The sequence below is a fragment of the Chiloscyllium plagiosum genome, unplaced genomic scaffold (genome assembly GCF_037043375.1).
Source record: "Chiloscyllium plagiosum isolate Xiang-an unplaced genomic scaffold, Cpla_swu_hap1 HiC_scaffold_13, whole genome shotgun sequence".
Classification (NCBI taxonomy): domain Eukaryota; kingdom Metazoa; phylum Chordata; class Chondrichthyes; order Orectolobiformes; family Hemiscylliidae; genus Chiloscyllium; species Chiloscyllium plagiosum.
In genome coordinates this window covers 24279293-24351381 of record NW_028270151.1, presented here as the reverse complement: position 1 = coordinate 24351381, position 72089 = coordinate 24279293, and the positions used below count along the sequence as shown (strand labels likewise).

Below are 72089 nucleotides of genomic sequence, written 5' to 3'. Positions count from 1 at the left end.
AACTCGCCCTCATACACACTGGACCCCATCCAACTCCCCACCCTCTCACACACACTGTACCCCATCCAACCCAACTCGCCCTCATACACACTGGACCCCATCCAACTCCCCACTCTCACACACACTGTACCCCATCCAACTCCCCTCCCTCACACACACACTGGACCCCATCCAACTCCCCACTCTCACACACACTGTACCCCATCCAACTCCCCACCCTCACACACACTGTACCCCATCCAACCCAACTCGCCCTCATGCACACTGGACCCCATCCAACTCCCCACTCTCACACACACCGTACCCCATCCAACTCCCCTCCCTCACACACACTGTACCCCATCCAACTCCCCACTCTCACACACACTGTACACCATCCAACTCCCCACCCTCACACACACTGTACCCCATCCAACCCAACTCGCCCTCATACACACTGGACCCCATCCAACTCCCCACTCTCACACACACTGTACCCCATCCAACCCAACTCGCCCTCATACACACTGGACCCCATCCAACTCCCCACTCTCACACACACTGTACCCCATCCAACCCAACTCGCCCTCATACACACTGGACCCCATCCAACTCCCCACTCTCACACACACTGTACCCCATCCAACCCAACTCGCCCTCATACACACTGGACCCCATCCAACCCAACTCGCCCTCATACACACTGGACCCCATCCAACTCCCCACTCTCACACACACTGTACCCCATCCAACTCCCCACCCTCACACACACACTGTACACCATCCAACCCACCCCACCCTCGCACACACACTGTACACCATCCAACTCCCCACCCTCACACACACACTGTACACCATCCAACTCCTCACCCGCACACACGCTGCTCCCCACTCAACTCCCTGTATTGGTGGTTTTATTCAAAAAGGTATTCAAAAAGAGTGGGTACCCAATGAACACAGTCTGCCAATTTCTCATCAATTAACCCAAACAACGAGACAAAACACATCCAGAAACCCTAGCCACTCTCCCCTACATCAAAGACATCTCAGAAATGACTGCCAGACTACCCAGACCCCTTGGCAACATGGCAGCCCACAAACCCACCAACATACTAAAACAGCAGCTAATGAACTTGAAAGACCCTATACAGCCAACAAGCAAAATTAATGTCATTTACAAAATGCCATGCAAGGACTATAACAAACACTACATTGGACAAGCAGGCAGAAAACTAGCCAACAGGATACATGAACATCAACTAGCTACAAAATGTCATGACCCTCTCTCATTAGTATCCTCACATATGGATAAGTGAAGGACACCACTTCAACTGGGACAACACATCCATCTGAGGACAAGCCAAACACAGACACACATGAGAATTCCTCGAAGAAGGCATTTCAACCAAAACGCTATCAACAAACACATTGACTTGAACCCGATTTGCCACCCCCGAGAAAAAGAACAAGAAATGACATCACCATAGGAAATGACATCACCAACCCAAAGAAACCCCAACATATAAATAGAAAGCAGGAATCATCAACAGTGCTTCGTCCAGAGGCCCACTGAAGATGTTACCTAGTATGCTGATGAAACATCTGAAAATGAACCTTACAGCTCAGTGAGCAAACCTACATCCAGAGCCTCAACCTGAGCTAAAAATCTTCTCAAAACCCGCTAACAGAGATCCATTCCCTCCACTACTGACTCTCAGTAGTTGCAATGTGTACCACCAAGGAAGTACTGCAGAAATTCACCAGCTCTCCACATGCAACACCTTTCAAACCCATGACCCACTAACATCCAGATGGACGAGAGCAACATTTACAAGGGAACACTACCGAATACTAATGCCCTTCTCATTCTGACTTGGAACTATATCACTGCTCCTTCAATGTCATTGAGTCAAAATCCCAGAATTCCTTCCCTAATAGCATTGTGGGTACAACTGCACTGAATGGTTTGCAGCTGTCTAAGAAGACACTTTAGCCTCACCCTCTCAAGGGCAACTAGGGACGAGCTGTAAATGGTGATCCAGCTAGTGACACCACACACCTGAAAGAATTTTTAAAAGTATTCATTCCTGCTCCTGCTTCTTTAGATTTCTTTCTTTTGTCAATTATTTGCCAACTTAACTTTGAAATCCAAAATCCTTTTCCTTTCCTGTCTCCATAACTCGAATCCAAAGTCATGGGTTCCAGTGACCAACTTTCTGGCCTGTGCCAACGGACATAACTCCCACCATCATGTCCCACGCTGTGAAGTTTGCTCTCCTGCAGAGGGATTTGCCAGCGTGAAATAAGGAAGTTACCAGAGGAATTTTCAGGTCATCAGGCTGGTCTCTGTTCTCTTTGGTGTTGAAAAAACGAGGATCCTGTTGAAACAGATATGATTCTGAAGAAGTTTGACAGAAGTTTGTGGACGGTGGCACAGTGGTTAGCACTGCTGCCTCATAGCGCCAGAGACCCGGGTTCAATTCCCGCCTCAGGCGACTGACTGTGTGAAGTTTGCACGTTCTCCCCGTGTCTGCGTGAGTTTCCTCCGGGTGCTCCGGTTTCCTCCCACAGTCCAAAGATGTGCAGGGTCAGGTGAATTGGCCATAATAAATTGCCCGTAGTGTTAGGTAAGGGGTAAATGTAGGGGTATGGGTGGGTTTCGCTTCGGCGGGTCGGTGTGGACTTGTTGGGCCGAAGGGCCTGTTTCCACACTGTAATGTAATCTAATCTAATGGATACTGAAAGGTTGCTTTCGCCCCTTCAGTTGTGGAACCTGGAACATTAGGACACAACCTCAGAATAAGGCATTAATTATTTCGGACTGAGACAGTCTATGGGTTTTTAGATTTCTCTACCTCAGACAGTTGTGGATGCTTCAGTGTTGAACATATTTAAGGTTGAGATAGACTTTTGGTTTCTCAGGGAATTGACGGTCGTGGAAGCTTTTGGGAAAGTGACGTTGGAGCCAATGATGAGCCACAATTGTCTGAATGTTTAAGGGGGAATGTAGCCCACTTCTGTGCCTGCGTCTTTCGTTTTTATGAGTCTTGGCTGTTGTGAGATAAGAGTCAAAAACCCAGAGTGAGTTCAAAACAAATGAGAAACATCTCCAAACAGTTGAAAATGTTTGATGTTGTTTTAATTATTTGTTTTTGAAAGCTCCACTATAATAATGGCTCCAATTGAGTAATGCTGTACTGCATTGCCCTTGACTAAAAGTGAATGGATCTTTGAATTGATAAATCGTTTAGTTTAACATCAGGTTTAATTAAAGCTCAATGAATAATGCCACTATTAAACACTGCCATAAAATTTTGACTCTGTTGATCACCTCTGAATTAAAAACTTGTGGGTTCAAACTCATTTTGCTGTTTGAGGACATTATCAAGGACACACCATGCACAGAATCATAAAATCATAGAACGCTATATCACAATGAAAGGCCATTCTGCCCATTCATTTCATGCTGGTTCTTTCAAACAGTAATCCCACTCTCCTGTCTCCTCTGCTTGTTTTACCAACCACCTTACACTAGTTATAACTCAGAGAAAGTGAGGACTGCAGATGCTGGAGATCAGAGCTGAAAAATGTGTGGCTGGAAAAGCGCAGCAGGTCAGGTAGCATCCAAGGAGCAGGAGAATCGGCGTTTCGGGCATAAGCCCTCCTTCTTCGATGCTGCCTGACCTGCTGCGCTTTTCCAGCAACACATTTTTCAGCACTAGTTATAACTCTCCAACCATGAGAACATTTCTCCTTATTTATTCGATCTAAACCCTTCTTTCGCTTTAAACAACATGAGGAAATTACCTCATGCCATCGCTGCTCCATGGACAATGATCTTGGAACTCTAATCTTTTACCATTACTTCCAGCGGGTTATCATGACATTAAAATGCGATCAGGGAGTTAGCACTATACTTCGAATTCCTCAGCTGCTGTGTTTGATATCTGTTTAATTCTTTCATTAGTTGCATGTGCTACTGGCAAGTGCTGTGTTTATTGCTCAACCCTAATTGCCCTTGAACTGAGTGGTTTACTCAGTCGTTTCAGAGGGCAGTTAAGAGTCAACCACACTGGGGAGTCACATGTAGATCTGATAAAGTAAAGACAATATTCCCTTCCCTTTCAGGTAGAAGTGAAACAGATGGGCTTTTAATGTCAATCAACATTTGTTGCATGATCTTCATTAATGATACTAGCTTTCGATCCCAGATGTTATTAATTGAATTCAAATTCTTCTGCTTTAGTCTGGGCTTCTAGATTTCTTGTCCACTGACATTACCACGACACCATCATTTCTCTAAGGCATTCCCCATTGTTGTTTCCAAGCATTCATGACCAAATTAGTCAGTCATCTCACTCAGTTGGCAGTGATAGAAGCTTGCTATGCAGAAATCGCTTCTGGGTTTCTCCATAAACAAGAGCACAGGCAGACCTCACATTGTGAACAGGTTCCATTCTGGAGTACGTTCGCAAGTCGGTATTGCAGTAATTATAATGAGGTAAGCCAGGTGGACCTCATAGAATATGAGTTCCCTGATTGGGGCTGTTAACCTAGTCCAATCAGGGAGCCCTGGCTGTCAGATAATAACAGGAGTGTCCTCACTTTTTAATTTTCTTAAAAACCATCTCCTCTGTTTTTGGCTGCACTTCAGTCCCATGCTCCTGATCTTTGGGCAGCCAGTGCAGAGGGAGGAGGGTAAGGTCAGAGGACCTCCTCATGAGTCTGCTCCTGGACCTGGCCAAACTGACCATAAACAGTTTGACCCATGGCCAGGCAGTGGGCCATGGAGGGGGTCATTAGGGCCAATTGCCTGCCCCTCTTCCGCAGTTACGTTAGAGCCCAGTTGTCTCTGGAGAAGGAGCACGTGGTGTCCACCAACACCCTTGAGTTGTTCAGGGAAAGGTGGGCACCGCAGGGAGTGGAGTGTATTATTTCCCCCTCCAATTCTATTTTGATTTAATTCCTGCTCTCCCCTTCACTGTTTGATCACACAGCATTGCCCTTTGATGTGAAGGGCACTGTTTGTCACTGGTCACTCGGGTGAAATTCTTCCTGGTGGTGGAAATTTGAATAAAGATTCGTGCACCTTGTGTCTTTCACTGTGTCGCACACCTGCACACACACAACATGGGTGCTGGGGAAAACATAAGCACTACCGCAGTTAGGCAGTAGTGTGGGGGTAAACAAAAAAAGGAAAAAAAAATTAAAATTAAAAGAAAAATAGACAGGAGTGTCAGATGTATTGTCCACTCTGAGAGCTGGCTCTGAGGGAGCTAGATCAGTGTCAAGGATTCTCCATGTGTAAATAAAGGGTAGCTTGGTGATGGGATACTGACCTCTGTGGAGAGAAAAAAAATAAGAGGTGTGTCCTCTCTTTTTAATTTTCTCCAAAACCATCTCCTCTGTTTTTGGCTGCACTGCAGTCCCCCACTCCTGATCTTTGGGCACCCGGTGTGGAGGGGGGAGGGTAAGGTCAGAGGATCTCCTCATGGGTCTGCTCCTGGGCCTGGCCATACTGGCCATAAACAGGTCCAGGCAGCAGGCCGTGGAGGGGGTCATTCGGGCCAATTGTCTGCTCCTCTTATGCGGCTACGTCCGAGCCCGGGCATCCCCAGGTATGCGGTGTTGACCAACTCCCTCGAGGTTTTTAGGGAGAGGTGGACACCACAGGGAGAGGATGCTTTATTTCACCCTCCAACTCTATTTTGATTTAATCCCCGGCCCTCCCCTCCACCTTTTGGATCACACAGCATTGCCCTTTGTGTAGGGCACTGCTTGTCACTGGCCACTCGGGTGTTTCCTTTCTTCCCGGTGGTGGAATATAAATATAGATTTACACACTTGCTGTTCTTCACTGTGTCCTACACCTGCACACACACAACATGGGTGTGGGGAGAATAAGCACTACCACAGTTAGGCGGCAGTGTGGGAGAAAATACAGAAAAAAAAATAAACAGGAGATTTAGAAGCTCCTCAGTTTAGGGGACTGATTCCGTAAAAAAAGAAAAACTAAAAAAAAAGGAATGTCAGAGGTTCTGCTCACTCTGACAGCTGGCTCTAAGGGAACTGGATTATTATTATGAAAGGACTCTCCACATTTAAATAAAGGATGACTTGGAGACAGAATACTTGTCTTTCTGGAGTTACTTCAGTGACAAATGAGGGAAATGTCTTCTCCTGAAGAACTTCACTCGCAACAGTTGTCTTTGAGTTGGAGTAAACATTTTTGGCATTAGTGAGTTTTGTGATTTGTAGCTCAGGTTGCAGTTCTGGATATAGGTTTGCTCGCTGAGCTTGATGGTTCATTTCCAGACATTTCGTCACCCTACTAGGTAACATCTTCAGTGGGCCTCAGGTGAAGCACTGCTGATGATTCCCACTTTCTATTTTTATGTTCAGGTTTCTTTGGGTTGGTGATGTAATTTCCTGTGGTGATGTCATTTCCTGAATCATGCTGTTACTTGAGAAACTTGACTTATTCGATCCTGTCATTAAAGACTGGGCCAATATGTGGAAAGAGTGCGTTATTTTGTCTGGGCAAATGACATTGGGGCAGATGAAAAGCAGCAAGTAATTCTCCAGACAGCTTGTGGACCCATACCTTTATCGGTTATGAGGACCCTAACTTTCTCTGAAGCACCAGAAACTAAAACCTTCCAAGGTTTCATAGACTTAGTAAAGGAATATTATGAGCCCAAGCCTCCCCTAATTCTGAGGAATTGTCGGTTTTCCTTGACATCTCAAGAACCAGGGAATCCGTGTTGGGATTTTTGATTTGGTTAAGATGAATGGCAGAGGCATGTGACTTTGGTTTCACCCTTCGTGAGATGCTGAGAGACATGGCACATGGGATTAATGATGTAACCATGCAAAAACACCTACCAGCTGAAACCCAACTGGACTTCAAACAGACAGTACAACTGGCTTCATCATTGGAAAATGCAGCAAGTGGTGCATCTAAGTTGCAGGGTACTCTGAAAGAACTGGGTGCTCTTGCTGATCCAGCTGAGCTTGGGGAAGACTCGTGAGTGAAGGCAATTGCATAGCCTCGCTCAGGACATATCCTGAGCAGAGTGACTCTAGGTCTGCCCACAGCAAAACCCTGAAACAAAGCCAAGCCTTAGTCAAACAGTTAACATTTTCTTCATTTTCCAGGCTGGCGAGCCATTGTAGTTGCCTCCAGTATGTGGACTCGAGACAACAAAAGAATCCCGTTAGACCCAAAATGAATAAGAAAATTCAGAGGCTGTGAATCCAGGAGACTGTGCACCCTGGAAAGCCGGCCTACGTCTAGTTTAGAACAGTTAAATTGCTTTGCAGTATCCAAATCAGGAACAATCAAAATAAATGTCTGTCTAAATGGTCACTAAACATAGAATATTAAAGCGCAGTACAGGCCCTTCAGCCCTGAATGTTGCACTGGCCTGTGGAACCAATCTGAAGTCCATCTAACCTACAATATTCCATTCTTGTCCATATGCCTATCCAATGACAATTTAAATGCCCTTAAATTTGGTAAGTCTACAACTGTTGCAGGCAGTGTGTTCCACGCCCCTTACTACACTCTGTGTAAAGAAACTACCTCTGATATCTGTCCTATATCTATCACCCCTCAATTTAAAGATATGTCCCTTGTGCTAGCAAATCTTCAGAAATCCTCATCCTTGGAAAAAGGCTCTCACTTTCCACCCTATCTAACCCTCTGATTATCTTATACGTCTCAGTTAGAGTCATAGAGTCATAGAGATGTACAGCGTAGAAATAAACCCTTCAGTCCAACCCAACCATGCCGACCAGATATCCCAACCCAATCTAGTCCCACCTGCCAGCACCCGGCCCATACCCATCCAAATGCCTCTTAAATGTTGCAATTGTACCAGCCTCCACCACTTCCTCTGGCAGCTCATTCCACACGTATCACTCTCTGCGTGAAAAAGTTGCCCCTTAGGTCTCTTTTATATCTTTCCCCTCTCACCCTAAACCTATGCCCTCTAGTTCGGGACTCCCCCACCCCAACGAAAAGACTTTGCCTTTTTACCCTATCCATGCCCCTCATAATTTTGTAAACCTCGATAAGGTTTATAGAGCCTCAGCCTCTGATGCTCCAGGGAAAACAGCCCCAGCCTGTTCAGCCTCTCCCTGTAGCTCAAATCCTCCAACCCTGGCAACATCCTTGTAAATCTTTTCTGAACCCTTTCAAGTTTCACAACATCTTTCTGATAGGAAGGAGACCAGAATCGCACGCAATATTCCAACAGTGGCCTAACCAATGTCCTGTACAGTTGCAACATGACCTCCCAACTCCTGTACTCAATACTCTGACCAATAAAGGAAAGCATACCAAATGCATTCTTCACTATCCTATCTACCTGCCACTCTGCTTTCAAGGAGCTGTGAATCTGCACTCCATGGTCTCTTTATTCAGCAACACTCCATAGGACCTTACCATTAAGTGTATAAGTCCTGCTAAGATTTGCTTTCCTAAAATGCAGCGCCTCACATTTATCTGAATTAAACTCCCTCTGCCACTTCTCAGCCCATTGGCCCATCTGGTCCAGATCCTGTTGTAATCTCAGGTAACCCTCTTCGCTGTCCACTACACCTCCAATTTTGGTGTAATCTGCAAACTTACTAACTGTGCCTCTTATGCTCACATCCAAATCATTTATGTAAATGACAAAAAGTAGAGGGCCCAGCACCGATCCTTGTGGCACTGAAAAAACAACCCTCCACCACCACCCTCTGTCTTCTACCTTTGAGCCAGTTCTGTATCCAAATGGCTAGTTCTCCCTGTATTCCATGAGCTCTAACCTTGCTAATCAGTCTCCCATGGGGAACCTTGTCGAACGCCTTTCTGAAGTCCATATAGATCACATCTACTGCTCTGCCCTCATCAATCTTCTTTTTAACTTCTTCAAAAAACTCAATCAAGTTTGTGAGACATGATTTCCCATGCACAAAGCCATGTTGACTATCCCGAATCAGTCCTTGCCTTTCCAAATACGTGTACATCCTGTCCCTCAGGATTCCCTCCAACAACTTGCCCACCACTGAGGTCAGGCTCACCGGTCTATAGTTCCCTGACTTTTCTTTATCGCCCTTCTTAAACAGTGGCACCATGTTTGCCAACCTCCAGTCTTCCGGCACCTCACCTGTGACTATCGTTGATTCAAATATCTCAGCCAGAGACCCAGCAATCACTTCTCTAGCTTCCCACAGAGTTCTCGGGTACACCTCAATAGGTCCTGGGGATTTATCCACTTTTAACCGTTTCAAGACATCCAGCACTTCCTCCTCTGTAATCTGGACATTTTGCAAGATGTCACCATCTATTTCCCTACAGTCTATATCTTCCATATCCTTTTCCACAGTATATACTGATACAAAATATTCATTTAGTATCTCCCCCATTTTCTGTGGCTCCACACGAAGGCTGCCTTGCTAATCTTTGAGGGGCCCTATTCTCTCCCTAGTTACCCTTTTGTCCTTAATATATTTGTAAAAACCCTTGGGATTCTCCTTAATTCTATTTGCCAAAGCTATCTCATGTCCCCTTTTTGCCCTCCTGATTTCCCTCCTAACTATACTCCTACTTTCTTTATAATCTCCGAAGGATTCACTCGATCTATCCTGTCTATACCTGACATATGCTTCCTTCTTTTTCTTAACCAAACCCTCAATTTCTTTAGTCATCCAGCATTCCCTATACCTACCAGCCTTCCCTTTCACCTTGACAGGAATATACTTTCTCTGGATTCTTGTTATCTCATTTCTGAAGGCTTCCCATTTTCCAGCCGTCCCTTTACCTGCGAAAATTTGCCTCCAATCAGCTTTCAAAAGTTCTTGCCGAATACCATCAAAATTGGCCTTTCTCCAATTTAGAACTTCAACTTTTAGATCTAGGCTATCCTTTTCCATCATTATTTTAAAATGAATAGAATTATAGTCACTGGCCCCAAACTGCTCGCCAACTGACACCTCAGTCACCTGTCCTGCCTTATTTCCCAAAAGTAGGTCTAGTTTTGCAACTTCTCTGGTAGGTACATCCACATACTGAATCAGAAAATTGTCTTGTACGCACTTAAGAAATTCCTCTCCATCTAAGCCTTTAACACTATGGCAGTCCCAGTCTATGTTTGGAAAGTTAAAATCCCCTACCATAACTACCCTATTGTTCTTACAGATAGCTGAGATCTCCTTGTAAGTTTGTTTCTCAATTTCCCTCTGACTATTAGGGGGTCTATAATACAATCCCAATAAGGTGATCATCCCTTTCTTATTTCTCAGTTCCACCCAAATAACTTCCCTGGATGTATTTCTGGGAATATCTTCCCTCAGCACAACTGTAATGCTATCCCTTATCAAAAAATGCCACTCCTCCTCCTCTCTTACCTCCCTTTCTATCCTTCCTGTAGCACTTGTATCCTGGAACATTAAGCTGCCAGTCCTGCCCATCCCTGAGCCATGTTTCCGTAATTGCTATGATATCCCAGTCCCATGTTCCTAACCATGCCCTGAGTTCATCTGCCTTCCCTGTTTGGCCCCTTGCATTGAAATAAATGCAGTTTAATTTATTAGTCCTACCTTGTCCCTGCCTGCCCCGACTGTTTGACTTCTGTTCTCAGCTATACCCATCTCAGATCAATCTCTTTCCTCACTAACTCCCTGGGTCCCACCCCAATACCTTACTAGTTTAAATCCTCCCGAGCAGTTCTAGCAAATTTCCCTGCCAGTATATTAGTCCCCTTCCAATTTAGGTGCAATCCGTCCTTCTTGTACAGGTCACTTCTATCCCAAAAGAGATTCCAATGATCCAAAAATGTGAATCCTTCTCCCATTCACCAGCTCCTCAGCCATGCATTCATCTGCTCTATCCTCCTATCCCTGCCCTTACTAGCTCGTAGCACCAGGAGTAATCCAGATATTACTACCCTTGAGGACCTCCTTTTTAGATTTCTGCCTGACTCTCTGTAATCTCCCTTCAGAATCTCAACCTTTTCCCTTCCTATATCGTTGGTTCCAATGTGGGCGATGACCTCCTGCTGGCCCCTCTCCCCCATGAGAACATTCTGCACCCTCTCCGAGACATCCTTGATCCTGGCACCAGGGAAGCAACACACCATTCTGCTTTTTCTCCGCTGGCCACAGAAACGTCTGTCTGTACCTCAGACTATAGAATCCCCTAACACAATTGATCTCTTGGAAGCTGACATACCCTCGTTGCATTAGAGCCAGTCTCAATACCAGAAACTTGGCTGTTCATGCTACGTTCCCCTGAGAATCTATCACCCTCTACATTTTCCAAAACAGCATACCTGTTTGAAATGGGTATATCCACAAAAGACTCCTGCCCTAGGTGCCAACCTCTCTCACCCTTCCTGGTGTTAACCCATCTATGTGACTGTATCTGAGACTTCCCCCCCTTCCTATAACTGCCATCCATCACGTACTGTTGCTGTTGCAAATTCCTCATCTCCTTTACCTGTCTCTCCAACCGATCCACTCGATCTGATAAGATTCGCATCCAACAGCATTAATGGCAGATATAATCCGCAGTAACCCTTAAACTCTCTTTCGACTCCCACATCTGACAAGAAGTACATATCACAGCAAAGGCCATTTTTGCTCCTTCACAATCTACAGACCCAGAAAATAACGCCATCTTATTCCTCTACAAACACTGCCCCAGGTTAAATTAATAGCTATGGCTTATATTTTATGCTTAATCAAGAGACTTATCTCCAAAAACATATAATCAAGAAAGAATCCACTATACTCACTATTGCAGCCTTCCTCTTGGACAGACTTAAAACAACAATTAACTTATCTGATTCTGTGCTGTGAACTTTGCCCAACAGGTTCCTCCAAGATGAGTTGTGAATTTCACTGTTTGTTAATTTTCCCAGACGCACTCCGATGTCCCAGCGATACACGAATTCAAACAGCAAAGGCGGTAACTATGCAGGTTCTCGCTCTCTCTCTCTCTCTCCTGCACTGTCCTCACCATGTGCTTCCTTTGTCTGCTCTTCTCCCTTTTAAACTGCTGTTGTTTTGACATTTTTTTTTCCAAAGTTCCAAAACAATGCAACAGCATATAAAACAGTAATTGCTGCTCCTGGAATTCGAGGAAATCACCTCCAACACCTAAAATACCTCAAAAAAAGGAGCAGCTCTTACAGCCAGAAATTTTTCCCGTCCTCCATCTTGGATTACACAATTAAGTCACGCCTCAATCTTCTTCTCTTTAACGAAAACAGCCTCAAGTCCCTCAGCCTTTCCTCAGAAGACCTTCCCTCCATACCAGGCAACATCCTAAAAAATCTCCTCTGAACACTTTCCAAAGCTTCCACATCTTTTCTACAATGCGGTGACCAGAACTGTACGCAATACTCCAAATGTGACTGCGCCAGAGTTTTGTAGCTGCAGCATGATCTCATGGTTCCGAAACTCAATCCCTCTACCAATAAAAGCTAACACACAGTGTGCCTTCTTATCAATCTGGGTGGCAACTTTCAAGGATCTATGTACCTGGACACCAAGATCTCTCTGCTCATCTACACTACCAAGAATCGTACCATTAGCCCAGTACTCTGCATTCCTGTTGCTCCTTCCAAAGTGAATCACCTCGCACTTTTCTACATTCAACTCCATTTGTCACCTCTCAGCCCAGCTCTGCAGCTTATCTGTCTCTCTGTAACCTACAACATCCTTCGTCACTATCCACAACTCTACCAACTTCAATGTCATCTGCAAATTTACTAACCTATCCCTCTATACCCTCATCCAGGTCATTTATAAAAATGACAAACAACAGTGGACCCAAAACAGATCCTTATGGTACCCCACTAGCAACTGAACTCCAGGGTGAATATTTCCCATCAACCACCACCCTCTGTTTTCTTTCAGCTAGCCAATTTCTAATCCAAACCATTGAACAAAGAGACCATGGAGTGCAGGTTCATAGCTCTATGAAAGTGGAGTCGCAGGTAGATAGGATAGTGAAGAAGGCGTTTGGTATGCTTTCCTTTATTGGTCAGAGTATTGTGTACAGGAGTTGGGAGGTCATGTTGCGGCTGTACAGGACATTGGTTAGGCCACTGTTGGAATATTGCGTGCAATTCTGGTCTCCTTCCTATCAGAAAGATGTTGTGAAATTTGAAAGGGTTCAGAAAAGATTTACACGGATGTTGCCAGGGTTGGAGGATTTGAGCTATAGGGAGAGGCTGAACAGGCTAAGGCTGTTTTCCCTGGAGCATCAGAGGTTGAGGGGTGACCTTATAGAGGTTTACAAAATAATGAGGGGAATGGATAGGGTAAATAGATAAAGTCTTTTCCCTGGAGTTGGGGAGTCCAGAACTGGAGGGCATAAGTTTAGATGAGAGGGGAAAGATATAAAATAGACCTAAGGGGCTACTTTTTCACACAGATGGTGGTACGTGTATGGAATGAGCTGCCAGAGGAAGTGGTGGAGTCTGGTACAATTGCAACATTTAAGAGGCATTTGGATGGGTATATGAATAGGAAGGGTTTGGAGGGATATGGGCCGGGTGCTGGCAGGTGGGACTAGATTGGGTTGGGATATCTGGTCAGCATGGACGGGTTGGACTGAAGGGTCTGTTTCCTTGCTGTACATCTCTATGACTCTATGACTCGAAATCACCCTCAATCCCATGCCTCCGTATTTTGTGTATTAGCCTACCATAGGGAACCTTATCATACGCCTTTCTGAAATCCATATGCACCGTATCAACTGCTTTACCCTCAGACATCTGTTTGGTCACCTTTCTCAAAGAACTCAATAAGGTTTGTGAGGCATGATCTACCCTTCGCAAAACCGTGTTGACTATCCCAAATCCTATCTCTTATAACCCTTTCCAACGCTTTACCCACAACTGAAGTAAGGCTCACAGGTCTATAATTTCCAGGGTTGCCTCTACACCCCTTCTTGAACAAGGGAACAACATTTGCTATCCTCCAGTCTTCTGGCACTATTCCTGTAGACAATGACGACATAAAGATCAAAGTGGAAGGATTGGCAATCTCCTCTCTGGCTTCTCAGAGAATCCTAGGATAAATCCCTTTGGCCCTGGGAATTTATCTATTTTCACTCTTTTCAGAATTGCTAACACCGCCTCCTTATGCACCTCAAACCCGTCGAGTCTCATAGCTTGTATCTCAGTATTCTCCTGGACCACATTGTCTTTTTCGAGTGTGAATACTGACAAAAAGTATTCATTTTGCACTTGCCCTGTCTCCTTGGACTCCATGCACAACTTTCCACTACAATGCTTGATTGGCCCTAACCTTACTCCAGTCATTCTTTTATTCCTGTTATACCTATAGAAAGCCTTAGGATTTTCTTGATCCTATCCGCCAAAGGCTTCTTATGTCCCCTCCTGACTCTTCTTAGCTCTCTCTTTAGGACTTTCCTGGCTAGCTTGTCACCTGGTTCTAATGGTGGTTGATACCAATGCAGCTGTATGAGTGATCGCAAAACCAATCTTTAACAAAATTCGCTCTAGATTCCAAACCTTATATTTGTGCAAGGCGGAGAATCTAAACTCGGGAACCTTTACAGATTAAGGATGCAACTTCAATTGCAGTTTCTTATGGGAAGTAGCCAGTTCAGTACCACTTGATTGTAGTAAAAAGCTGAGTCGCAAATCAGATGGTGCGAAATTGGTTGAGAAAGATTCAACTAGATGGGGCCAACATTTTTTGATTAGAAAATGGCTGCTTGAATGAAGGCCCAATTAAATACCCAGATGTTTTTCAGGAAGTGCTGGGGGCTATCGAAAAGATTGAGGGCTATCATCATTCCTGATGAAGGGCTTTTGCCCAAAACGTCGATTTTCCTGCTTCTTGGATGCTGCCTGACCTGCTGTGCTTTTCCAGCACCACTCGAATCTGGGCTACCAAAGGAGCCAAAACCACCTTACATTTGGAAGCAATCCCATGATTCTGCAAGGCCTGCCCAGTGCCAGTTGCCCTGTGGGCAAAAGTGATGGCAGAAATCAGAAAGCTGGAATCATCAAACCAGTCCAGTTTGTGGAGTGGGTGGCACTGGTCATACTGGTTGTAAAGCCCAATGGGTCGTTTTGCCTTTGCGGTGATTTTAAACAGACAGTAAACCACTTTTCAATGCTGGATAAATGGTCAGTCCTTCGCATTGAGGATTTAAACACAAAGCTGGCTGGGGGTGCTGTCCTTCACAAAGTTGGACATGAGCAATTGCAATTGTGGTTAGATGAGGATTCCAGAAATATGCTACAATTAATACCATAAGGGTTTGTACCAACGTGGGAGACTGTCCTCTGGGGTATCGTCAGCCTGTCCAATCTTTCAGTGGATGATGGAGAACATTTTACAAAGTCTACTCCAGGTGGTCATTGTTCTAGATGACATACTAATAACAGGGCAGACGCCCCAATAAGGAGCATTGAGACAACTTGGATGTGATCCATAGATGAGCTGAAAATGTGTTGCTGGAAAAGCCCTTCTTCAGGAATCATGCCCGAAACGTCGATTCTCCTGCTCCTTGGATGCTGCCTGACCTGCTGCGCTTTTCCAGCAACACATTTTCAGCTCTGATCTCCAGCATCTGCAGTCCTCACTTTCTCCTATGATCCATAGACCTCTCTCCCAGGTGGGCATAAGGTTTAGAAGGGAAAGATGTGTGTTCCAGTCAGCCAAAGTGACTCACTCAGCCAATGCAATTGACGAGACCCAGTTACACTCTTTGGAAGATAAAGTGAGAGTGATCATAGGTGACCTGGCTCCCATGTCTGCCCCAGAACTCAGGTACTTTCCTTGGGCTGTTAAATTATTCTGTAAATTCAGACATAACCTGGCCTCTGCCTTGGCATCTTTGCATTAACTCTGAAGAAAGAGTCAGCCTTAGAATTGGTTGCGTTGCGAAGCCATATCTTTCAGGGAAGTGAAGAAACAGCTATCATCCACAATGATCCCAAATGAGATCGATATTGACATGCAATGCATCCCCATATGGCATCAGGTTGGTATTAGCTCATAGGTGGCACGATAAAGAAAAATGCCCAATAGTGTATGCATCCAAGACTTTGGCTAATGCTGAATGTAAATACGCTCAGATAGAGAAGGAAGGGTTGGCACTCATATTTGGAGTCAGAAAGTTCTACCAATACCTTTACAGGTGTAAATTTCTAATAATAATGGACCACAAACCCCTGCTAGGTGTACTTAAAGAGGACAAAGCAGTGTCGTCCATAGCTTCAGGCTGAATTCAGCACTAATACTAGGTGCTTTTTGGGACACCATCTGAGGGGTCAAGTAACAAATTTGGGTGCATTGAGCCACCTCCCAATTGGCAGACACACCACTGGTGACACTACTACTGGAAGAGTCCATAATGGAGTTAAATTTTCTGGATACACTTCCAGTCACAGCTGACAATATCAAACTTTGGATGCAGAAAGATCCGGTCCTGGCAAAACTGAAACAGCTGGTGGTGATGGGGGAAACTAAAGCGCCATCACAACAAGAATTGAAACATTTTTGGACTCGGAGAGACCAGATCACAGCAGAAGACAGCTTATTATTCTGGGGAGCAGGACTGATTGTCCTGAGCAAAGGTCGCCACCAGATACTGGCTGAACTCCACCAGAGTTATCCAGGGGTTTCCAAAATGAAGATGTTGGTGAGAGGCTATGTCTGGTGGCCACGATTGGATGTAGATATAGCCTCATTGGTGGAGCAGTGCCCACAATGCCAGTAAGGATGGAAACTTACACCAGCAGTAGTACCCCAGCACATTCATGTGAATGGCTAGGGAAACCCTGGACTCAGTGACATGTCAGCTATGCAGGTTTCGTGGGCTCAATGTTCTTGGTCATTGTGGACACCTACTCAAAATGGCTAGATGTATATGTTCGTACGTCAAATGCGAGGACGATGGTAGAAAAATTGTGTGCACCTTTTGCAATACACGAATTCCCCGAACTATTGCTCATAGATAGCGGACCATTATTTACCAGTAGGGGATTTGAGTATTTCCTGAAGTCGAATGGTATTCAACAATTAAGGACAGCTTCAAGCCATCCATCATCCAATGGTCTGGCGTAAAGAAACAGCCTACAGCTTCACTCAATACCAAACTGTCCTAGTTCTTGTTTGATATGGGAGCACCCCTCCTGCAGTGACATGGATAGCTCCAGCAGTGTTCCTCATGGGGAGAAGACTCTGCATCAGGTTGAAGCTGGTCTCCCCACACCTGGACGGGGGAGGGTGAAACAGTATCTGGAACGCCAATGCCAGGTGTAAGTCTCCTCCAAGTGCAAGAGACAATTTACTTCAGGGACAGAGTTTGTAGGAACTATGGGAGTGGCCCTACATGGGTATGAGGCAGGGTCAATGCAAGATCAGGTGTATTGGTTTATAAAGTTTGGGTAGGAACGACAGTCCTGAACAAGCACGTATACCCTATGAAACCTGCCAACTTGCGAACAGTGCAGAAGCAAAACGTGCCCACCCCTCCTTGCCAGCCTTTCCGACTGTTCCAGAACCTTCCATCAAGCACTGAAGATACTTCAGAATCTGAAATGGACACAGCGGATGTCACTGCCTCAACGCCTTTATCTCTTGAAGAAGAGAATGAATTTCTTCCAAGGCCCTCTGGGTGCAAGAGGTGGGCTACAGTCGGTACACGCTGCTTATACCTGAGGCTGTGTTGGAGGAACCTGACCCAGTGCTAAAACAGCACTGAAGGAGCTACAAAAACATAGAACTGGCCTATATCTTCAGACTCAGAGGGGGAGGGATGTAGTGATTGTAACAAGAATGGCCAGGTGGACCTCATATAATATGAATTCCCTGATTGGGGCTGTTAATCTGGTTCAATCTGGGAGCCCTGGCTGACAGATATAAACAGGAGTATCAGAGGCTCTGTTCACTCTGAGAGCTGGTTCTGAGGGAGCTGGATCAATGCCAAGGATCCTCCATGGGTAAATAAAGGGTGACTTGGTGACAGGATACCAGTCTCTGTGGAGTTATTTCAGATATGTGCACAAGACTAAACACAATGCGGGACAACTGCTCATAAGTATGGGAAATGTTTGTTTATCGGGTCTTTCACATTATAACTATGTATGGGTCACATTCATAAGCATGAGTATTCATTAGTTGGAGGTTTGTAAATAGGGGATCCTCGGTACCTATACTTTGCAAGTAATGTTTTGGCCATGAACTTTCTGGGGAGGCGATGACATGGTAACTTAATGAGACTTTTTCTTCTTGAATCTAGCTGGAAATGTTTTAACTTTCTGATGCTGTTCTTTAATTGATTGTCAATTCCCAAACTGCAGTGTTTCAAGGTGCGTATAATTGTACAATTTTACAACATGGAAGGGAAACAGCCAGTCCGTGTTGCCAGTGCCAACTCTTTGAAAGAGCTAACCAGTTAACCCTACTCCTCTGCTCCATCCCCAAGTACAGAAAATTACTTCAATGGCAATGAAGGACTTTGGAGGAGGTGGTTGTATAATGGATAACGTCAGTGAGCCCAGCAAGCCAGGTTAATATCCTACAACAAGATGGTGGAGATGGGAGCTTAGGTAGTCTTCGGGCTCCTGGCCCATCCACTTCCTTTCAGCTGACCTGCCACATCCTTCTCTTTTTTATGATTTCTTTAATTCACCCTTTTATATCATATTCATCATTTCTTCTTTCTGTAGCTGACAGATTCATTGAGGCAGCCCTGGCTCTCGACAGTTTTGAGAGGGCTCTGGTCTTCGACAGTTTCAAGAGGCCAGGAGAAAGTGAGGACTGCAGATGCTGGAGATCAGAGCTTAAAAATGCGTTGCTGGAAAAGCGCAGCAGGTCAGGCAACATCAAAGGAACAGGAGAATCGACGTTTCGGGCATAAGCCCTTCATTCTCTTCTTCAAGAGAAGAAGGGCTTATGCCCGAAACATCGATTCTCCTGTTCCTTTGGTGCTGCCTGACCTACTGCGCTTTTCCAGCAACACATTTTTAAGCTCTAAGTTTCAAGAGGCCCCCTGTTCTTGGTAGCTTTGAGAGTTCCCTGGTCCTTAGTTGCTGGACAGGCCTCTGGTCTTCAGCAATGGCCACTTGGTGAAACCAAGAGGATGTAGAATGAACAAAAAATGATATTTGCCTTAACTTTGTCTGTTTTAACAGTTTTTAATATCTAATTTATGTAAATAAATGGCACTGGCGACTTATACACATTTTACTGTATTTTCACAACTTTTCAGTGACAATAAATATTTAATAAATTTTTATCTATCTAATATATTGCATCCCACTATGTCAGATAGTGAAATTTGAATTCAATAAAAATCTGGAATTAATGGCAATCACTATAAATTGTCTTAAAAACCCACCCGTTTCATCAATGTCCTGAGAGGAAGGAAATCTGCCATCTTTACCTGGCCTGGCTGACATGTGACTCCAGACCCACAGCAACATGGCTGACTCTTAACTGCCCTCTATGTCATCAGGGATGGACAACAAATGCTGACCCAGCCAGTGGCACTCACATCTTGCAGGAATAAGCAAGAAAGGAGATCATGAAAGTGTTATTATCAGTGCAAGAATTTATTTCCTTCCATAATTTTGAGGACCTCAATCAACTTCCTATCGGAAAGATGTTGTGAAACTTGAAAAGGTTCAGAAAAGACTTACAAGGATGTTGGAGGATTTGAGCTATAGGGAGAGGCTGAACAGGCTGGAGCTGTTTTCCCTGGAGCATCAGAGGCTGAGAGGTGACCTTATAGAGGTTTACAAAATCATGAGGGGCATGGATAGGATAAATAGACAAAGTCTTTTACCTGGGGTGGGGGACTCCAGAACTAGAGGGCATAAGCTTAGGGAGAGAGGGGAAAGATGTAAAAGAGACCTAAGGGGCAACTTTTTCACACAGAGGGTGATACGTGTATGGAATGAGCTGCCAGAGGAAGTGGTGGAGGCTGGTACAATTGCAACATTAAAAGGAACCTGGATGGGTATATGAATAGGAAGAGTTTGGAGGGATATGGGCTGAGTGCTGGCAGGTGGGACTAGATTGGGTTGGGATATCTGGTCGGCATGGATGGGTTGGACCGAAGGGTCTGTTTCCATGGTGTACATCTCTATGACTATGACTCTAAATCTCACAATATCCTGTGCCACAGATAAACAATCCCTGTTTCTCCATGTCTGTCATAAAAGACGTTTTCATGCATTGGACTCAGCTGCAAGTACCTGCTTCAAAGAAATCCTCTTCAGTTATTGAGAATAATAAGTATTTCATATAATTTATTGTTATAACCACTTTGGTTTTCTTAACAACAATGCCAACATTCCATCAAAAGCATTGGACGTTTTACTCTGCAATTGTTCAGAAGGCGTTTTTTGTGCAATTTCTGTCCATCTAAATAATTTTCCTCTCCCACAGTTCCAAACTCATCGCTGTTTAGGAAATTGACCACATCTCTGTGAGGATATATTGATTTTTGAGGAAGTGTATCACAGCTGGATTAGAACAATAGCCAGGGTTCCAAGGATTACAATGTGAGGAGAGAATGCATCAATTCAGAAGCTTAGATGGGGGTCGGGTAGTGGGAAAGGGATTTAAATTAAGTGCTTAGTACTTTAAAAAGAATGAATGGAGTACTATTTCATTGGAGTGTGAGCAAGTCCGCGAGAAAGGAACATAATCTTAAAATCAGACCAACTAGGCTGTTCAGCAGGATATATTAAAGCACATTTCTTCACCAAAAGGATTTGATATCTGAGATGGATGGAATTTTCCGAGCCAAGAGAGAGATCTGGAGTCAAGGCGGGTGGGTGGAGTCAGGATTTGGATCAGCCATGATCTCATTGAATGTTGGAACAGAGTTGAGGGGCTGAATGGCCTCTATCTCATCTTTTATTTTCTTAGTCTGCTTAGTTGAAGCATGGCACCAGTATTGTTAGACTGCTGCCCCACTTAAACACATATATTCCCCAACTTACATTTTGCTTTTCACAATGTCACAAAGATGCAGTTATGTTGCACAAGAGCAGTGGGGCATTGTCAATGTCACTCTGCACCTGCACAGCCTCTTTGCAACTTAGTCAGATATTCCTGGGGACGGCTGTCCCTTAGCTTAAAGTTGTCAATCCTCCAGGATTGCACGGGAATCTCCCAGGGTTAAACAAAAGGAAATGACCTCTCCTGATCAGAATGCGTCTTATGCACCTTAATATCGAATTCAAGCTCAGATTTCGTTTAGATTAGTTTCAATTCCCTACAGTGTGGAAACAGGCCCTTTGGCCCAACAAGTCCACACTAACCCTCTGAAGAGTAACCCACCCAGACCCATTCCCCTTCCCTATATTTACCCCTGACTATTGCACCTAACACTATGGGCAATTTAGCATGGCCAATTCACTTGACCTGCACATCTTTGGATTGTGGGAGGAAACCAGAGCACCGAGAGGAAACCTGTCAGTCTTCACCAAGAAATGCAAGCTGTGTCTCTCCTATCAGGTACTCTCTAGTGCAACAATCTCTGTTGACATGCACCACACTAATTCTAGTTTTCCTTGCAATGGCTTTGCATCTCCATCTTACTTTGTACTTTACTTTCCTCAGTTTAGATACCATTAGTCCTGTCCAATTCATCTGTTAAGGAAATTATTCATACATATCAAAGTGACATCTTTACTTTTAAAGTGCTTGTGCACTGAACATAAGTGACATCCCATGGTCCGGCAAAGTCTCTTGTTGGGACTATGGGGGGGAGTGTGCCTGGGGGTGTGGGGTAAGTATGGGTTGAAGTATGGATCGAAGTGAGGGTGGGTGTAAGGGGACGGAATGAAGACGGTGTGGCAGAGAGTGAGAAGGGGGTTTGGAGGGGAGTGAATGGGGAGTGAGGTGGGGAATGGGGTGAGTGTGGGGAAGAATGTAGGGGTAGTGTGGGGGTAGTGTGTGGGTTGTGAGGGGGAAGTAAGAGAGGGAGTGAGGGGAGAGTGAGTGGAGCGTGTGGGAAGGAGTGTGTGGGTAGTGAGGGGGAGTGAAGGCAGAGTGAGGGGAAGTGATGGGAAAGTAAGGAGAGAGTTTTAACAGTGAAGGGGGAGTGAGGGGAGAGTGTGAGGGGGAGTGAGGGGGTAGTGAGAGGGGAGTGAGGGAGAGAGTGTGGGGACAGTGAGGAGGAGTGATGAGGAAGTAAGGAGGGAGTTTGGACAGTGAAGGGGGAGTGAGGGGAGAGTGTGAGGAGGAGTGAGAGAGGAGTGACAGTGGAGTGTGGAGGGAAGTGTGGGAGTCATGAAGGGAATGATAGAGAAGTAAGGAGAGAGGTTAAATAGTGAAGGGGACTGAGGGAAGAGTGTGAGGAGAATTGAGGCAGTAGCGAGGAGGGAGTGAGAGGGGAGTGTAGGGGAAGTGAGGGGGAGTGAGGGGGAGTGAGAGGGGAGTGGGGGAGTGAGAAGGAAGTGTGGGGAAGTGATGGGGAAGTAAGGAGGGAGTTTGGAGAGCGAAGGGGAAGTGTAGATGGGGAGTTTGGAGGGAGTGTTGAGGGGGTGTTAGGCAGGTGTAAAGGGTGGGAGTGGAAACCTTCTTCTGCAGTGAGAAAGAGTCATATGAAACTCGAAATGTTAACTCTGTTCCTCTTTCCAGAGAAGCTGTAAGACCGACTGAGTTTCTGCAAAGTTCTTTATGTTTGCTTACCATCCAGGGTATTGAAACAACCGTAGTCTATCATTTACAGAATGAGCAAGCACAAATTGGTGGCCTATTTCATGCCATGTCTGGTTTTTGTTATTCACAGGAGAGAAAGCCTGAGAGAAACAGACTAGTCATTCAGCCCTTTAGCTGTATTCCCAGCCCTCTGGTTTGCGTTTTCTCTCAATCTGAGCAAATTGCCCTGTTCAGACTGTGGTATACCTCTGTGGGGAAGCTCTGACACAATTCAACTATCACAATAGAAAGGGTCTCTAACTCTCTTCTGTATTTTCATATTATTTACATTTAATGAAGCATTTCTCTTCCAGTATTTACTATAATGATGCTCTTATTTTTGCTTTTTCCAGATTCAAGTAAAATTCCATGGGTGAGTGAAACATTCACAGCTTACGAATTCCAGATAATCATAACCCTGAGTCCTTTTGTATTAAGCTGACTGATTATTACAAGCAGATTTTTACAGGATGTGCAAACTGCAGTCAGAATTGTTACCTTCTTCACTTTTGTACTGTTCTGCAGAGATTTTGAGGAAGTGTAATGATAGCAAAATACTTTGAATGCTGGAGCTCTGAAATAAAACCAGCATGTGCGGCACAATGCAGGGTAACTCGCCTTCAGAACTCAAAGTTGGTTCCAAAGAGATTCAAGAACAGAAATTGTTGGAAGAGCTCAGCAGGTCTGGCAGCATCTGTGGAGAGAAATCAGAGTTAACGTTTCGGGTCCCGTGACCCTTCCTCTGAGTTCTGATTAAGTCTGATTCCTCTCCACAGATGCTGCCAGACCTGCTGAGCTTTTCCAACACTTTCTGTTTCTGATTCACAGCATACTCGGTCCTTTCAGTTTTCCAAAGAGATTCATTGGACTCGAAGCATTAACTCTGTTCCTCTCCCCACAGAAGCAGCCTAACCTGTTGTGTTTTACCAGCACATTTTGTTTCTCTATTGATAAAGAGACCATGATCCCTTTCCCATTTTACACTCTATTCTTCCTGAAGATGTTTGAGACATGGAGGAAGCCTCCTGTCTGACCTTGTTATAATCACTACATCAATATATTTCATTTCTCACTCAGTCCAAGTGCCAAGAATCCAGAAGAGAAATGTGTGGCAGTCTCTGAACCCCGTACTTTGGAGAGGCAACAGATGTGTGGCTGGATCAGTCAGACTCCTGCTTTGATTCAGTATTCCCTTGGGCAGGGGATAAACAAGGCACTGGTGACATCATACTGATGGACATGCCATCCAACCTTTGTGCTGGTGTGGAATGTGAAGGCCCAGCATTTGTCCCCCATTTCTGATTGCTCTAGATCTCAGTGGCCTGTTGAGGTCATTTCTGAGAGGGCAATTAAGAGTTAGCCATATTGCTGTGGGTCTGGAGTCACATGTAGGCCAAGCCAGATAAGGATGGCAGATTTCCTTCTCTAAAGGGCAGTCGTGAGTCAGATGGATTTTCACAAAAATCAATTATGGTTGTCATGGTTACCATGACCTGAGCTCACCCATGGCAACAGATAGGCAATCAACCATTATGGCTGCAATATCTTTAAGCAGCAGTTGTGCCAGGACTTGTGTACAGGTGGCAGGCACAGGGCACATGTGCTGCGGTGATAAAGTCTCTGCCTCTGGGCAAGGTGGTCTGGGTTCTAGTCCTAACTACTCCACAGTTGAGTGCAGTAGCATTTCTCAACAAGCTGATCAGAAAATATCTGAAACGGTCTCCGCTTCCGCTGCGAAACTGCTGCCGTTGAGCATAGAAGAGATCGCTTTTTGTCCCAGTTTGAACAATAATTTATTCTGGCCTTTCAAAGTCTACAAAGACTGGAGGGCAGATCAATCACAACAACCTATAGTTACTAAGAACCTTTAAGAGTGTGAAATGTGCTCAGATGCTTCCCAGGAACATTAAGAAACAAAATGTGATGTCAATCCATGTAAGCAAAAGCAAAGTGGATGATCAATGCTTCACTAAGGCATTCAGTTTTAACACTTGGTTTCCAGCTTTAGGTTTGGTAAATCTACAATGAACCCTTTCTGAGGTCTATGTGTCCTCTAAGGTGTGGTGTCCAGAGCTGTTCACAGGAGTGGGCTAACTGAAACAACTTTATTGTTTTTCAATCTTTTTTGTTCTGTTTATTCACACTGATAGTTAAACCACTGGAGAGGTTAAGTGTGAATAACCTCTGCCCTCCAGTCTTTGTAGACTTTGAAAGGCCAGAATAAATTATTGTTCAAACTGGGACAAAAAGCGATCTCTTCTATGCTCAACGGCAGCAGTTTCGCAGCGGAAGCGGAGACCGTTTCAGATATTTTCTGATCAGCTTGTGGGCGGCACGGTGGCACAGTGGTTAGCACTGCTGCCTCACAGCGCCTGAGACCCGGGTTCAATTCCCGCCTCAGGCAACTGACTGTGTGGAGTTTGCACGTTCTCCCCGTGTCTGCGTGGGTTTCCTCCGGGTGCTCCGGTTTCCTCCCACAGTCCAAAAGATGTGCAGGGTCAGGTGAATTGGCCATGCTAAATTGCCCGTAGTGTTAGGTAAGGGGTAAATGTAGGGGTATGGGTGGGTTTCGCTTCGGCGGGTCGGTGTGGACTTGTTGGGCCGAAGGGCCTGTTTCCACACTGTAATGTAATCTAATCTAAAAAAAAACTTTACATAACCCATCCTACTTTGGAAGTAAATGAGTAATTCACAGCAACAGAGTGGTTCTCTCAGCCCATCTTTTATTAAATTTACACCAGTGTTCACATTTTGCAGGTCACAGCAAAGAATAAACATATATCGCTGAAAATTGTACAACAATAAATTACATTTTTTTACATCAAAATAATTTGTACATTCCTGCATTCACATGTACCGTTTAATTCCAAGTGCAAGGAAGCGAAGAGTGAGTATGATACTGAAGAGTCAAGGATGCTTCTAAGATCTTCCGCTTTCTGACAAGCTACACTGCGAGTCACACCTTAAACAAAAGTCAGCCCAGAAACCAAAGTTCTCTGCTTGAAAATAGTTCTCCACGTAAATCAGCATTTGAGTATTTAACTATTAACATCTCCATTAAAGGGAAAGATTAAAAACAGAGCTATGGAGTTAGAATATAGTGAATGTATCCAATTGGTTCACTCTTTGAGGGAGCTACCAGAGACAGATGGGCTGAGTTGGCTTTCCTTGTTATATGATGATCCTATGACTAGCTTTGGATAATCAAGCGAATTACAGAGATTATCAGTGACTGACAGAATGGTGACGGTGCAGAAGAAGGCTGTTTGGCCCCTCACATCAGTGCTGACTCTCTGAAGGCATCTCTCCCACTCCTATCACCCACCATTGGCATATGTTGGATAAATTTACAAGTTGATACTCAGCCTGTTTAGCAATACGTTGTAAGTACACCTTCCTTGGCTGTTGGGTCCTGGGGTGGGACTTGAGCTGGCCCACAGTCAGGTATGCAACCTCCTGCAACTCCTTAACATTTCATTGGAACTCTGAAAATGCAGCGCTCCCTCAGTGCTGCACAATAACCTCAACAACTGTCTGTGTGGAGTTTGCATGTTCTTCGTGGGTTTCCTCCGGGTGCTCCAGTTTCCTCCCACAGTTCCAAGATGTGCAGGTTAGGTGGACTGGCCATGCTAAATTGCCCAAAGTGTTCAGGGATGCATAGGTTAGGTGCATTAGTCAGGGGTAAATACAGCATAATAAGGCAGGGGAATGGGTCTAAGTGGGTTACTCTTCGGAGGTTTGGTGTGGACTTGTTGGGCCGAAAGGCCTGTTTCCACAATGTAGGGATTCAGTGTAGGATTTCAGACAGGTACTTGGATAGGAAAAGTTTAGAGGGATATGGGACCAGAAAAATGGGACTAGGTCAGTATAGGAAACCTAGTCAACATGGACGTTAGGTCAAAGGGGCTAATTCCATGCTGCCATGACTCTATGATTCTATGTTGAGTGTTTCCACCATTTTATGGATTGACCGTTTTACAGCTGGTGCTATCACAGCTAACCTGGTTGATTGCTCTGATAGACTGGGAGTCATTGTGGGTCAAATCAAACCAGCTCAGAACATTTCCAGAACAGTATGGGGAAAGCTTGATACTTTATCCACTTTAAGTTCTGACACAGCTTCCCACAATCCTTACACTCCCCACTTAGCCCAGCTCTCAAATTATCTGCTTGAGGGAGTGTGTTATCACATTCGAGTTCACTCAGCTGTAAATCATGTTTGCGTTCATAACGTTGTATTTTTACTCAGTCAAGGGGAATAAAGAATGGGATCTCACTCTCTCTAATCCTCAGCCTCATTCTGGTCTCAGGAGTTTATATAAAGGCTGTAATGTGTCATTAACTCAAAAACAAAGGCTGCAAGCAAATGTTGGAGATTCTAAGTACCTCCTCCACTGTCCATGTTTACATGTCCTCCCATAGATCCCAATTGATCGACCCTTACGCTATCATATCCTGCCTCTCATTAAACCTACTCTCACATCCTCCAACCAATTCAACTCTTTTTGAGTTTGAATCCATCCAAAGTCATGTCAACCTTTTAATTATCCACCAACCTTAAAGAACCTACATTTCTATAGCATCTTTTATCAGCATCACAGAGATCCTTCACTGCAAGGTTTGTGAAGGTTTGTAGCTCAGGTTGAGGTTTAGGGTGTAGGTTTGCTCGCTGAGCTGTAGGTTTGATATCCAGACGTTTCATTACCTGGCTAGGTAACATCATCAGTGGCGACCTCCAAGTGAAGCGAAGCTGTGTCTCCATCTTTCTATTTATATCTTTCTCCAGGATGGGGTTCCTGGGATTTGTGATGATGTCATTTCCTGTTTGTTTTACTGAGGGGTTGATATATGGCATCTAGATCTATGTGTTTGTTTATGGCATTGTGGTTAGAGTGCCAGGCCTCTAGGAATTCTCTGGCATGTCTTTGCTTAGCCTGTCCCAGGATAGATGTGTTGTCCCAGTCAAAATGGTGTTTTTTTTTCATCCGTGTGTAGGGCTACGAGGGAGAGAGGATCATGTCTTTTTGTGGCTAGCTGGTGTTCGTGTATCCTGGTGGCTAACTTTCTTCCTGTTTGTCCTACATAGTGTTTGTGGCAGTCCTTGCATGGAATTTTGTAGATGATGTTGGTTTTGTCCATGGGTTGTACTGGGTCTTTTAAGTTAGTTAGTTTTTGTTTGAGAGTGTTGGTGGGTTTGTGTGCTACTAGGATTCCGAGGGGCCTTAGTAGTCTGGCTGTCATTTCTGAAACTTCTTTGATGTATGGTAGGATGGTTAGGGTTTCTGGCTGTGTTTGGTCTGCTTGTCATGGTTTGTTCTTGAGGAATCTGCGCACTGACATGCCAGAGAATTCCTAGAGGCCTGGCACTCCAACCACAACGCCATAAACAAGCACATAGGCCTAGATACCATCTATCAACCCCTCAGAAAACGAACAGGAAATGACATCACCACAAACCCCAGGAACCCCATCCAGGAGAAAGATATAAATAGAAAGCAGGAGACAACAGCTTCGCTTCACTTGGAGGTCGCCACTGATGATGTTACCTAGCCAGGTAATGAAACGTCTGGATATCAAACCTACAGCTCAGCGAGCAAACCTACACCCTAGATCCTTCACTGTTAATGAAGTACTTTTCAAAGTCACTGTCATAGGAATCATGGCCGCCAACATTCACCCAATTAGTTCACAGAAACAGTAATGCGATAACTGTTTTAGTGATTGAGGTACAAGCATTAGTTAGGCCACCATTGAGGATTCGCTTCAGCATAGTGGCTGTGGAATCTTTCACTTCCACCCTCGAAGGCAGACAGCTTAATGCCTTATTTGTAAGACAGCATCGCCAAAGGGTAGTATACACTCAGTACTGCTGTGGAAGAGTCAGTCTAGATTCTGAACCCATGATATTCTGATACAGGGTCCCTTCATTAGGCCAAGTATTCTGAGGGTTGGAAAGAACTATTTGGAAAAGCTAAAGTTTTTGAAATGGTCTTGGGAGGATTGCAACTCAGATTCTGTAGAATGCTATCAAGATTTTGAGGTGCAATTTCTGACAAGAGGGGTCCTAAATTAGATTTATTTTTTCCAGAACATAGAATGTATAAGAGCGATTGGATGGGCATTTTAGGATTTTGATAGATATTGATAGTGAGAAATCATAAGCTACAGATAATTGGCGAGGAAATGTTTAATAACCTTAGCATCAGAGGCAGGCCATTCTGAAGTGATGTTGGGTGAAAACTTCTCCTCACAAAAGCTGGAGAAATATGGAATTCTCTCTGACAAAATGCAGGAGGGGTATGGCTCAATTAATCCTTTCAAATCTGAGATCAATAGATTTTTTGGGAATCAAGGATAAGTCAGGAGAATGGAGTTGGATACAGCCATGATCTCATTGAATGGGAGGGCAGGCTTGAGGGATGAATGACCTTCACTTGTTCCTATGTCTTTGAAACTTGTCAGAAGGGCATAAAATGCTGTACATACTCAGCAGGTCTGGCAGTATCTGTGGAGAAAGAGAAAGAGAGAGAGAGAGAAACAGGATTAAGAGGCTGTGTTTGACACTCTGCTGCTGCCAGTGGGTTTGAAGACAGGGCGGGTATGTGAAATCAAGCAGGTCGCATTCCCACTGTCCACTTGCCTGTCCCCAACCTTCCATGGGTAGGGCACATTGGAGGTGCCATACAGCAACAATTGAACCTGGGACTATTTAATTAGCTAATGAACAATCAATGAAGGACCTTATCCCATCACCGCCATAGTGGAGTGGGGAGAGGGGAACTGTGCATGCAGAAAGCCCAGTGGCTTTAACTGATAGCGTTCAACTCTTTTGAGGCCATCATTGGCCCTTTCACAAAAGCTTGCACTCCCCAAGTCATACTGTCCTGTAGCTTCTCCATCCCATCCCCCAAATCTTGTTGAACCCAGCCCCATCCACCAAAACAGCCTCACCTACCTCTCGAGAAATCGCCAATCCTGAACTTTTCCAGGTTCCTCAATATGGTGGCTGCTCCTGTAATCCCAGCAATGGCCACTGCTCCAGGTGGTGCTACTAGGACTACAGAGCTGCCAGCCAGCTGAGTGGCCAGGAACTCTCGAAGGCAGGACTTGCTCTTGGATAGTGATGGAAATCTGGCCGTGAAACAATTACTGCTGTTCCCACAGCTAAACTATAATGGGGAGCCAGCAGGGTTAAGGACTGGCTCCTATCTGACGTTTTACTGGGGTCAGTCAAACGCAGTGTCTGTAAAATCCAGCTCCAAATTTAAAACTAGCTTCTGATGAAAAGTCATGACCTGAAACTTTAAAACCATCTATCTCTCCACAAATCCTGCAAATCTGCTGGCAAGTGGGATGAGATTAAGTTGGGATATCTGGTCGGCATGGACGAGTTGGACCGAAGGGTCTGTTTTCGTGCTGTATATCTCTATGAGTTTATTTTTTCTGTATTTTCTATTCAATTTGGGATATCCAGCATCCACAATATATTACTTTGTGAAATTGCCTTCAAGCTGATTGGGACAGGGTGAAGGAGTGGTCAAATGAGGTTTCACATGGATACATATGACCTTGTCCACTTTGATCAGAAAGTAAAAGTGGCAGAGTATTATTTAAATACTGACAGAATGGGAAATATTGACATATAAAGGATCCTGATTGTTCTTGTACACTGATCATTGAAAGCAAGAATGTAGGTACAGCATAGAGTTTGGAAAGCAAATGGTATGATGGCCTTCATTACCAGAGGATTTGAGTCCAGGGACAAGGAATATTTTTACAGTTAGCTTCATGGCCTTGGTGCGACCACACATGGAGTATTGTGTGCAGATTTGGGCTCCTTACCCAAGGAAATATATACAGGTACACAATCCTTTATCCGAAACCCTTGGGGTTTTCTGATTACAGAACTTTTCGGAATAAATGACATTTTCACCGTGAAATAAAAAAAGTCTTACCGAGCAGCAGACGCGCGTGTGAATACGAGGAGCACTGAATCACAACTGATGCCTGTCAGTGCTGGGCCACGCCGCCATGTCACATCTGGGTGACATGGGTTGAGTGGGTATGGAGTTGGGTTAACTGTTTGCAAGCCAAACAACCTTGTTATGGAGAAAAAAAACTTCATGGGAAAACTTTGGATTTCGGAGCGTTTTGGTTTTCGGAATTTCAGATAAAGGATTGTCCACCTGTACTAGCTTGACAAGGAGATTAGTAAAGGTTCATCAGACTGATTCCTGGGATGGTAGGAGTTTGATGGAGGAGAGATTAGCTCAACTAAGCCTGTTGTCACTAGAGTTCAGAAAAATGCAATAGGATGTCCAAAAGGACCAATTGAAACATAAAATTACGTCAGGACTGGACATATTGGACACAGGGATGATGTTTCCGCTGGCAGAGGGATCCAGCACAAGGAGCCAATGTCACAGGATATGGGGTAGGTAATTTCAGACTGGAGGATATCAAGGGATATGGGGAGGCTGCAGGAGTATGATGTTAAATGATAGGAAACTTGATGCTGGTTGATTTGATGCTGGCAAATGTATCTCCAGGACAATCTGTTATGACGCAATCTAGCTTTGGGCAATTTGGCTCAGGATATTTACTGTTGAGGCTTTGACACTGACAGTGCCTAGGTAGTTTGGCACTGTAAGATTTAGATATGGTACAGACATTCTATAGCAATTTTCCTACCTGTGTTTTGTTGTATCTAAGCTTCCATGTTCATAAAGCCATCCAATACCAAAGGACAACAGAAGAAAACAGCAGCCAGAAAATGCTAGAGAAATGCAGCAGGTCTGGGAACATCTGTGGAGAGCAAAAGCGACGTAATGTTTTGAGTTCAAAACTCTTTTTCAGTTCCAACCTGCCAGAGCTTTTGGAACAGCTCTGTTGAAATTTTCCAGCACTTTTTGATTTTATTTAGGATTGGGCAAGTTGGGTTGATGGACTTCTGGTTTCCAAAGCGCTCTATGACTGGGAGTTTTCCTGACTCACTGTTGTCGCTGTGTTGATGGAGAATGACTGATGTGGTTAATCAATGAACCCATTCTTATTGTGCCATGTGACCATCAGTATGGTAATGACTGAACTTGATGGTCCCCCCACCCAAACACTCTTACTAGTTTAAAATACATTTCATGTAACAGAAACTGCCTTTGGAAACTCTTCCATCACACAATGCGGGCTGTGAAATCAAGAATTATTTACAACAGTCTAAATATCTTACCATAGTACCCTGTTCATTATCTCACAGTAAGTTCAATTAACCAGTTGACTGGATACCAATATAAGTTTACTTCTTTCAGAGTAGCAGCTGAAATATTTATATGTTAGCATCAAAACTGCAGTCCAATCCTTGTGGTTTTGGATGATCTTGATCTGCAGTCTACACAAGCAAGGCAAAAAGGGTGCTGAATCCTTTAGAATCATATAGGTTTTTGTTTGCTGCTTGTCTTGTAGCCACCAATTCGGTGCCCATTTCATGCTCCTTCTCGTTTGGGTAACACCCTTACAGCCCATGCAACCAGTGGCTGTGTATAGCTACAAATGGACATCATGACCATAACTCTTGGTTGCTCTGCAACGATCAAGTGCATATACTGGTCTCTGTCCAGGCTGGGCAGCTCTCATCCTTCACTGTTGACGGAGTTCTCCTCGGAGCCTTCTTGACGTGGAACAGTTTGAGAGCAGCCACTCGATACTTTTTGGACATGATGTTGTAAAGTATGGGATTGATAGCAGCACTCAGGTAGAAGAGGATCAAAGAGACCAGGCTACAGTATTTGCTGATCTGGACCATCTCAAGGGAGTCCACCTCGGAGGATTTGGTGAAGAGGTAGCGGCCGACGTGAAATGGCAGCCAGCACAACACGAAAGAGAACACAACGACAGCTGGAAATGAGCAAGAAACAAAGATTAGTCAGGCATTGCAAAGGCTGAACTCTCCTCAACATGATGCAAATCTCCTGCTACAATGACCAAAAACAATGGACATGCAGACATTTGTACAAGATCAGTAACTGGAAAAGACAAAGGGTCAACGTCTGGTAATCTGTTACCTCCAGTATGCTTGGTCATTTCTGGTTTTGATCTTTGCTCCTGTTTTTTTCAGATGTTCCTCCACAGACAGTACAAACCCATCAGCCACTTGTGAAGAGACACAAATGATGCTACATGTTACCCAGGTGTGTGCCCTCAACAAGCTAAGAAGCAACAGATCACCTTCAACTCAGCAAATGAGGAGTAGATCATTTGGCTCTGGGGCCTGCAGTACAAGGATGTACAAATCTGAAAGGGTTAATACTGCTGTGTAGTTTAACTTCACCCACTGTGATGATATCAGGGAGACTTGGTAGAAGGACAGTTTAGAAGCTGGAGGGAGTAAGACCTACCATCAGATCGGTGACCTCTGTCATGACGTCTATTATATGAGTGTAACTTATACCTAGATTAGATTAGATTACTTACAGTGTGGAAACAGGCCCTTCGGCCCAACAAGTCCACACCGACCCGCCGAAGCGCAACCCACCCAGATCCATTCCCCTACACCTAACACTACGGGCAATTTAGCATGGCCAATTCACCTGACCTGCACATTTTTGGACTGTGGGAGGAAACCGGAGCACCCGGAGGAAACCCACGCAGACACAAGGAGAATGTGCAAACTCCACACAGTCAGTCGCCTGAGGCAGGAATTGAACCCGGGTCTCTGGCGCTGTGAGGCAGCAGTGCTAACCACTGTGCCACCGTGCCGCCCACCTCATTGCTATCATGCAATAAGTTACATCTTGTTTAACATAAGAGTCTCCTGTCATTCGTTTACCAGGTTGTTTTCCTCTCCCACTTGTGGGAAAGAGAATGGTAGCAGCTAATCTTCCAGAGAACCGAATCCAACATGACCAACCACTGTGAGGATTGATCTTCCAATAGGGATCTGCATTTGTGAAATCATTCAAAATGGTCGTCCTGTGATTATGGATGCATTGCTGTCTCTGGAAAGTTGCCTGTGTTCAAATTGTCTGCCACATTTCTCACATTATAACAGCGAATATTCAGAAGTAGTTCTTTGGTTGTAAACCACTTGAAGGTATATTAAATTATGAAGCCTGCTATATAAATTTTTATTTGTTGGTGGGTGATGATTACAGTTCAGATCCATTCCTCTTCAGCCGATTACATCTGTTTCTAGTTTACTGTCTAAGGCTGAACCAGAGCATTCACAACTTTGGCCAACTGATTTGATCGCGGCTGAACTTCTAACAATGTACTCAATGAGACCGCCTCCATCTAGTCCTACCCTGCACTGCTCTGCTCATCTGCTGCTGCTGAAATGCTTACTCATGCTTTTGTTGTTCCTGGGCTCAACTATTGCATCGCTTGGTGTAATTTCCTGCTCCATAAACTTTGGCTCTTCCCAACTAAGCTGCTCCTTTGGCAATTCACAACTAGTTCTGTTCACAGGTCACCCCTATTTTTTGCTGACCGACATTGACACCCAGTTCTTTAACGCATCAAATTCCACCCCTCCCGCACCATTGTCGTGCACCTCATTATCTCTCGGAGCTCCAAAGGCTGTGCACCCCTTCAATTCTGGCCACTCACAGACTATGGGAAGACAGTGGTGTGACGGTTAATGTTACTTGACTAATAATACAGAGGTTAGGGACATGGATTGAAATAGAACATAGAACATAGAACATAGAACATAGAAGAATACAGCGCAGTACAGGCCCTTGGGCCCTCGATGTTACGCCGATCCAAGCCCACCTAAACTACACTAACCCACTATCCTCCATATACCTATCCAATGCCCTCTTAAATGCCCATAAAGAGGGAGAGTCCACCACTGTTACTGGCAGGGCATTCCATGAACTAACGACTCGCTGAGTGAAGAACCTACCCCTAACATCTGTCCTATATCTACCCCCCCTTAATTTAAAGCTATGCCCCCTTGTAATACCCGACTCAATACGCGGGAAAAGGTTCATACTGTCGACCCTATCTAACCCCCTAATCATCTTGTACACCTCAATCAAGTCACCCCTAAACCTTCTTTTCTCTAGTGAAAACAGCCCCAAGTGCCTCAGTCTTTCCTCATACGATTTTCCTTCCATACCAGGCAACATCCTGGTAAACCTCCTCTGCACCCGTTCCAATGCCTCCACATCCTTCCTATAGTATGGCGACCAAAACTGCACACAATATTCCAGATGCGGCCGTACCAGAGTCTTATACAACTGCATCATGACCTCAGGACTCCGGAACTCAATTCCTCTACCAATAAAAGCCAGTACGCCATATGCCTTCCTCACCGCACTATTTACCTGGGTGAAATCTGTCTTTACAGCCTACTTAATGCCCTTTTGGGGAAAGAAATCTACTGTCCTTACCTGGTCTGGCCTAAAATGTGACTCCGGACCCCAGCAATGTGGTTAATTTTAGTTGCATCTGTTAGCCTTAGCAAGCCACTCAGTTAAAAGGAAATAAAGGATGAGCAACATTCATATCACATGAAAGAATTTTATGAAAAGTACAATTCCTTTCACACCGCCATCCACAACTGTGCCTCCTGAATTCTGTGCAGCTTTTCACCTTCCTCCTTTCCTTTAAATCACTCCCTAAAACTTATCTTTTCAACCAAGCCTCTAGTCTCCCTCACAATATCATTTCATTTTGGGTAGAGTTGTTTCTCTTTAACTTTATTCTAGGGACATCACTGGCAAGACCAGCATTTGTTGCTCACCTGTAATTACCCTTGTACTGAGTGGCTTACCCGGCCACTTTACAGGTCAGTTAAGGGTTAACCACATTACCGTGGATATGGACTCACATCTGGTCAGACCAGGTAAAGACAGCGGATTTTCTTCTTTGAAGCAGTGGAGGATCAGACGGATCTTCGAAACAGAGTTACTGTTACTCAGTTTTCCCAGTTTTCAATTCCACCAGCTCCCTCCCTGGAATCAAACTCATATCCCCAAAGCATTAGCTTGGCTCTCTAGGTTACTATTGCAAGACATTACCACAAGTATTTGTTCAATACGTGTGGGATATAGGTAAAGTAGTGTTACTTCTGCAATTATAATTACTTATGCAAGGTAAATGCACTCACACCAGTGTATAATTGTTTTAACCAAGAGCTGAGCCAACAATGAAAACTATGTGGAGGAAATATATAATTGTTTTTGTATTAGCTAAAATGTGGATGCAAGAATGAGACCTGCCTGCAAACAATGGTAGACAAATAGATAAGGTGCTGTGAGGATGTAGGTTAAGCCAGATATGCTTGTACAAGTAATAGTAAAAAGCATCTGTTTCCCAATTTTGCAAAAACACAAAAACAAACCCCAATTAAAAGGTCATAAGGATCAAAATGGTTGGGGAAAGGGACGAAATGGCACAGGTGGGGGAAGTAGATAATAGTGAAGAAAGATATACCTAACAATGGGCCACAGCAGGATGTGGTGAAATGGCCGAGTAAAACTTGTACTTTGTACGCACAAGGCCGGATAAGGCAAGAGATAAACAATAGTAATGGGCACCGGGTTTGGAGTAGTGAATCCTATATAAGATATGTACTTGCTAAACTCTGGGTGCCTTACTTCAGGCACCACACTTGCAAGCGTATAATAAACATACTGATTGCTTCAGATCTTGTCTCGGACTGAAATTATTGAAGTGAGTGAACTTTGTTTCTCACAATACGTAAATGACAGATTCTGCTGTGGTTACAATGGAAACCAGGAGATCATGGGAAGAGGAGGAAGCCATTCAGCCCTCACTCCAGTGAGTTTCTACATTCCCTTAGGTCATGACCACTTACCCATGTCTGTTTAGTATTCCTCAACATCCTTGTTCAACAAAAATCTACACAACTCTAGTCTTGGAAGTTCCAAATAATTGCTGGGATCCATGGAATTTTGAGTTTCAGATAACTTCAGCCCTTTATACAGGATGACAAGACTCCTGAATGGCCTGCCTTGAACTTTAGAGCAATGTCCAGATGTATTGTAGGAGATGAGGTGAATCAGCACAGCAGGTCAGGCAGCATCCGAGGAGCAGGAAAATCGATGTTTCAGGCAAAAGCCCTTCATCTCTATTCCTGATGAAGGGCTTTTGCCCGAAACGTCGATTTTCCTGCTCCTCGGATGCTGCCTGACCTGATGTGCTTTTCCAGCACCACTCTGATCTAAACTCTGGTTTCCAGCATCTGCAGTCCTCGCTTTTGCCTAGATGAGGTGAATCAGTCTTTTAGAGAGCTGGCACACTGTTGCAAAGCTCCTCCTTGCCCTACTGTTGTTTTATGGAGATTGCCCCCCGAGCTGGAGAGGGAGAATTCAGGCAGGGCTGCAAGTTAACAGTAGGCTGTTTGTTTCAGCTTTTACCATCTCCTCCTAGGGATCTATCTCCCGGTGTCTCCACCTCCAGTTTCCCCTTAGCTGTTGGCCTGCTTCTCAAAACAGGTTGCTTCCAGCATCTGCAGGAATTTGTTCCTACTCCTCCTTTAGAAAATAGTTTCTTTCTCTTCCAGACAGCGAATCCAGTCCGTCAATTCTTACTTTCACCATGTTGCTGGCATAACCCGTAATCCTGGGAGATGGGGGAGGGGGAGTCCAGAGTTGGGAATGGCTCTGGAATGCTCTTAACTGGTGCAAGCAAGTAAACACAGCAGCTCACTGTTTTAGATTGATTCCATGATATCTAAAGGATTGAAAGGTTTAAATACAGGGCTTTTAGGACGAAGTACACATGGGCAAACTTATCTTCTGTGATCTGCACACACACATATCCAAGAATGTTTAAATAACCCCAACAATTTTCCATTCGTATTCATAAAAAAATGGAAAAGAGGCCATGAGCAGAATGTTTAACTTGTGTTCTAAACTCCCTGGGCCATCTCCAAATCCAAAGTCAACATTTATTGTCTTTCCTTCAGTACTTCACTTCAACTACCAATACTTACTTACAATCACTTGCATTTATCTAGCACCTTTATATACATATGTACATATACATGTCATCGGATTACCTGATGATCTGCAGATAGCATTGCCAATCATTTCATTTATGAGGCTGGTACAATTACAACATTTAAGAGGCCTTTGGATGGGTATATGAATATGGAGGATATGGGCCGGGTGCTGGCAGGTGGGACTAGATTGGGTTGGGATATCTGGTCGGCATGGACGGGTAGGACCGAAGGGTCTGTTTCCATGTTGTACATCTCTATGACTCTAAACTCAAAGAATCCCACAGAAACATTTTTCACTAAAGCCGAAAGATTCAAATTCCACAAACACAGCCAATGTGGTGTCGTATCTATCTCCCAGTTCATGGCAATTTGAAAGAAGCAGAATCCTGCACATTTGGGGACAACTGAAATGATGCTATCAGAGACAGACTGATGGGTGATTTAAGCTGCGAAGCATTCCAGAAGGCATTACTGACAGAAAGATATCAAGACATAAAGGAAGTACTGAAAATTGCAGTCTCAGAGGAACTAGCAGCAAACGAGGCTCAACAGCTGAGGTCAAGCATGTCAGTTCACAAAATGGCGGCTGAGAGATGAACACCAGTGCAGACAGGAAACTGCCGTCGTTATGGAGAAACAGGTGATGCAGCAGCAAATTGCTGCAATGAAGAAGCTGCAGGCAGAAACTGTGACAAATTAAGGGCACATTGAATGGGTGTGTTTGAAGAAGGAACATGAACAACATACCGTAAAAGTAAAGAAGAGGAAGAGTCGGAAGAAAAGATACAAAAAGGACCTGAGATAAACCAGGATTCTCAGTTCGAAGGGGATCTGTTATTAAACATACTGGCCATTGTTGGCTACACCGACTGGTAGTGGCTCACTCCCTTACTGAATTGGAAGCCGTTAAGAATGGAAGGTTTTAGTATTCATTTGTGTGATGTTGGCGTTGCTGACTGGGCCAGCATTTACTGCCAGCTCTTAGATAACCTTGAGAAGGTGGTGGTGGGCTGTCTTCTTGACCTGCTGCAGTCTATATACTGCAGGTTGACCCACAATGTCCCTGGGGGGAGGGGGAGAGGAGTTCCAGGATTTTTACCCATGACAATGAAGGAACAGCCTAAATTTTGAATTCAAGATGGTGAGTGGCATGGAGGGAAAACTGCAGGTGGTGATGTCCCCATGTATCTGGTGCCTTTGTCCTTCTCGATGGAAGTGTCGTAGGATTGGAAGATGCTGTCTAAGGATCTTTGGTGAATTTCAGCAGTGCATCTTGTAAATAGTACACGTTGCTGCTACTGAGCGTCGATGGTGGGTGGGATGGTGGAGTGGTGGTGGTGGAGGGGAGTGGTTGTGGTACCACTCCAGATAGATATACCCAAGGATAAAACAATATTTGGAGCATCTGATTAGAGGACAGTGAAGAACACATGACGTTGTGCAAACATCTGAACATTCAGTCATCTCAGGAAAAGACAGTGATAGATGATCTTGCTCGGACACTTAAAGCACCAGAGATTAAAGGCAATGAGAAAAATAAACAGACATTTAAGGTGCACTGACAGCCACACAGGAAATAACATGCTCCGGAACATCTTGCTGACTGACTGTTGTATATATGATTGTAAAGATTGTGAATGTTTGCATTGCAAGCACTTCTGATGTAAATAGGGAGGGATGTTGTGTGTTTCTATAAGTGATGCTGTGCGTTTCTTTAAGTAATGTTGACTGTTACTTTGAGAGTCCAGTCATGTAACATAACAAAGGCAACATCAGGCATTTTAGTTGGGAAACAGCTTAAACTAACCTTGCTGCCTGCAAAGTGAACACCTCCTTAATAAAGCTTCTGCTGTTTAAAGCTTTGGCCTCCTGGTCCTTATTGGAATGTAACAAGGAGGTGGAGGATCAAACACTAATGAGGAGTCTTAACAATAAGTGGCTCTTCTCTGAACGAGACATAGTCTATTGCAAAGATAACAACTGTGGACAAGTTTTATATTATTATTTATATTATGGTGGGGGTGGGGAGAGACCTGGGCCAGAGCCTACGTTATTCTTCCTTGTCCTCATTCAAACCAGGAAGACATCATCAGATTGGATGGTGCTCACTGCCATTTCCAGAATTAACCTTTTCAGAACCATTACCTCGCTCAACAACTATTCAAAGGATGCATGCAAGAATGGCCAGAATTAGAGGGACACAGAATCACGGAGTGGTGTAATTCTAAAGAAGCTTACCAAGTGGCAGGCATGAGACCTGGAGAGACTTCAGGTTATTACTCCTACTTACCAGCAATGACTCCCACTGGAAACTGTACCGATGTGCTTGTGTTTGTGTAAATGAGAGAGCGAGTGTCTGAATGCGTTTAAGAGTGTAAGAGTACATGTATGTTTGACTCTGGATTTGTGTAAAGGTACTGTCCTCAGATTTTGCCTGTCCTCGGATGCTGCCTGAATTGCTGTGCTGTTCCAGCACCACTAATCCAGAATCTGGATTTGTGTATCTATCTGTGAGAGGGAATACGTGCACGCAGGGTTGACTGGGAGAGTGTATGCGCGTGAGTGTGTCTCAGTATTTATGGACAGTAGTGTGTGTGAGTGTGTGCAAATGTGAGTATGGGGGTGTCTGTGTGAATTTATGCATGAGTATCTTTTTTTCTGTATGTGTAAGGGAATGAATGCATAAACATGTTTCACAATGTATCATGTGTGTCTATGGTTGTTTGATAGTGTAGTATATCTGTACATTTGCATGAGAGCTTATGTGAATGAGTGACAACGTCTCCATATGAGTGTTTGAAAACATGAGCATGCAAATATGTGCATAGGTGTGTAGGGGAGGGGTTGTGTAGTGAACCTGCGTGTGAAAGCTTGTGTGAGTGTGAGTGCTTTTATGTGTAACTGAGTGTGCATATATATGTATGTGGGGGGGGCTTGGGGGAGTCTGTGTGTGTGTTTGAGTGTGTATTTGTGTTTGTGTATGAGAGTTTGTGTGTCGCTGTGTGTGTGTGTCGCTGTATGTGTGTGTATGCATGCATGCATGTGTGTTTGTCGCTGTATGACTGTGTGCATGCATGTGTGTATGCAGCTGCATGTCTGTGTGTGTCGCTATATGTCTGTGTGTGCATGCGTGTGTGTGTGTGTCGCTGTATGTCTGTGTGAGTGTGTGTATGTGCGTGTGTGTATGTGTGTTTTCTGGGCACCTTTGCTCAGAGACAACTATTTGCTCTGTTTCTGAATTGACCCGCAATGTTGGTTCAGGACAGCTGAACAGAGTAACGACTTTTTGATTGGCTCCTGGGAAAGTTATTACAGTCTTGTATCCAGACAATGGAGGAGAAGCTGCCAGACTGCAAAGAGAAGGTACCGTAGTCTCTGACTCTCCGTTTTGTCTGAAGTAGGAACAGAAATCTTTCAGCAGCTGTTCCCACTCTCCATTTTCCAATGAACTACACTCTGCAAAACCCCTTGTTGAAAGGAGAAAGGTTAAAAAAAAACCCTTCAGACATACTGAAAGGGAAAATCCACAACTAGTGAATGAAAGGCTGAGAATCGGTGTCTTTCAAATCTCAGTCTTTTGCAAAGACTTGGAAGCAAGCCAAACAAAACAACTCAATGATGCTGGTGACCTGTACAGGTGCTGCTTTAATAATGTTCCTTCCCCACCTATAATATGTATGCTTTGTCTTGTCTCTGTGTCTGTTTGTTTGTGGAGTTTTTAAAAAGTGGTAGAGTTTAAGATTCAGATTTATAAATTAGAATTTATCTTTCTTGCTGTTGGTTCAAAACATTGCTGATTGCAATAAATAATTGTTTTATTGTCAATGAAAAGCCTGTGTGTATGTTCTTTTAACTTGAATTAGACAGTTAGGTAAAATTGGGCAATTCAGTGGTTTGACCAGAGTTTCATGCTTGTGATGACTCCGGAAATTTGATTTGATTTCAGTACACTACCTCAGTGAGTGAAGACAGTGTGAGTACATATCATTTGCGGGTAGCTGTTTGAATGAGTGTGCCTAGATAAATGAATGCGTGAGGGAGTATGTGAGTTTGAGTGCATGGCCGTGAGTAAGTATGTTTTTCAGTGCATGTGTAAGGGCATTTGTCAGTGCAGGTATGCTTGTGGGTATATATAATTGTGAGTGAGTATGTGTGATTGTATCTGTGTGTGTGAATATACATGTTTGAGAGAGTGTCTGGGTACATATTTGTGAATGTGAGTATATTTGAGTGTATTACTCTGAGTATCAGTGGATCAGTCTTTGTGTGTGAATTTGAGTGAGTACTTTTGAGAGTTTTAATGAGAGTCTATGTGTACGTATGAGAGTGCAAATGATGTTGCTTGTGTGTGTGTCTGTGAGTGAGCATCTTTACGTGTATATATGGGTAGAGATGGCCTGACTATGGGATCAGGGTCTATTACATCAAGAATGGCAGAATTTATACCAATTATTTCTTGCTGTCACAAGTCTTGTGTGTAACTGTTCATGAAAGTTTGCAGATAACCTTTTAGCCATTGCAAATTAATGAATTAAGCTCATTCGATTTCATTTAAAAAGTAAATTAGATTAATTAAAAATCACTCCCAACCATGGAGTTTAATAATTGTGCTCTAGCTGCCAGTACACAGATGGTGATAAATAGGTTTTCAGTGCTGCATAAACTAAGGCTTAATTAAATTGACTAGACCCTTTACAAGCTGTTGTATATGACAGGGCTAATCCTGATTAAATATCTCCCACACAGTATAGACTTGCTCTGTTAAAATATCTCCAACATTTACTCTGACTGCACAATTCCTTTCCAAAAAACAGAGGGGAAAGTAAGATGGGACCTAGATAGTCTTTTTTTATTGCTCCTAGGCAGGTTGTGGGTACTGGTGGAAATGCCATCACTGGGAATGTGACTGGTAATGCCACTGCCAACACAGTCCATGCTGATATCACTGAGAAGGAAAACGGGCATTGGCATTTATATCATGCTATACACAACCACTGGACATCTCAAAGCCTAGTCACTTCCATCATGTAGAAAACATGGGAATCAACTTGTGCACAGCAAGCTCCCCAAAACAGCAATGTGATAATGATCAAATCATCTGAATCTTTTGTGACATTATCTGAGGGATGAATAATGACCAGAATACACCAGGATACATTGTGAGTGTATAAACTAAGAGCAGGCATGGGTCATTCATTAAGGGACGGCTGATGTGTTTGCGTTTCAAATTCCATATTTCCACCTGTCATCCATAATCTTTAAATCACTTCACTAATAAGGATTAATCAGTCTCCACCTTAAAAATATTAAATGACCCTCATTGCCAATGCTTTCTGAGAGTTCCAAAGTCACAAAATCATCTCTGTCCCAAAACAGCAACACTAATTTTTAAGCAGTGCCATCAAACTCATGCACGAGATCCCTTCCATATCCACCTTGTCAAGAACATTAACAATCTTTACCGTTATAATAAACAACAAGTTCAGAGATGTTATGACATACCACTGGAACAGATGGATTTGAACCCAGGCTTCCTGGTTCAGATAGGAATGGTATCACTGTGCTACAAGAGCTCCAGTGTTCAGTGTCTTAAATGCTTCAATCAAATCACTCCTCTCTTTCCAATTGCAGTCTGTTTAATCTTTCTTCTCAGGGTAACCCACTCATTCTGTCTTGCAATCAAGTAAACTTCTTCCAAACCCCAACCAACCCGTTTACATCCTTCTTTAAATGAGATTAAAACTGCACACAGTATTCACAATGCAGTCCCACTAATGCCCTGTATCACTGAAGCATAAATCCTCATAGTTATGTTCAGTTCCTCTTATAATAACAGATAGCATCCCATTAGTCTTCTGAATTATTTGCTATAGTTGCATCCCAACCTACTGTAACTCCTGCACTGGAAAACCTAGAACCCTGTGCACCTCAAAATTCTGCAGTTGTTCTCCATTTAAATAATATTCTGCTTTTTTATTCTTCTGGCCAAAGGAAACAACTTTGCATTTTCCCACAGTATATTCTGTCTACCAGATTTCTTTGTGCCCACAGTCAATTTATTTGTCTCCATTGTACATATGTCTGTCTCCCAACATACTTTTAAGCTTATTTTGGTGTCATGTGTGAACTTAGCCACCTTGCATTAACTCCCCTCATCTAAGTTCTGCTTTAAGGTAGTGCCCTGGGATTGTTTACAAACATGAATCTGGAGCAGGAGTAGTCTATCTAGCCCCTCGAATTTCCTCACCTTTCAATAAGATAGCCACTGATCTGAGCATAACCCCAAATCCACATTCCAATAATCTTTCAATGCCTTGCTTATCAAGAATCTATCTATGTCTGTCTTGAAAATATTCAAGAATCCTGTTTCCAGCACTTTTTCAGGAAGAGGGTTTCTAAGAGTCATGACATCATTTAAGAATGAAATTGGCATAACTTCTACTTCAAATGGTCAATTCCTTAATTTTTAAACAGTGATCCTTAGTGCTAGGTTCTCCCAGAAGAGTAAATATTGTGTCCATAATCCTCATTGTCAAGGGTATATCCATCCCCAGAGTTGGATGTCTCAGGTTAATGTCTGATTTACAAGGGACAGGCCATTATTTCCTATCTTCCCTAAGGACTGAGTCATAGAGGCATAGAGATGTACAGCACGTAAACAGACCCTTCGGTCCAACTTGTCCATACCGACCAGATATCCCAACCTAATCTAGTCCCATTTGCCAGCACTTGGCCCATATCCCTCTAAACCCTTCTTAGTCATGTACCCATCCAGATTCCTTTTAAATGCTATAATTGTACCAGCTTCCACCACTTCCTCTGGCAGCTCATTCCATACATGAACTGCCCTCTACATGAAACAGTTGCCCCTTAGGTCTCTTTTATATCTTTCCCCTGTCACCCTAAACCTAAGCCCTCTAGTTCTGGACTTCCCCACCCCAGGGAAGAGACTTTGTCTATTTATCCTATCCATGCCCCTCATGATTTTATAAACCTCTCTCAGGTCACTCCTCAGCCTCTGACGCTCTAGTGAAACCAGCCCCAGCCTGTTCAGCCTCTTCCTGTAGCTCAAACCTTCCAAACCTGGCGACGTTCTCATAAACCTTTTCTGTACCCTTTTAAGGTTTACAACATTCATCTGACAGGAGCAAGGGAGTTCTCTTTTATTTTCACAGGATGCACCCTGTCAGTGGCAAAGCCAGCATTTACCCTCCATCCCTAACTGTCCTCAAGAAAATGGTAGTGAGTCACCTTAACAGATGAGATGGAGAAAGTGAGAGAGTAAGGCATAAGGTCTAATGGTATTATCACTGGACTGCTAATCCAGAGATCCAGGGAATGTTCTGAGGACCTGGGTTTGACCCCCACCACAGCAGATGGCAGGATTTGAATTCAATAAAAACCTGGAATTAAGCGTATAACGATGATGATTGTAGGGAAAGCCTACCTGGTTCATTAATGTCCTTTAGGGAAGGAAACGGTCATTCTTACCCAGTTTGGGCTACATGTGACACCAGACCCACAGCAGTGTGGTTGGCTCTTAACTGCCCCAATCAGGGAACCCTGGCTGACAGATATAAACAGGAGTGTCAGAGGGTCCGTTCACACTGAGAGCTGGCTCTGAGGGAACTGGATCAGTGTCAAGGATCCTCCATGTATAAATACAGGGTGACTTGATGACAGGGTACTGGCCTCTGTGAGTTTTTTAAATTGGCTGAGCAAAGATGCATTGTCCATCCATAATTGACCCTTAATCTGAATAGCTTGGTAGGGCCATTTCCGCTGACAATTAAGATTCAACCACATTGTGGTGGATTTGGAATCATATGTAGGTCAGATGAGGTAAGACCGGCAGTTTCCTTCCATGAAGGACATCAGTGAAGTGGATGGGTTTTACCACAATGACAGTCTTTATGTAGTCGTCTTTATGTAGTCACCACAATGCCACAACTGAATTCAAATTTCAACATCTGCCATGGTAGAATTCGAACCCATGTTCTTAAAGTGTAATTCTGGATTAGTAACTCTGTGACATTACCACTTTGGTGTATATAGACTTCCAAAGTCATTTGATACAGTGTCATACAACCAGAATTGTGAGCAAAGTTAGAAATAATGGAACGAAAGAGGAAGTGGCAACATGGATCCGAAATTGGCTATGTAACGGGAAACAGAAAGCCGGGGTTCACAGTTATTTTTCAGACTTGAGAAAGATTTGTAATGGAGTTTCCCAGGGGTCAGCTTTGGAACCCCTGCTATTCCCTGATCTTTATTACTAATGATCTCGACTGTACTATACAAGGAATAATTTCAAAACTTGCCAATGATATGAAACTTGGAAGCATTATGAACTTGACAAAGACAGTGTAGAACTTCAAAAGGATGTAAATAATCTGGTGGAATGTGAGGACAAGTTGAATTTAAAGTAGAGAAATGTGCAGTTATTCATTTGGGTAGGAAACACCAGACAGAAAATACAAATGAAAGGTTAGAATTCTAAAGATATGCTGAGCTGTGAGATTTCAGATTGCTGCTTCTGATGGTCCACTGTGATGCCCAATCTTGAGTTGCTAGATCTGTTTGAAGTCAATCCCATTTATCAGGGTAATAATACCCCACAACACAATGATGGTATCTTCATGTGAAGATGATTTCTATAGGACTGTGTGGTGGTCACTCTTACTAATATCATCAAGGACAGACATATGTACAACAGGCAGACAGGTGAAGAAGTGTTCAAGTACTTTCTTCCTCTTGTTGATCCCCTTATCACCTACCACAGTCTGGCAGCAATGTCCCTTAGGACTTGACCAGCTTGGTCAGTAGTGGTGCTGCTGAGCCACTTTTTGAGATGGCCATTGAGATTCCAAGCCAAACTACGTTCAATAAACCCTCTGTGTGCAGTAACTCAGGAATCAGTTTAGCTCAGTTGGCTGGATCGGTGATTTGAAGAGCAGTGTGATGCCACCGGGGTGGGTTCAATTCCCATCACTGGTTTGAGGTTAACATGAAGGACTTTCCTTCTCAACCTCTTCCCTTGCCTGATGTCTGGTGGCCCTCAGGTTAAACCATCACCAGTTGCTTCTCTCTAATAAGCGAGCACCCCCTCTGGTCTGGTAAGACTACAGTGACACAACAGTGCAGTAACTCTTTGGAGTAGCATACACTTTGGAAAAGTACTGATTCATCAGTTAGCAGGGAGGTGGGTGGGCACTAAAGTAGTTGATAATCAACAGGAGGTTTCCTGGTTGACCTGATGCTATGATCCTTACTTCATGGAGTCTGAAGTCAACATTGAGGACTCCCCAGGCAACTCCTTCCCAGCTGTAAAGCACTGAGCCTCCATCTTCTGCTGGGTCTGTCCTGCAAGTGGGGGCAGGATGTATCCAGGGAATTGTGATGCTGGTGTCTGGAAGATTGGCCATTTGGTCTATCATATCAATTTTAGCTCTTTGAAAGAAATTGTCAAATTAGTGCAGCTCCCCGATCTACATGGATTTCCCTTCTGACCATGACTCGGTGATCTCTTCCACTGGAAGACTGATGCAGGAGTTGTTTTGCAAATTGTTGTTTCTTTATCCAACATACATGATTGAAAACCCACGTGGGAATAATAGCTGGCTGTACATGGAATGGGAGACCAGTCAGAAGTTGGGCGTGGAGGAGAAACGACAAGTTAAAAGAAACAAAGAAAATTTGAAATTAATCATGGTGGGAAGGAACCTGCCTCAAAAAAAATCATTACAGTTTACAGAAAACTGCAGGAGTCAAAAAAGAAAAATTGAGAAACAATTCTTGAGAGAAAAAAAACAAGCTGTGGCTACATTGTGGGTAGGTTTAGGAAATAATAGTCTCTGCATACATAGAGATAGGAAGACAGACTGAAGTAAAAGGCATGGTGACCTTTAAATTAAGTCTTTCTCTCTGGTATTTGCAGTTGAAGTATCCAGGATTTTGTTTAATCCAATAATTGAGTTGTTGGAGAATTCTTCAAAGAATCATAGAAACAGAGCTTAGTGGGGAAGCAGTTGGTAACAAAAAGGGAAAAAAATGCTTAATGAGGATTCACGAAAGTGATTGTCTTTTGCAACTAGCTCATTCAGCAAATGTCAAAAGTCACAGGTTATAGGTATTCAGTGTCTCAGGGAAACTGGATGTGCAGAATACAATTGACTTGAACCTCAACCTGGAAAGAACAAATCTAGAGTCACACTACCATCAGCTGAAACAAAATGCGAGATGCACATGCTCGGTACATCCCATTAGAACACAGGAACAGTGGGAGGACACTCACAGAATCTTAGAATCATACAATAGGGAAGAGACCCTATGGTATACTGCCATATACTAGTCCTACCTTCCAGCATTTGCTTGAAGTTATGAAACTTTAAATGCTCAAACAAGTACTTTTTAAAGGTTGTGAGGTTACCCATCTCAACTATCCTCCCTGTTTGTGCATTGCAGACCCACTGGATGTAAAACGTTTCCCTTAAGTGTCCTCTAAACGTCCTGTCTTTCACCTTTAAAGGTCCCTCCATACCAGTCCATCATTCATTTAGTTTTGAACCTCACCCTGTCCATAGAAACACACAATGTAGGAGCAGCAGTAGGCCATTCGGCCCTTTGAGCTTGCTGCATATTCATTATTACCGTGGCTGATCATCTAACTCCCTAGCCTGTTCCTGTTTGCCTCCCATATCCTTTGTTCTCTTTAGCCCTAAATGCTATATCCAACTTCTTCCTGAAATCAGACAATGTTTTGGTCTCAACCACTTTCATGTTGCATTTCTTTTTTCACTCAGTGAATGAATTAAGTTATTGGGAGAGAGATTATTAAAATATTTTTGATTGCATCTTGCAATTGGGTTTAACTCAAACATGTGTGCAGCCACTTGTGAGAAAAGTAGTTGCAGTTGAACTCCAGCCCAGACAATATCCAGAACAGACCCAAAGGGCTGAATGGCCTCCTTCTGTTCAGACAAACCAAATCCCAGCCAAAGGGAAAAAAATCCCTCAGGAATGGAATTTGAATGGAAGGACAAACTTCCATGGTAATATTTACATTAAGCTCAAAAGGTTAAGGGGTGATCTGAAAGAAGTTGAAAAATAATAAGGGGAACTGAGAGGATAAATCAAAGCTATTTCTATTGGTTGTAGAGTCTAGGATGAGAGAAATAAACCTAAAGCCTTGTCAGGAGTGGATCTCAGCAATTCCTCTATGTATGAAGGGTGATCGAAAATTGGAACTTCCAGCAATGGCAATTCATTTAAAATCATTTTTAAAATTTAAAATCTAAAATTGATAGATTATTGCAAACTAAACAGTGGCTCGGTGGTTAGCGCTGCTGCCTCACAGCGCCAGGGTGACTGTCTGTGTGGAGTTTGTACATTCTCCCTGTGTCTGTGTGGGTTTCCTCTGGGTGCTCTGGTATCCTCCCATAGTCTAAAAATGTACAGATTGGGTGGATTGACCATGCCCCATAGTGTCCAGGGATGTGCAAGCGAGCCATCAGAAATGTAGGGGTAGGGATTGAGGTAGGATAGGATGCTCTTCAGAGGGACGGTGTGGGCTCAATGGACTGCTTCCACACTGTAGGGATTCTATGATTGTAACGTAATAAGGGATTTGGGGGCAATGATGGGTGTATAGAGTTAGTTGACAGAGCAGCCACAATCCCAGTGAATGGCACAGCAGGTTTGAGGTGTTAAACTGCCTCCTCCTGTCCCAAACCTGGCAGCTCCAGTTTGATTGTGTTAAAAAGAGAAAATGCTGGAAACACTCAGCAGTTCAGGCAACATCTTTGTTTCTGATGCAGTCACAGGATGTGGGCATCACGGATTCGACCAGCATTTATTGCCCCAAGTGCATTCAAGAGTCAATCACATTGGAGTCACATGAAGGCGAGACAGATTTCCTTCTCTAAAGGCCATCAGTGAACCACATGGGTATTTACAATAAGTCAATGGTATCCAAAGTATCTTGCCTCTGCTGTGAATGTACAAAAGTTTAATGGAACAAATTTTCTTTTTCTTTTCTGTTCATTTGTGAGACCTGGGCTCCACTGGCTGGCCAGCATTTATCGCCCTGGAGAAGGTGGTGGTGAGCTGTCGTCTTGAACCGCTGCATGTGCTGTAGATAGACCCACAATGGCATTAAGGAGGGAATTTCCAGTTCTCATTCTCCGTGCAATGGTTAGAAACAGGGGCCAGTACAGATTATTGAATGAAATTTAGTGCCTTAACAGTTTAAGCCAGATTGGGGCTCAGCAGAGAGCACAAGTCTCTCTTTGAGGAGGTCACGAACAAGTTAGATAAAGGAGAGCCAGTGGACGTGATCTATTCAGATTTCCAGAAGGTGCCACAGAGGGGACTGCTGAGATAAAAGCCTATAGTGTTCAAGGCAAGGTACTGGCATGAATAGAGATTTGGCTAACTGGCAGAAGGCAGGGAGAAGGGCTCTGGTGGATGGCAGCCACTGCCTAGTGTAGTTTCACAAGGGTAAGTGTTGGGTCCACAGCTATTCACATCAAACACTAACGATCTGGAGGAAGAAACTGAGGGCACTGGTGCTAAGTTTGCAGATGACACAAAGACAGGTGGAGGGACAGATAGTGTTGAGGAATCAAGGAGGACTTGGACGAGCTAGGAGGGTGGGAAATGAAGTAGCAAATGGAATATAATGTGAGAAAGCACTTTGGTAGGAAGAATAGAGGTGCAGATTATTTTCTAAGTGGGACAGGCTTCGTAAATCTGAAGCACAAAGAGACTGAATTCTGGATTCTGTTGAGGTTAACATTTGGCAGTTATGAAGACAATTGCAATGTCAGCATTCATTTCAAGAGGGCGGGAACACAAGAGCAGAGATGTACTGCTGAGGACATGTCAGTCTTTGGTCAGACTGCATTTGGAATATTGTAAGCAGTTTTTAAGTCCCTTGTCTAAGGAAGGATGTGTTGGCCTTAGAGGGGGTCCAGAGGAGGTTTACAAGAAGAGCTTGTCATTTGAGGAGCAATTGAGGACTCTGGGTCTAAAGTTTAGAAAGATGAGGGATCTGATTGAAACTTATAAAATACTGAGAGGCAAGGATAGAGTGGATGTGGAGAAGATTAGATTAGATTCCCTACAGTGTGGAAACATGCCCTTCGGCCCAACAAATCCACACCGCCCCTCCGAAGAGAAACCCACCTAAACCCATTCCCCTTCCCTATATTTACCCCTGACTAACACAGTGGGCAATTTAGCATGGCCAATTCACCTGACCTGCAAATCTTTGGATTGTGGGAGGAAACCGGAGCACCCGGAGTAAACCCACGCTGACACGGGGAGAATGTGCAAACTCCACACAATCAGGCGGGAATTGAACCCAGGACCCTTGTGCTGTGAGGCAGCAGTGCTAACTACTGAGCCACCGTGCCACCCATGTTTCCACATGTAGGACAAGCTAAGGCTCAAGGGCATAGCTTCAGAATGTAGGGACAACAATTTAGTCCTGGGATGCAGTGGAACCAGAGGATGGTAAATCTATGGAACTCATTGCCACATAAAGCTGCAGGGGCCAAGTCATTGAGTGTTTTTAAGACAGAGATAGATAGGTTCTTGATTAGTAAAGGGACCAGGGAGAAAGCAGGAGAATGGGGTTGAATGATTGGATGGCAGAACAGACTCAATGGGCTGAAAGGCCTAATTCTACTCTTGGTCATTATGGTCTTATGGGCTGGCAGTAGCTTATGGGCACCACTTCTCTCCCCCACCCCAGCTCCAGAGATTTGAGTACAAAATCCAGGCCTACAGCTGATTGGAGGTGCTGTGATTTTGGGGTGCTGCCTCATGAGGAAGCTGTTGGGATCTTGCTGGGTGTAAATTAGTTGCTGTGTTTCCAGTCTTGAAAGAGTTGGTACACCTCAGGAATTACATCAATGGCTGTGCACTGCTTTACGATGGTCTTGAAATGTGCGTCAGGAATCCAAGCCGTATCATTTTAGAATGTGTTTAGTTCAACAATCGATCTCACTGTTCCGCACATTGAATCAATTTCTCCCTTAGTCTCTTGGCCCTTTACTCTGAAGCTCACCTGACAATTACACATGATTTACCTCACTCTGTCTCTGACTCGGCGTGGGATCGATCTTAATTTTCACGTAACAACATAATTGGCAGTGAACTGGTTCAATTATCCCACACTCGCTTTTCATACTTACTACAGCACCAAGCCAGCACCTAGGGCAGGTACAAAACTTGTAACCAGGGTAGTTGTTATTTGTCTACACCAAATCAACAGAGCCAAAGTGATGAGTCACTCAGAGGAGCTGGAAGGCAGCAGAATGTGCTGGAGCTGGTTGAATCCACTGAATATTGAGATTCTGATCATATTATCTGCTAATTATCATTTTATTCAATCTGGATTATTCACTGGTTGATAAAATGAAGCAAATATTTAATCATTTGCATTCATATGGCACTCTTAAAATAGGAAAATATCGCATGGGCTCAACAGGTCTATTATGAGAAAGAAATGACATCAAAGGCCACATGACGAAGAGTAGGACAGATGGCCAAGAGGTTGATTGAAGAGGTCGGTTTTAAGGAAACTCTTAAAAGGCCATGGAGAATGCAATGGTAGTGTCCCTACTCCTGGACCGAGAGACCTGGGTTCAAATTCCATCTGTTCCTGGGGTGTGTGATAACATCTCTGAACAGGTTGATTAGGGAACAAAAATAAAGGCCATGGAGAGACAGGGAGAGACAGAAATGTATAGGGAATGAATTCTGAAGCTTCTCTCCCAGTTAGCTGAGAGCATGGCACACAACAGTGCAGCAATGATTTAAGGGTGCTCTTTTTACACTGGATTCAGTTCATAATTCTTCACTGTTCTTATATCGAGCCCTAGGGAGATGAGAGTTACTTAGGTAAAAACAATGACTGCAGATGCTGGAAACCAGATTTTGGATTAGTGGTGCTGGAAGGGCACAGCAGTTTAGGCAACATCCGAGGAGCAGCAAAACTGCTGTGCCCTTCCAGCACCACTAATCCAAAAGATGAGAGTTACTTACCCATCAAGACCACATTTCACTAAGTGCGCCATCACAGAGCCCTAGCAAAGCTGAAGTCAATGAGTCAAGGGGGAAAACACTCTGCTAGTTGAAGTCATAACTAGCACAAGGAAAGATGTTTGTGGGCTTTTTGAAATTCACTATTGGACGTGGGAGTCACTGGCTGGCCAACATTTATCAGGCGAAAGTGAGGACTGCAGATGCTAGAGATTACAGTCGACAGTGTGATGCTAGAAAAACACAGCAGGTCAGGCAGCATCTGAGGAGCGGGAGAATCGATGTTTCGGGCAAAATCCCTTCCTGATGAAGGGCTTTTGCCTGAAACATCCATTTTCCTGCTCCTCAGATGCTGTCTGACCTGCTGTGCTTTTCCAGCACCACACTCTGGCCAACATGTATTGCCCATTGCCAGCTGCCCTTCACAGGGTGGTGGTGAACTGCCTCCTTGCAGTCCATCCATGTAGGTTGATGCACAATGCCCTTAGGGAGGGTATTCCAGGATTGTGACCCAGCGACAGTGAAGGAACAGCAATGTATTTCCAAGTCAGGATGGTGAGTTACTTGGAGGGGAACTCAAAGTAATTGAAGTTTACAGTACAGAAGGAGGCCCGTTTGATCTATTGTGTCTGTACCAGCTCCTGAAAGGACTATCCAGCTCATCCCATTTCCAACCCGGTCTCCGTGGACCTCCAAATTCATCACTTTCAAATATATATCGAGCTCTCTTTTTAAGCCTTACATGGCATCCACCTCCACCATTCTCCCAGCCATCACCTTCCAGATCTGAACGTCCTTGAGTAAAGAAGTTTCTCTATATCAAACTCTTAGCTCTCTTGCTGACACTTTTAAAATAGTGATCCCCTAGTTACTGACAGACCAACTAATGGAACCAGAGTATCCTTCTTTACCCTGTCAAAATCGTTGATAATTTTGAACATCCCAATAAAGTCACAACTTAATCTCCTCTGCTCCAAATTTCTCTAAACTTTCCTTGTGTCTAAAATCCCTAATTCCTGGTATCATTCTGGTACTTTGCAGGTGGGGGTGTTCCCATGTATCTGCTGCCCTTGTCCTTCCAGATGGAGCTGTCATGGATTTGGAAGATGCTGTCTAAGGATCATTGGCAAATGTCTGCAGTGCACCTTGTCGATAGTACACACAGCTGCTACCTTGCGTCAGTGGTGGAGGGAGCCAATATTTGTGGATGTGGTGCCAATCAAGCAGGCTGCTTTGTCCTGGAGGTTGTCAAGCTTCTTAAATGTTACTGGAGTGATGGAAATCAGTCTTCTCAGCTCACACTATCTCTGCAGGAGTTCCTCAGGGGAGTGTCTTAGATCTAACCATCTCCAGCTGCTTCATCAATGGCTTCCCTCCATCATAAGGTCAGAAGTGGGGATGCGCAATCACTGATGACTGCACAACATTCAGCACCATTCACAACTCCAAAAAGACAGAATCTGGCCATCATCCTTTGATACTCAATCACCATCACTGAATCCACCACTTCAAAATCCTTGAGAGATTACCAGTGACCAGAAACTGAACTGAACTGGACTAGCTGTGGCTACAAAATAAGTTTTGAGGCCAGGAATTTTGCAGTGAGTAACTTACCTCCTGCCTCCCCAAAGTCTATTCACCGTCTGCAAGACACAGATCAGGAGTATGATGGAATACCTCCCATTTGCCTCAAGGAATGCTGGTCCAACAATACTCAGGGGGCTTGACAACATCCAGTAGTAATTGGCTTGATTGGTACCACATCTCCAAACATCCACTCCCTTCACTTCAGTAGGAGTCATTGCATTTCCAAAATGCACTGCAGACATTCATCAAGGCTCCTGAGACAGCACTTTCCAAACCCACAATCCCTTCCATATAGAAGGATGAGGGCAGCCGATACATGGGACTACCACCACCTTCAAGTTTCCTTCAAAGCCACCCACCATCCTGACTTGGAAATATATCACCATTCCTTCAGTATCACTGGGTCAAAATCCTGGTACTCCCTCTTTAAGGGCAGTATGGGAGTAGCTATACAAAATGGACTGCTGCCGACCATCTTTTTAGAGATAATTATGGATGAGTAATAAATGGTGGCACAGCCAGAAAGGCTCACTGAATGAATAAAGATAAAACATAAAGCATGTTAAAAGAAACAACATCCCAGTGAAATGCTCCCAGCTGGCTCTTCAACCCTTTCAATAAGAAAGTGGTGTGAATATTGACAGTATTAATATCGCTTTAATAAGCTGCAGTTTCATTTCATGTAAAGGTTCAGCATTTTTTGACTGTCCCTAGTTGTCCTTCAGAAGGTGATGGTGAGCTGTTTAAAAGTCTAAAGATGGCAGTGTATGGTCATGGCATGGTCAATTGTCATAAACGCCCATCTGTTTGCCAGTGCAACTCTGCCATCCTTACCTGGTCTGGCCCAAGTGTCACTCCTGACCCACAGCAACGTGGTTGACTCTTAACTGCACTCTGAAATGCCCTAGGAAGTCAAACTGTTGCATCAACTGCTAGAAAGGAATTGAAATGATAGAGTCATGGGATCATAGATGTTTACAGAACAGAAAAAGGCTCTTCAGCCCATCAAGTCTGTGCCAGTCAAGGGTTATGAAGCAAAGGTAAGTAAATGGAGTTGGTGTACACGTCAGAGAATGGCATCCATTATTTTACATTGCCTCACTCGTTTTGCCAAAATAAATTATTTTACGCTTCTTTGCATTAAAGTTCATTTGCCACATGTTATCCATTCCACCAAGCTCTCACTATCCTCCTGAATTATATCACTATCCTCCTCACAGTTCACAATATTTCCAAATGTTGTGTGCTCTGTTAAATTTGAAATTGTGTCCCATAAGTACAAGTATGGGCATTATTATTGATTAAGAAGAGCTTTGATTCTTAGACTGACCCTTGAAGAACTCCACTATTTATCTTCCTCCAGTCCAAAGGAAAAAAAACATTCCCTGCTCCTCTCGTGTTTGCTGTCAATTAGCCGATCTTATATTTGTATTGTCATTGGGCATCAACTTTACAGACAAGTCTATGATGTGGCTCTTTATCATATACCTTTTGGAAGTCTATATATACCTTATCAACCACATTACCCTCACCAACCACTTCAATAACTTCACCAAAATGTCAACAAGGTTAGTCAAACACAATTCACCCTAAACAAATATCTGATGGCTTTTCTTAAATGGCCAAGTAACGATTAATTTAGTGCTAATTTATTTTTTCTGAAAGCTTGCCCACCACCTAATTTAAACTGACTGACCTGCACCTATTGGATTTATCCCTACACACTGGATCAACAAAGGGCACAACGTTTTGGAATTCTCCTCTGGAACCACCGTTTCTCTAAGGAGGTTTGGAAGAAGATATCTAGTGCCTCTACAATTTCCTCCCTTATTCACCTCAGCATCCTCAGATGCATCTCATCTGGTCCTGGTAACTTAACGGCTGTAAGTACAGCCAGCCTTTCTAATACCTCCAGCATATCAATTTCAGCCATTTTAGCATTTCAATTACTTTCACTATGACTTTGGGAGTAGCCTTTTTCTTCATAAAGACAGATACAATGTATTCATTTAATGTCTCAGCTGTGTACCCTGCCTCCATAAATAAATAGAGAAAGTGAGGACTGCAGATGCTGGAGATCAGAGTCAAGAGTGTAGTGTTGGAAAAGCACAGTCAGTCAGGCAGCATCCGAGGAGCCGGAGAATTGATGTTTTGGGCAAAAGCCCTTCATCAGGAATTGATGCCCTTTTTGGTCCCTAATCAGTCCTACACCACATGTTACCACACTTTTACTCGTAACACACCTGGAGAAGACTTAGATTCTCTTTTATATTCGCTGCTAGTCTCTGCTCATAATTTCTCTTTGCTGCTTTAGTTTCTTCCCATTTCCCCTGTGACTCCTCAATATACTGGTGTTTTATCCTTGGATTTTCAATCTGACAATCGTCATCCCAACCATTTTACCCCTTCACCATACTCCACATTGTGTAACATCATTTCTGATCTTCTCCCTCAGCTCCAGTATCCTGTTCCCACATCCCTTCATTCCATTGGGATTCATTGCTGCAAGTTGGCTCTTTATTGGATTAATTTGTTGCTGTCAATTTGTTCAACCGTCTCCATGGTGGGCAGCTGACCCAGTACACACTGGAACAACCTTCACCCCCCAGAGGTCGGATTCTATCAGGGCACGATCCTGAAGTGGCTGCCCATCTATTTCTTCAGCACCCATTGCCTTAAGCCACCTTCTCCATGGTGCCAGGTTAATGCAATCCTTCGTCATTTCCTCACAGCTAATGGGCCCCCCTAGCTGTATATCATCCACAAATGTGACTCCATTACACTCTGATCCTTTGCCTAAGACATGAGCATTTAACTCGGATAGAAGACTTTTTGCAAATTAGTGAGGACCCAGCACTGAAGCTTGTAAAGCCTCATAAGTAAAAGCCTCCTGACCTGAAAATTACTTTATTTTTTGTTATTCTCGATTTTCTAACTTTTAACCAATCCTCTCTCCATGCTAATAAAGTTCCCTAAACCATGAACCCTTATTTTTGAGATGGCGTGCTGAATGGCCTCCTGCTGTTTTGGAGGTTTCTCTGACTCCATGTCATCAAATTTCATGAGATAGTCTGGGAGTGGGAATTGAAGCAGACCATGCAAATTGGTTGCAGAGACAGCCAGGCAGTCTTCTGGAGAAACGTGATCCATCAGAAAAGGATCAAGACATTTACTGAGGCAAATTATCAATTTTAACTCGTTAAATCTGAAGTTGCATCCATCACTGAGGAAATATTGTTAATACCATTACCATTATTGAGTGATTCCCCTGCACTGATTGTATTGCAATTCAAAAGAGCATTCCAACTGGCTCTATAGGGGTGCCAATAGCAATGAAAGAATGTACATGCTAGCCGCCTTTCACATTCAGACCTTCATGGTGTTTCTCCTCAATTGTTTTAAGGATGTCGGTGTCAATGCCAAAGCTGCCATTCGTTACTCCTCCCTGATTGATCTAAGAATGTGATGGGTTGGGGGTGGAAGGCATTTAAATCCTTCCTGATCTGCTCAGGGCAGTTTGGGACAAAAGCTTGCAAGTGCACTTCAAAGAGTCCCTGTAGTGCTGAGCAGACCACTTGGCCCACTGAATCCATATCAACCCTCTAAAGGGCATCCCACCCTACCCCATCCCCGTAACCCTACATTTTCCGGGATATTCCATCCAACCGACACACTATGAGCAATTTTCCAAAGCCAATCCACCTAATGTGCACATCTTTGGACTGTAGGAGGAAACACGGGGAGAATATGCAAACTCAACACTTGATGGTCAGCTGAGGGTGGAATCGAACCTGGTTACCGGATGCTGGGAGGCTGCAGTGTTACTCACTTAGCCACCATGCTTACAAAAGGAAGCAAAGAATCAACTACATTGGTGTGGGACTGAAGTCACATATGGACTACTCTGGATCAGGGGTCTTTCCTGAAAGGACATTAGTAAGCAAGTCTGATTTTCACTACAATTGAACAGTTTCACACATCTTCCTCATCCTCCATCCTCTCCTTTCATTTGAGCAGGATCATGCCCTCACCAATATCGTCACGACCAACACTTCCTTCTCCTCCCATGATAGCTTCCCATGCCCTTGCAGGAGCTTTAATACTTGCCTTTTTACTCCTCCCCCCTCACTGTCCTAGGCCCAAACACCCATTCCAGCTGAAGGAATCATCTGAAACAAAAACAGAAATTGCTGGAAAAGCTCAGCATCTGTGGAGAGAAATCAAATTTGATGTTTCAGGTCCAATGACCCTTCTTCAGAATTAATGGTAGCTTGGCAAAGAATGGTTTTACACAGCCCATGGCACCTTTCCCAGTAACCGTCAAACACCTGCCCATTTATTTTCTCCCTCCTCACTGTCCAAGAGCCCAAACACACCTTCCGAGTGAAGCAGCACTTTACCCGCATTTCACACAATCTAGTCGACTGCATTCACTGCTCACAATGTGGTCTCCTCTACATTGGGGAAATGAAGCATAGACTGGGTGACCACTTCGTAGAACACAAAAAAGACCCTTCACTTCCAGTTGCTTCAACACACGGTTATGTTCTGTGGCCAATGTCGTTGTCTTGGGCTTGCTGGAGTGCTCCAGTGAAGCTCAGTGCAAGCATGAAGAACAGCACCTTATTTCCATTTGGGAACTATACGGCCTTCTGGACTCAATATCGAGTTCAATAATTATAGGCCGTGAGCACCTTTCCCCATGCTTTCCCCCATCCCCACACACCAGGCCTTGGGCTGCTACCACACACCACCCATTGTCAGTTACTAATAGTCCCATTAGCAGCTATTCATTCCCCCTTTAATCATTCCTTTGTTGTTCCAACTGCTTTTCCCTCTCTTCAGACTCTCTCTCCACCTATCATTTACCCTTCACACCTTACCCCCCCATCCCATCTTCTGTACAAAAACCATTCTTTTCCTAGCTAAGAGTCATCTAATCACTAAACATTAGCTTGCTTCCTCTCCATGGATGCTGCCTAACCCACTGTGATCTCTAGCACTTTGTCTTTTCCCAGCTACCATCAATTCTTAAGAAGGATCAGTGACCCGAAACGTTAAGTCTGATTTCTCACCACAAATGCTGTCAGACCTGCTGAGATTTCCGAACAATTTCTGTTTTTGTTTCAGATTTCCAGCATCTGCAGTTCTTACGGGGTTTTTTTTTGTGAAGGAACAATTTGCTCGTCCCTCGTTCATTGTAGTACAGGATAGGGAGATCAATTGCAGAGTGAGTGCAGTTTTGTGGAGCACCTTCGTACAGTATACATGCATGTCCTACCATTTTAATCCATTGTCTTGCTGGCCTGATGCAGTGTTGTAGTGAAACCCTAGCAACACCTCATCCCCCCACTTGGGGGGCACTTCACAACCTTTCAGCTTCAGTACTGAGTTCTACAACTTCAACAATCCTTCATTTTGATTTTGTTGAAATCATTTTTTTTACATTTGCCAGTGTGAATTTTGTTTCTGCTGCTTTTGCTTTTAGATAGCACTATTACGATTCCACCAATATCACTCACTCTGCGCAAATACTTTGCCTCTTTACTGCACCCCATTATCAATCCTTAATCTTTTGTTCCATGACATCGTTGTTAATCAATCACCTGCAGATGGTACGGTGGCTCAGTGGTTAGCACTGCTGCCTCATAGCACCAGGGTCCCAGTTTCGATTCCAGCCTCTGTGTGGAGTTTGCAGATTCTCCCCATGTCTGCTTAGGTTTCTTCCAGGTGTTCCGGTTTACTCTCACAATCCAAAAATGTGCAGTTTAAGTGAATTGGCCACGCTAAATTCTCCATAGTATCCAAGGATGTGTGGGTTCAATGCAGAGTAATAGGGTTACTCTCCAGAGGGTTGGTGTGGACTTGGGTCAAATGGGCGAGAGTGAGAACTGCTGATGCTGAGGATCAGCATCTTTCTAATGAAGGGCTTCTGCCTGAAACATTGACTCTCCTGCTGTCCAGATGCTGCCTGACCTGCTGTGCTTTTCCAGCACCATGCTCTTAGCTTCGGTCAAATGGCCTGATTCACACTGTAAGGATTCCATGATGATCCTGTCTCTGACCTTCCCATTTGTTCAGGCTGCCCTTCTGCTTTCAATGGCAAAAAATCCATTGTATTTCTACCTTCCTTCAGTTCTTAAGAAGAGTCACATACAGCTTCAATCATTGACTCTATCTTTTACTCCACAGTTGCTGCCAGACCCATCAAGTATCTGCAATACTTACGGGTTTTATTCCAATAGATGTATGGCCAATTATACGGAAACTGACTTTTTATTTCCCAATTTCAAAACCGTGATTCAAATTCTCGAAGCACCACAGTGGGATATTAAATTCTACTCACTGGATTATTAATCAATGGGTCTGGATTACAAATCCTACAACATAAATACTGCTCAACTACACACCTAAATCATGCTAGACCTCACCTGGGAGTGTTTGATGGAGTCGATGTCAAGGGAGCTTTATTCTCTATCTAATCCCATGCTGTCCCTAGGCTGGGAGTGTTTAGAATCATAGAGATGTAAGGGAAACAGATCCTTCGGTCCAACTCGTCCATCTGACCAGATATCCTAAATTAATCTAGTTCCATTTGTCAGCACTTGTCCCATATCCCTCCAAACCCTTCTTATTCATTTACCCATCCAAATGCTTTTTAAATGTTGTAATTGTACCAGCGTCCACCACTTCCTCTGGCAGCTCATTCCATACACGTACCACTCTCTGCGTGAAAACGTTGCCCCTTAGTTCCCTTTTATGTCTTTCTCCTCTCACCCTCAACCTATGCCCTCTAGTTCTGGACTCCCCCACCCTCGGGAAAGACTTTATTTATTTATCCTATCCATGCCCCTCATGATTTTATAAACTTCTATAAGGTCACCCCTCAGCCTCCGATGCTCCAGGGATAACAGCCCCAGCTGATTCAACCTCTCCCAAAAGCTCAAATCCTCCAAACATGGCAACATCCTTGTCAATCCTTTCTGAACCCTTTCAAGTTTCACAACATCCTTCTATAGGAAGGAAACCAGAAATTCGCGCAATCTTCCAACAGTGGCCTAACCAATGTCCTGTACAGCCGCAACATGACCTCCCAATGCTCTGACCAATAAAAGAAAACATACCAAATGCCTTCTTCATTATCCTATCTACCTGTGACTCCACTTTCAAGGAGCTATGAACCTGCACTCCAAGGTATCTTTGTTCAGCAACGCTCTCTAGGACCTTACCATTAAATGTATACGTCCTGCTCTGAATTGCTTTTCCAAAATGCAGTACCTCATATTTATCTGAATTAAACTCCACTTGTCACTGTTTTATGGAGAGTGTCATGGGAGCTTTACTTTCAGTTTAAATGAGGGAGATTTACTCCGTACCTAATCCCCCAGTGTACCTGTCCTGAGAATGTTTGTTGGTCACAGTGTAGGGTTGACTTTACTAAATTGTAAATACTGCTCTGTGCCTGCCTTGGGAGTGCTTCAGGTCAGACTAGGTGCCTGAAATGACTGATATCATTAACTAAAAATCTCAAAGGAAATGGGGTTTAAAGTTTACAAGGATTGGCACAGGAACAGAGGATTAGATGAACTGTGGGAAATTATTTCCTCTGGATAGTCGCAGCTTTATAGCCTGTTTAAAATTTTTCTATTATTAAAACTCAGTAACCTGTCTGTTCAAATAAAGAACAAAGAATTGTCCAATTATGATATCCTGGAGTTCTTAGGCAGAGTATTTGACATCATGGAAACAGGCCATTTGACCCTACTGGTCTATGCTGCCATTTATGATGCAAGTGAGCCTCCCCTCATCCATTTCTCCCTCTCAGCAAATCGTAGGTGGCACAGTGGTTAGCACTACTGCCTCACAGCACCAGAGGCCCGAGTTCAATTCCTGCCTCAGGTGACTGTCTGTGTGGAGTTTGCACATTCTCCCCGTGTCTGTGTGGGTTTCCTCCGGTTTCCTCCCACAGTCCAAAAATGTGCAGGTTAGCTGAACTGGCCATGCTAAATTGCCCGTAGTGTTAGGTTAAGGGGTAAATGTAGGGGAATGGGTCTGGGTGGGTTGTGTTTCGGCGGGTTGGTGTGGACTTGTTGGGCTGAAGGGCCTGTTTCCACACTGTAAGTAATGTAATATCATTCTGTTCATTTTACCAGTCAGTTCATCAATACTATTGTTACCAACTGCTCCTTCATGGTAGCAAGTTCAATAATCTAATTAATCTCTGGGTAAGAACATTTTCCCTCAATTCCTTCTGATTTATTAGTAACAATTTTGTATGCATTACATCTATTTCTTGTCACCCATCAAGTGGAAATATTTTCCCTATATTTACCCTATTAAACCATTTAATTAGTTTAGAAGCCTCTCTTTGTCCATCCCTCATTCATTTCCATTGAGGAGGGTCTCAGCCAGTTTAACCATTTCCAAACACTCTGATATTGGCAGTGTAGAATTTGAAAATGGCTGAAAAGACAGTGATGGTGTCAATGCTTTTTCTGTCTTCAGGACAAACGCAAGAATGCCAACTTTCAAATGATGGTGACAACTTATGCTATGTGAGAAAAGGGTGCTGATAGGTTGTCAAGTCAACCCTGATTAGCTGAGCTGCTCCCATGGAGAAAGCAACATGGTACTATAGACTCCCGAAGGTCCAGCATAATTCACAAAATGCACAAGGCTTGAACATATGCCTTTCGTTTGCAGAGAACATCTTCCCACACATGAATGTATGTTGCTTCCTGCAAATATAAACAAACCATATTCTAAATTCGAGGACAGAAATTGCTGGAGAAACTCCGCAGGTTCGTCAGCATCTGTGAAGAGAAAGCTGAGTGCATGTTTTGAGTCCTTCTTTCGAATTGATAGTAGCTAGGAAAAGGTGGGATTTCTACAGATGGCAGGGAGTGAGCAGATGGGTGGAGGTGGAACCCAGAGAGACAGAATGGCAGTTCGGCAGAAACAAGGGATGGATGATACAATGCTCAGGAGAAAGAAAAGCTGATAACGAGAATCACAAGCAGATGAAAATGGGTTGGCTGTCCTAAAAAAAAGCTCATATATTGATAGGCCCATGGGGCATGGGAGAATGTATTCAGGTTCTAAAATTAATTAATTCAATATTGAGTGCTGATAGTTGCAAGGTCCCCAGCAGAATATGAAGGTTCTGTTCCTCCAGCTTACCCTGAACTTCACTGGAGCACTTTAGCAAGCCTGAGACAGAGATCTGGGGTATTGGTGGTGCCTGGAAGTGGCAGGCATCTAGAAGTTTGGTGACATTTTTGTGGACAGAATGTAGGTGTTCCACAAAGCAGGCACCCAGTCTGCGTTTTGTCTCTCCAGTGTCGAGGAGACCACATTGTAAAAAGTGAATACAGTAGACTAGACTATATGAAGTGCAGGTATCCCATGGAAAGTGTGTCTGGGGCCTTAGGTCATGAGGAGAGAGGAAGTGAATAGGCAAGTGTTACACTTTCTGGAATTGCATGGGAAGGTGCCATGGGGCTGTGGAAGGTTTTGAACATGGAGAAGGAATGGACCAGAGTGTGCTGGAGGGAATGGTCCCTGTAGGATGCTGACAAGACGGGTGAGGGGAATATGTGTCTGGTGGTGGCAGAAATGGCGGCTAATGATCCTTTGGATGAGGATGTTAGTGGGGTAGTAAATAAGGACCAGAGGGACCCCATCACTGTGGTGGGAGGAAAGAGAAAATGAGGGCAGGAAATGGGCCAGACATGGCTGTTGCCTTGTTCTTTCTAGGCTCCCTCTCCACCCATCCATCATTAGCATAAATATCGCCTGTTCCTAGTAACTATCAGTTCTGAAGAAATTTTAACGCTGGACCCAAAATTTTAACACTGCTACCTGTCAACAGATGTTGCCAGACCTGTTGAGTTTCTCCAGCAATTTTTCAGCTTCTGCAGTTCTTGGTTTCATCATATCATCAATTCAATGGATTACCTTAAGTTACTTTTTCATGCAGTTACTGAGACAGTGACAATTGTAAGTTGTGATTCTGTGATTGGGCAGCAGTTGCTGAACATTTACAAGTGCACAAATAGCTACACAAACAGTTAATTTAAGAGAACCAGTAATATCCAGCTATTTCTATGACTTAGATTTTCACCTTCCCAGATATTAATTCAGTTCCAGGATCAGAGGGACCACCAACATCCAGTAATGATGATGTCATTGTGTGAACTAAGCAACCAATTAAATTAAAGAATTCTCACAGATAGCAAGTCAGAGCATTACGTACTGAATCCATCACCTTGAAATCATTTAACGGAGAGTGAAAAGATGGCATGGTATTGAAGTAGAAGTTGAAATACAATAGGAAAATTTTAAAAATAAATGTAATTTTCTTATCATAATGGAGAAGTCTGACATTTCCCAATGATAGAAGTTATATTTTCAGGATCATAGGTATTGTTCAGCAATAATTATGATTCACTGCGGCTTCAAAAACCCAGTTACACCTCATTCAATAAAGAGCAACTTTTTCAAAAGTTTTACAGTGAGCCTGCCAGAAGAAACAGAAGAATTTCACAGCAAAACAAATAACTTCCCAAGACTTCTGTCTGCAAGAATATCATCAGCATATCCTGGAGGAGAGAGATCTATCCGAATTATCACACTGCGCTAGGCGTAGGTGGGTTACAGAAACCACTGTCAGTTTCAGAGTGTAATGACCACAAATGCTGACAGTTTCACTGTCACTTCAACCACAATGTCTGGGTTATTATAACTGTATCCGCATGAGCATTAATTCATTTACTGCCACCAACCAGACAAACAAAAGGTCTTGAATTTCTGTAGTGTCTTTAGTGATCATCAGGTGTCTCAAAGTGCTTTCCAACCAACTAAGTGGCTTTTTTATAAGTTTTTTTTATTGAAAACCTTTTTAAATCTAACTAAGCACAGTCACTGTTAAAATGTAAGAAACAACAGCCAATTCGTATATGGAAAGTTTTCACACTGCCGCTCAAATCATGTTGGTTTAGGAATAACTATTGATCAGGACATATACATAAAAAGGGTTTAGAACCACTTGTAGGTCATTTGGCCCCTCAAGCTCATTATGCTATCTGATAAGATCAGGTCCAATCTGATATTGATATAAGCACAGCTCCTTTGCATGCTGTATGGAATATTTTATGATATTGCTGTCCATCCAGTAATGTAGAACTCCCTCAGAATTGATCTCCTATTGAACAGCACACCCTCAGTGCTGACTTGTCAAAAATGCAATGCTGTATCAGTACTCACACTCCAACAGTACAGCACACCTTCAACATTGACCCTCAGACAATGCGGCACTCTCTGTACTGACTCTCTGGCAGTGCTGCACTACCTCAGTAATGATCCTCCAACATTGCTGCACTCCCTCAGTCCTGACCCTCTGACAGTGCTGCACTCCCTCAGTACTGACTCGCTGACATTGCTGCACTCCCTCAGTACTGACCCTCTGACAGTGCTGCACTCCCTCAGTACTGACTGTCTGACAGTGCTGCATTCCCTCAGTACTGACTGTCTGACAGTGCTGCACTCCCTCAGTACTGACTGTCTGACAGTGCAGCACTCCCTCAATACTGACTCTCTGACAGTGCTGCACCCTCTCAGTACTGACTGTCTGACAGTGCTGCATTCCCTCAGTACTGACTCGCTGATAGTGCTGCACTCCCTCAGTACTGACCCTCTGACAGTGCAGCACTCCCTCAGTACTGACCCTCTGACAGTGCTGCACTCCCTCAGTACTGACTCGCTGACAGTGCTGCACTCCCTCAGTGCTGACTCTCTGACAGTGTTGCACTCCCTCAGTACTGACTCTATGACAGTGCTGCACTCTCTGATTGCAACTCTTCATCCACACTGACTCACCAACAGTTTGGTGCTCCTTCTGCACTGACACTGCAACAGAGCAGGAGTCCCTCAGTACTGATCGTCTGACAATGCAGTACTTTCTTAGTAGTGGCTCTTTTAAAGTACAGGACTTCCTCAGTATTGACATCTGACAATGCACCACCCCTGTGCCTTGATCATGGTTGCTGTGCTAATTGCTATTATTTTTGGAAGTGAGATGCTCTCTGTCTCAAACAGGAAGACTGCCTCAGTGACTATATTTACGTTGTTCACTCCTCGATATAAGCACCATGATGGGAATGTGTAACATCTATATGATGCATAACAAGTCTCCCTCCAAGCCTTCTAGCCCGACCATCTAGAAGGACAACAACAGCAGATACATGAGAACACCACCAGGGTGCAAGTTCCCCTCTAAGCCACTCATCATCCTGATTTGGAAATGTATCACTTATTCCTTCAGTGTCAATCTGAGCTGCCTTCCTGAATGCTCTGTTATTGGGGTGTAGGTTCACCCACAGTGCTGTTAGAGAGCAGGATCCAGGAATTTGAGCTTGCAACTATGAAGGAACAGCAGAGTACTTCCAAGCCAGAGTGGTGTATGACTGAGAGGGAAATGAGAAACTAGAGATATAGAGAACGAGGAACGGAGAACAGTACAGCACCAAGCCTGCACCGACACATGATGCCCTTTTGTCTCTGTGCGGTCCTTAGCCCTCTATTCTCCACCTATTCATGTATCTGTCAAGGTGATTCTCAAATGTTGCTATCACATCTGTCTTTATCACCTCCTCTAGCAGCTCATTCCCAGGTATTTGCCGCCCTCTGTATAAAAAAACTTACCTTTCACATCTCCTTTAAACTTACCCCCTTTTACCTTTAACTTATTTCCCCCAGTAAATGACATTTCTACTTTACCTCGGGAAAAATATTCTGACTATCCATTCTATCCATGCCTCCCATAATTCTGTAAACTTCTACCAAATCGTCTTTCAACCTCTGACGTTCAAGTGAAAACCAATCTCTCCTCATAGCTGATAAGCTCCCACCAGACAACATCCTGGTAAACAGTTTCCATACCCTGTCCGAAGCCTCCACCTCCTTCTGGTAATGTGGCAACCAGAACTATACACAATATTCCAAACGCGGCCTAACTAAAGTTCTATACAGCTGCAACATGACTTGCCAATTTTTATACACCATGCTTTGACTGATAAAGGCAAGCATGCTATATGCCTTCTTGACATTATCCACTTGTGCTGCCATTTTCACAGCACAGTGGACCCGTACACCCAGATCCCTCAGTATGTTAATGCTTCTAATGGTTCTGCTATTTATGTATACTTCCCTCCTGCATTAGGCTTTACAAAGTGCATTTGTCTGCAGTAAATTCCATCTGCCATTTCTCCATCCAAGTCTCCAGCCTATCGATATCGTGCTGTATCCTCTAGCACCTTTGTTTCATCTGCAAACTACTAATAAAACCATCATGGTTCTCCTGCAAAAGCATTTATATATATTACAAACATCAGGGATCCCAGCAGTGACTCCTGTGCAGCACCACTGATCAAAGATCTTGAGTCAGAAAAACACCCTTACTTTCTGTATTCTATGACTAAGCCAGTTCTGTACGTGTCTTACCAGCTCCCCACAGATCCCATGTGACTTTACCTTCTGTATCAGCTTGCCATGAGGGACCTTAGCAAAGGCCTTGCTAAAGTCCATGTCGACAACATCCATTGCCTTGCCCTCATCAATCACGTTCCCATGAATCGACTGCCCTTGTTTGTTTACATGGTGGAGGTCACAGACTGCGCAAATACTGTCAAAAGAGACTTGGTGAGTTTTTGCAGTGTATCTTGGAGATGCTCACACAGCTGCCACTGTGCATTGATGGCAAAGTGAGTGAGTATTGAAGGAGATCAATGGGCTGCCATTGATGGTGCCATAGGTGGTGTCAAGCTTCTTGAGTGTTGTTGAAACTGCACCCATATAAGCATATGGGGAGTATTCCATGACATTCCTGACTTGTGTCTTGCTGACAGTGGACAGGCTTTGGAGCCTCAGGAGATTGGTTTCTGTGTATAATCTTTCTCTCTAGTGTAAGGTGTGGCTTGGGGCTAACACTCACATCTTAGTCAAGAAGGTTGTGTATTCGAGTTACAGTTAAGAGACTGAAACACTGAAATCTGGGCTGGGGCTTGCTGTCATTTGTATGTACTTGGCAAGCATTAACTGAGAAATGAGCTGTGCTCCTGTAAATTTGAACAGACTGAAGTAGCAGCCACTTGATTCGGAGATGTATATTTTGCTTTATATCTCTAACATAAATGCATAAATGTATATAAAGACTGGCTCCAATTTTATCCTGCATCACTCAGCTTCAGGAAAATACAAACATATAAACTAGGCGCAGGAGTAGGCAAATTCAGCCCCTCCAGACTATTCTGTAACTTAATAAGGTCATAGTTGATCTGGCTGTAACCTCAAATCCGCTTTCCCACCTCCTGTTGAGAACCTTTCATCCTCTTGTTTATCAAGAATTAATCTACCTCTGCCTTGAAAAGATTCAATATCTCTGCTTTTCAGGAACATTGAAAGAGGAATCCCGTGGTTCTAGACTGACAATAGCGGAGTAGTTGAAAAGCACTGCACAAAAAGTTCTGGTGATTTTGGTGTTTGTGAAAGTTTAGAACAGTGACTGTAGCTTAAAAGTACTTGTTTGGCTGGAAAGGGTTCTGAGATGTCCCGCGGTTGTGAAAGGCGCCACAAAAAGGTAGGTCGTTTCTCTAAACGCTTACCGAGCATTTTCACTGTCTGCTTGTTGTTCTTCTCTCTGCTGCTAATGCTGGGTCTCACGCTCTCCCTCTTGCGTCGCCACAGTTTCCTCCCAATTAAGCTGTAGAGTATCGAAAGGCAGAAGACGGGCAGGAAGAAGAAGATGCTGGACACCCACACCATGATATTCAGGAGGCCGGACTTGACCGCGTACTCCGTGGCCTTACATTCGTTCGTCAGCAGGGGGTCAGTTCCATTTATGTGCTCAACGCCAACCAAAACAAAGATGGGCCCCGCACTAACAAAAGCGACTGACCAGAGGAAAAAGATGAGACCTTTGATTCTGCTCTTGGTGATGACCACTTTGGCCTTGAGTGGGAAGCAAATGGCAAAGTATCTCTCCACGCTCAAGGCTGTGATGTTGAGAATGGTGGAGTAAGTGCAGCTCTCACTGACAAACTGGAACAGCTTACAAAGCAAGTTGCCAAAGTTCCAGGGCCTGTACTGCCAAATCCTGTACAAGTCCAGGGGCATGCACACAAAGATGAAGAGATCTGAGAAAGCCATACTGGACAGGTAGAAGTTAGTCGTGGTCCTCATGTCTTTGAACTTAAGCACAATCAGGATAGTCATGACATTCCCGCTGATGCCAATCAATGCCAACAGAATGCAGGTAATGGTGATCCCGGTCAAGATAGGAATGGGGAAGATATTGACAGGGTAATCAGAGTAGTTATCGAAATAGTCCATGTCATAGAGGCTGCAATTCTGACTACAGTTCATGTTGGTGGAACGGTTGGACATGCTGCTAACACAACATGGGCTTGGGGTAATTGGTGGGAAGTCTGAGTGCACTGTCAGGCTGCATGGGGGAGACTGCTCGAAACCCTCACCATCTCAGCACCGAAGGGCAATTAGGACAGCGCAGGAAACTGAAGACTAGACCAATCTGCCGAATCCCTGGGAACATCTTCTGGCCACGTTCTATCTAGAAAGGAGAGGAGTGAGAAGATTACCATTCACAGCCAGTGTTGTGCTAGGAATTTGGTCTGCCCAGAGACAGTGTCTCTCAATCTCTCTCTTCCTCCACAAGTTTGTTTTAATTTCACATCTCCGTCAACCTCTTTAATTCTCTATGTCCACCTCCTTCTCTCCATCAATCTCTATCCCTGTATTTTCCTATCATTGTGTGTCGCTGTCACTGATTCTATCATTCTCCATAGCTCCCTGTTCTTCTCCTGTATTTTGTCTGTGGTTGATCACACTTCCTTCAGTTCAAGAATTGCATTTTCCAGGTGCCTCCCACCCACTGTCCCGTGCCCTATTTCCTGCTGGGCGGAGTTCTTATCTTCCCGGGATTCCCTTCAAATCCCAGACAACTTCTTCTATTCACCAAACAAAATCCAGCTCAGGAATGAAGCAAAATCCTGCACAGTGTCAGGGGTGGCTTTATTCCCTCAGAGGAAGAGAAAGATTGAGAAAGAGAGAGAGAGAGAAGGAAAGGCACGCTCAAAGAGAAATCTGACTTCAAGCCAGGGAGACAGAGGAAAATAATATCACAGGCTTATGAGACACAGAGATAAAGGGAAAATTAGGCTAAAGCAGAGAGAGACTGAGGCTAATATAGAAGAATAGAGACTGAGTCTAACACAGAGAGAGAGTGAGATTGCAATTAACACACGGAGAGAGGGAGTGAGAAAGACTGAGGCTAACACAGAGAGTGACAAAGACTGAGAGAAATAGAGGTTACTACAGAGGAAGAGAGAACAAAGCTAAGACAGAGAGAGAGAGAGAGAGAGAGAGAGAGAGAAAACAGAAACAGGGAGAGACAGGCTAACACAGAGAGAGAGAGAGACTGAGTGAGAGAAAGACTGAGGCTAACAGAGAGACCAACAAAACAGAGAGAGAGAGAGAGAGAAAGAGAGATCAAAAGAGAGAGAAACATTGGTTAACACCCAGAAAGAGAGAAGCCAGTACACAGAGACAGAGACGAGAGAGAGAGGCAATGAGAAAGAGGCAGAGACACTGACAGACAAAAACAATAAGCCAGGGACAGCAATAGAGACAGAGTTATTGGAATGCCCACATCTAAAGTTAACAAACAGGGAGATTAATCAGGTAATAAGCAGTCATAATAAACATACTGAAAATAATCAAAAAAGTTGCTATAAATAAAAATAGGTAAATAGTCAAATAATTAAATTTTTGCTAATAGCTAAAATTAAACATTGACAAAGTAACAAACAGCAGTGAAAAAGAAACAATAAATCTCTCAGATTGAGATGTTGAAGAGATCACTCTCTCTTTTGAGTACGGAAAGATTCTTACCTTTTGTCCAGATTTTAACTGGCCCTTTGGTCCACTTTTCACTCTGATTGTGAATGGAAATCCATTGAAACACCAAACAAGCAGCTGTTTTGTGTGAAATGGTTACTGGAGGAGAACCACAAAGAGAAAGGAAGGCAAAGCAGATCACATTATCCCCCAACTGATAAACAGAGAGCTCTGCCGTGCTCCAACCAACCAGGGATCTTGCAGTTCCTAACTGATAGATTTCCAGCTAACTCACACACAATTACTCAGAGAGAGAGAGAGGGGGGTAGGGGGCGGGGAACCACAGAATGTGCAGGTTGGTGTATAATAAATCCTGGACAGCAGGTTTGGAGTAAAACACAGCCTGGGGGTGGGAGACAAACTGTTTCAACGGATGGCCCCTCTCATTGGAGAGAAAGTTACAAAGGAGAAATGACTGACACTTGACAGATCAATTTCACTAAATTTTATCAAAAAGAGGGCTAAATTGCATGGGGAACTGCAAATGATAGGCCAGATCCCATTCAAATTCCCATGATTTGAAGATAAAAGCAGAAAAACAGGACTGCAAATACTGGAATTCTGAAATATAACTCCAAAGGGTATGCAAGAACAGAGAGACCGATTGGTATATGTGTGTAAACCATTAATGGTGGCAGGATGGGGGCAGTGAGCTGTTAATAAAGCATACAGTATTCTGGGCTTCATAAATAGGGGCATAGAGTGCAAGGAGGTGATGCTGAACTTGTAAAGACATTATTTTGGCCTCAGTTGGACCATTGTGTTACATCTGGGAAGGATTTAGGGTATTGGAGAGAGGTTTATGTGAGTGGAGCCAGGGATGGGGCACTTCAGTTAT

General features: G+C 43.9%; 1 protein-coding gene across 1 annotated transcript; it reads right to left on the bottom strand.

Moving 5' to 3' along the window:
- Positions 1–31595: 31595 nt before the first annotated feature.
- On the bottom strand, positions 31596–71401 carry LOC122556338 (growth hormone secretagogue receptor type 1). The gene is made up of 3 exons (XM_043702970.2): positions 71246–71401; positions 68941–69905; positions 31596–32568 (listed from the first exon to the last, which is right to left on the bottom strand). Exons 2-3 carry the CDS (start codon positions 69719–69721, stop codon positions 32264–32266), a joined length of 1086 nt encoding a protein of 361 aa, XP_043558905.1. The 5' UTR covers positions 69722–69905; positions 71246–71401; the 3' UTR covers positions 31596–32263.
- Between the last annotated feature and the right edge of the window lie 688 nt (positions 71402–72089).

What these genes read in the sequence shown, in the direction of transcription:
- LOC122556338 (XM_043702970.2), bottom strand. Translation starts at nt 69,721, where the DNA reads ATGTCCAACCGTTCCACCAACATGAACTGTAGTCAGAATTGCAGCCTC. An exon ending in GCAGACAGTGAAAATGCTCG is followed by an intron (nt 32,569 to 68,940) that starts GTAAGCGTTTAG and finishes GCTCATTTCCAG; the next exon opens with CTGTCGTTGTGTTCTCTTTC.